At 38.4% G+C, this 72,089-nt stretch overlaps 2 long non-coding RNA genes across 3 annotated transcripts; one reads left to right on the forward strand and one right to left on the reverse strand.

Moving 5' to 3' along the window:
- Positions 1-30,052: 30,052 nt before the first annotated feature.
- Positions 30,053-31,866, reverse strand: LOC137187441 (uncharacterized). The gene is made up of 3 exons (XR_010929210.1): positions 31,777-31,866; positions 30,738-30,791; positions 30,053-30,599 (listed from the first exon to the last, which is right to left on the reverse strand). It is a non-coding gene; the product is annotated as an uncharacterized lncRNA (long non-coding RNA).
- A 446-nt stretch (positions 31,867-32,312) lies between these two features.
- Positions 32,313-51,132, forward strand: LOC137187432 (uncharacterized). Of its 2 annotated transcripts, XR_010929209.1 has the most exons (4): positions 32,313-32,399; positions 47,617-47,778; positions 47,927-47,987; positions 49,646-51,132. It is a non-coding gene; the product is annotated as an uncharacterized lncRNA (long non-coding RNA). The 2 variants fall into 2 exon arrangements; XR_010929207.1 differs by having other exon boundaries at positions 47,927-51,132.
- Positions 51,133-72,089: the final 20,957 nt, after the last annotated feature.

The following is a 72,089-nucleotide window of genomic DNA, read 5'->3' on the forward strand; positions in this document are numbered from 1 at the left end:
GATCAGTTTTAGTATGAGGCATCAGGCAATCACTGAAGCATGAAAACTCAGAGCCAGCCAGATCAAACATAAGATATAAGATGGTAACAGCTATGTGGATAAACAGCAAACATACCAGTGGTTATTATGCATATGGACCAATCAACCTTATCAGATAATATGTAGAGGTGAGTACTGTAATTATCTTGACTAATGAACTTAAGAGCCGAATGGTAAACAGAACATAAGGGTCCAAGTGTGGCGGAAGCAATATCTATAAATGATATCGGCATAATCCATAACTCAGAGAAAAAACTGCTTCAACAATCCTCTTCCTTTACAGTATCTCAAAGGAAATCTGTTGTCAGAGTTTACCAGTGTATATTTAAGTGTAAATACTGTATTTATTATTCAGTATAGATATTTATATTGAAACCAGAAACAGTTGAAATAATATTTTTACATATTTTGAGAACAGCCTCTCTTTTGTTTATATTAAGCACCAATAAAGGTTAAATGCCATCTTCATTCCCGTCTCTTAGAAATTATGTTTATTCAACAAGAAAAACATGTTGAAAGAAAAGTAATGATGCCGATTTAAATGAACATATTTTGAAAGGCCTAAAATTGTCTGCATTAAGAGATATTTGACATTAAGTTGGTAACAAACTGGGGAAGGGTGGCATTATATATTTTCCACACCCATGTTTACCCCATCTATAAGTCCCCTTGTCTCAGACCCTAAGCCACCTGTGTGTGTGTGTGTGTGTGTGTCTACCTCTCTCTGCAGCTTTATGTGTCACTTTTACCGGAATTTGGGGTTATTTGTGAGCAGATTTGTACGGCATGATAATATTTTGTGGCACAGACTAATTGGTCCAGGTACGGGCAAAACTTAGTCACAGAAGGCCAAAGCCTGAGCTACCAATACCATCTGCTTATGGAACGCCCTCTCAGTTCGGATCAGCTTGTCAGTCAGCCTGGGGGAAGACATACATACACACACGCATACACATACAAGACAAAAACATTTTCCTTGTGTGTGTATGTAACCAACATCTTCAAACATCCATCATTGTATTAGTGTACTGTATGTGTGAGTGTACTGAGTTACAAAGTCTTTGAGTGCTTAAAACAAGTGAGTTCATCTGTCAGCTGGTTGTGACAGCACTACTTGTTTCTAGTATAAATTAACTAGTATGAAGAATTCCACTGAATTTGTGTCTTGTCTTATTCTGCCTTGTTTCAACAAACTGACTAACAAAGTGACTTGACTCAAACAAAAGACCAACTGGAACTGACCATTAAGAACTGTCTACTTTTAGTTTCTGTTGATACATCAGACACTATATTAATTTATCAACATGTCTGCCCTGCTGCCTTCAGATGGCTGCAGAGATTTAATGAACTGAAGACGAAGATTTTTATACAGTATTATGTAGCTGTGGAAAAACAGATACTGTAAGAATCATCTGTATTAATGTATAGATTCATACAGACTGATTTATCAACATTCCTGCTATAACCACATGTTTTTGATGCCGATTTAAACACATATACTGGTTGGAAAATGTTCTATTAAAATGCATTATATATTTGAGCATTATTCCATAATTGCAGCACATTTGCTACAAGCATTTAGTTTGCTCATGTTAATAAAAAAATCATCATCGCGGCAATGGACTTTGTCCCAGAAACACATGCTTGCTTGCTACCCTGAGGCAGTCTGTAGTAGAATATTACCTAAATTTCAATTTAATTAATTAAAAGATAATACGTTTACCTGAAAGTTTTGCCTTGAACTTTTGTTTAAATGTCGACGTCTATGCACTCCAGGAAAGTTGTTCAAGAATGTTACGGTCCTTGCTCAACTGCTTGTCAATTATCTCAAATGCCGTTGGCAGAATTTCAGGGTAAACATGTGACCTTTTACAGCAGACACTTTTACTGTGTGCACAAACATAAAATACTCCAAGTCACAATGGGATGGCCATATAAAGCTCTCTCTCAATCTCATGCACACGCATTGTAACTCCTCTTTCTCCAACACATTTCTTCATCATTTTCAGTGCTTCCACTGTTGTCATTGTTGTCACATCAGCAGCCCTCTACTTGTCCAAGGATGCCCTTAAATATGGAAGAATACAACAGACAAGAGATACTGCAATAACTGTTTTAATATCCTCTGTTGTGTTGAAGCTGGTAGATTTTATGAGTTCTGTTCCCCCACCAATTTTTTTAAGGTCCAGCTCAGTTTAAAGAACCCACAAACTTAAATTATGAAGCCCATTTTAAGGTGAGAGCTCTCTGGGATTTTACAATGGATGCTGCTCTGAGCTGTGTCCTTGTGAGCAGTAGGCATTGTGTGTGTGTGTGTGTGTGTGTGTGTGTGTGTGTGTGTGTGTGCTTGTGTGTGTGTGTGTGTGTGTGTGAGAGAGAGAGTGAGAGAGAGAGAGAGAGAGAGAGAGAGAGAGAGAGAGAGAGAGGGAGGGAGTGAAGGAGAGAGAGTTAGACTTTATAAATATATTCCAGTCAAAAGGCTCCAGTATCGCCATGCAATGCATATGAGGGATATCTCCAAGCTTTCATATCGTATAATGTGATTTCTAAGTAAACGTTTGACCTTCTCTACTCAGAACAATACAATAGCATCCATAATGCTGAAAAATAATAAAAATAATAATGTGATTAAGGATAATTCACAGTAAAACTGTTTTTTGCAAGCTCAGAGACTAATATTTTCCATCTACATTAAGTACACGATGTTTTACAAGCATCAGTCTGGAAGCAAATCACAGAGACCTTTAATCCTGCATGAATGAACTTAACTGGACCTCAACCAGGAAACCTGCTCTAGTTCAAGTAGCGCTCAAAACATTGTGATTTCAATTTCTGTCTCAAAGTTTGTGGTGGTGTCAAAATGTGTTTTGTTGTGATTGCAAACATGGCGTGTGTTTGTTTCCAGACTGCAATGGGTAAGAACATAATCTACATATTTATAACTCTGTTTGATATCATTAATTTTATCTTTGATATATGCATTGGTGTGTGTGTGTGTTTCTGATTGATGTGCATTATGCTTCATCTCAGCATAAACTGCGAGTGAAGATTAAAGGAAAATGGGGATTCAGCAGAAGGCGCTTAGAGTTGGTTCGCAAGTAAGCACGATAAGTGGAAACAAAAATGCACACACACACACACACACACACACACACACAGTCACACATTCTGCGCACATGCACACACACAAACACACACACACACACACAGTGACTGAATCTTTTTCACATTTGTTTCATCTGGCTGATCTGTTGATCTGTGTTTATTTAAAAATCAGAGACACTGCGGATGTCGGATAACCCTTGGCTTCTCTCCCTCTCTCTCTTTCTCAAATTCAAATGAGCTTCATCAGCATGAAATATTTCAGCATCTGTTTGCCAAAGAACATGGTGACAATCTTGAAGAATGATAAATCATTGAGCAAAACCCCATCATAAAATTACAATCAATTAATCAACACACAATTTATTATCATTTGTCTCCTGTCTCCGCTTCAGAAAATAGGTTATTTATCGCTCTCTCTTCCTCTCTGTCTTCTGTCATCTTACTGGAATCTGCATACAGCAGTAGGCTATCCATCATACAGTATATAATCATAGTATGAAATCCTGACCCTAGGGTGGCAGTATGATTCTTATCTGACAGAAACACAAACACAAATTGCATTTTAAATCAGAATCCTAACGCAATGTGCTCACTGTGATTGGAATGATGCATTAACAGCACCTTTAGCCAGGGGCCAACATGCTTCACTCATGCAGCCTTCATCAGAGTTGAACACCTCTATCCATAACTGATGATGGACTGATCAGAATAAGGATGTCTCAAAGATGAAACTAATTATTTTGTATTTATCCATACTGAGGTTTATTTGAATGTAACCATTCAAACATTTTAAATTATGAAAAAATATAGTGTAGTTTTACACATTACTTTTACAGCATTTAAATGCAATATGAGGTATTTAAAAGGAGAAGTACTCTGAGCATCCACAGTGCTACTGTCACATAGCCGGTTTATACGTCAGCAATGGGACAAACTGCAAAATTGCTATGTGACCACATAATGGTAGTTACATCTGTTAGGATGGAGTGGAGGCTGCAGCAGGTGTGGTTTGAGGTGCCCATTACAGAAGCTGTCAGAGGGTTGGAATTGAATACAAATTAATGGAAGATGAACGCCTGACTTGATGTCAAAAGAGGAAATTTCAGATGTTTTGTCTGCAGAGAAACTATGTTTGCAACATGCTGAAAAGAACTCAGAGGTGCACCTTGTGGATGATGTTGTGAGGACTGTAACTGTGGAAGATTGTGAAAAGTCCAATAAATTTAAACTAATCCATATGCATATGGATTAGCATATGCATATGAGTCCTTATTTCTCACATGGGAAAAAAAACATTAAAAAGTACTCACATCACTTCATATATAAATAATAATAATAATAATAGTAATAATATATCTGTGCTTGGAAAATTCACATTGGTGGCCTTATGGAAACAGGAGCTAGCACGGCCTATTTCACACAGAGTTGAACTGAGGGGCTACATAAAGGGTCGATAAAGGATAAATCTTTTTTTTTTTTTTTTTTTAAACTGTTGGTGTTATATAGCTACTTGTATAAATTGGCCTGTTATAGGGATTTGCGTAAGGTACAGGACCCACTGATTTGAAAGGGTATTATGTTCATCATTGCTTACAGGTAAACCAATAACTGATAGAGCTGAAATTAAGAGAAAACTAATTGATTAAAAATTGGAGAAACACACAAGCAACAAATTAAACTGGTAGGATGAAAGGATGGATTATTTCAAATTATATTCATGCTGCAGATTCCAGCCAATTCAAATTTATTTATTTATTATGTCCATGTCAATTCATATTTGAATCAAAGATTAAATTCTTTAAGATCATTTTAAGGTCAAAGTAACTTTAGGTCTGAGAACCAGTTGACCAACAGGTCTGACTCTGTATTAGCCAGTGTACACACTCAGATTAGAAAATAATTTGGATCAATATAGTGTATTGATTTGATTCCAGCCCACTCTGTCATAAAAAAGATAAACTTGGCATATAGTTTTAACAAGACCATGGGGTTTTTCTGCGTGCATAGCTCATACTCTGCTATGTATTCCTCTAGTGGGTACATGTGATCATTTGAATTACAACATACACTTTTTAATTTATTCCTTGTGGAGACCAGATGATGGGCAAACAGTGTATGACAAGGAGAGCAGATCATTCAGGCACTGTAGTTTACCAGTACAATCAGAATAATGTATTTGGATTATATCATTAATTCCCTACTTTGGTAAGAAATTAGTTATTGGACATTGATACATTTTGCAGATAAGAACTTTGATATTCAGTGCTGTTTTATCCACTTTTAACCCAGCGCTTATAGGGGAGATTTCCCTTGTGATTAAGAATGTTACATTTCAGTTTCACCATAAGTAGCTTTAAATGCATAAGCTACCACAATTTTAAGTGGATTATGTGCAGGGCTGTAGCCAAGACTTTCTGCAGGGAAATATTTCCCTGGCAACACACACAAACTGTAGCTGCAGTTTTGACAAGATACTGAAAACAGTCTAATAGAGATTGTTTCCCTCAGGTTTTAATTATTCTTTTGAATTGTTCAATAATATTCTTAGTGACTGATCTGATTTATTTTAAGACATTTATCCCAAAGTTCTCCTACATGTATGATGGTCTGAATGCCATTTTTTAAGAACTCTCTGACTGGAAATAAACCCTAACCCTAATAAGTTAGAAAGACAGTAAAACTAAAGATACTGAATCTAAAAATGATATCATCGCTGTCCAGTGAAAACCTGCATCACCAAAGTTGATGGTTATTCACATACTCCCCTATAAGCTCATAAAACTTTATCAAAACCCTCTGGATTATCTTGAAAATGCAATTTCATCAGGCAAAATAGGCTGCTTTTCTGGGATCCTTAAAAGTTGACATTTTGCTAATACATGAATTTACCACTAAAGTGTGGCTTTCATTGTAGATTGCAAACTCAGGTCTCTAAAACTCCAAACTTCCCAGGCAAAATACAGAGGACATGACCTCAACATAACCCAACTATTTCTGTATTGAATTGTAATAAAATACAGTCGTGCTGCTTTAACTCAGGTGTAAGTTATGCAGGTTTTACATGTAAATGAGGCAATTCAATGTAGCCACTATCTATTTATCTTCTGGTTTCACCTTTTCTGTAATTACTGAACCTGCAGAGAGAGCTCCTGTCTACACTCAGTTATGTTTAATGAAGAATTAACAGATAAAACTGTTTGAAGCATGTGCTAGCAGAAAACAATAGTTTGAGATAATGCACCATCCTGTGAATTAAGAAGTCACAAATCTTAAAAGATGATAATAACATAAGATAAAAAAACAAAATAATTTTGACCTCCTTGGGGAAAATTAGGCCAGTGAAGTGAAATTCTCAACACACTGTGTGATGCAGCCTTAGACTGTTAAAAAAGTGTTGTGCAAATGACTGGCATAAAAGGAAGAATCACTTGCTTCTAATTTAATTGGCGGAAAAGTATCATAAGTTTGCCAAGGAACTTATTAAAACTAGCATTTTAAGTTTACTGCTCACAAAAATCTTTTTAGTTTTTGGAATAAAAACTCCAAAAGTGGGCACAGTGGTAGAGCTAAGGCTGAGCATACTACTGACTTCGACACTGTGTTTTTTTTTTTTCCCTCGACCGATTGATTGATTGATTTTTTTTTTTTCACAAGCCAGCATCTTGTGACTATTTCGAGCTGCCTCATATATGACGCATTGGCTACAACAGTCAGCTGTGACCGTTGCTGTTAGATTGTATGTTATTCATGTGAAGCCATTTCTCACAAGAACTTGGGCACATGTGTACATGCCAAAGTACACAAAAGGTGGAGGTGAACCATCTGTCACTGAGATATTAGTTTTCCCAGGAGCCATAGCGAAATGTAACATTTGGGCTCTACTTATGACTTATAAATATAATTGCTCTGTGATTGATAATGCACTCTGCTTCGGCCCTGTAGGTTTTAGGTCCAGGACAACTATCCCACTTGTTCCTTCTGACACTAAACCTTGAGGATTATAAATGCAAACTTATTTCCAATGCAGTCTCAGGTATTGAATGCACTAATGCAAAGTGATGGATGGAAGCATCCGAGGTTAATTGGTAACCTAATTTACTGGTAATGGCTTGCGTCTGCTTTGGATGGCCTGGTATAGCCTTGTGCTGCAACTAACAAATATTATACCTGATTTGCATAAAATGTTGTTGTCACAGACATCTTTTGTCAGTGTGACGCTTCAAATTAAAGTAGCTCAAAACTAAATCATTAACCTGTGGCGCACAAAGGGGAACGGCATACAAGCTTCACCATTGTGACTTGGAACGCTCATGTTTTATCAGTAATAAACACCTTCCTATGTAAGTACCTGATAGTGAAGTGAACGACAAGCAGGCAGCACACGTACCTCCCACAGGCATACAGTGCTCGCACCTGAGGCAAATTAATTACTGAGCCTTTACCGATGCACGAGTATTAGGGATTGTCTAATAAAATCGGGATCCAGATGTATACCTGCTGAGTCGTGTATGTATGTGTATGCGAGCCTGACTTACTCTTATCTTAATGCAGGTAGACTGGTGGTCTGATGGGAGGATCTGTAAAAACAAAGAGATTAATGAATAATGCAGGAATTGTACACACAAGCACACACACACAAACACACACACACTAAAACACACAAATGCAGGCTCTGCAATAACACATACCCTCACGAAAAGTACATCTTGGGGTCCCCAGGGTGTGTTTGAGTGAATGTGTGTGTGTGTGTGTGAGTGTGTGTGTGTCAGTGTGTGTGTGTGTGTGTATGAGTCAGAGGCTGAATGAGTTTATGTGAAGGGTCCGTTCCTGGGTCCATATTTTCCCCAAAGGCCACAGGGATGTTTTTGAGTATGTTACCATGGAAATGAAGGGGTTTAAGTTTAGCGGGTGAGTGGCAGGTAAAGAGGAGTCCCTCCACTGAATATTAACAACACACATACAGTGCAGAGTGATGTGTCTCTGTGTCTCTGACTTTGTCAAATATGCGTGTGATATCACAACACCTGACTGGCTTCACCGCCACCGTCTTGGATCTGTGGGATTGTGAAGAAGTGAAATTCATTGTCATTTGTACTGGATTTATATGTTACAGTCATACATTTTTAGACATATGTACCAAAACATTTGGGGGAAACAGCTGAGCAGGCAAATGTTATTTTGCAGCTGTACTGTTGCAGCTAAAATAATGTTTTGAACTGTGTTTCAACAAGATGCAGCTGTTTAAAGCAAAGTTTTAATAGTTTTCAAGGCCTCTATATACTATATATACTGTCACATTATCATGGGACTGCAGCATCTGTTTGATGATTTCACATAATGTTATTTTTAGTCATATACAGTAAGGCCAAGGACTTGAAGGTGGACCTGACTCTGTTACATACATTTAATCTCTATGAGCATGATGCAATGTGTTTTTGGTACAGTTACAGACAGAGGGATGTCAATTTTGGTTAATTTTGCTCTCAACAGACTGAGATCCATTAACCGATAACTAACCAGTTAATTTTTAAGAAAAGGTGTGATGTAGTTTTTGTTTCTTGAGAGTTGTCCAGCAGTCAGTGGTCAGAGCTAACATTAGCTTGACTTTTAGCTGATCCTTCATCCTCAAAGTGTTTTTCAATGCATTTAGTCACAGTAGCTCTTGATGGCATACCATACTCAGGCTCGAGGTACTGATATAAATAATAATATGAACATAAGGCAACTCTGGTTATAAGACCACCCCCCCCCCCCCCCCCCCCACCCCCCCCAACAGCTGTTTTTGGAAAAATAATGTCACTTTTTTAATAAAACTTACATCATAGTTACATACTCACACACTCTCCTGCCAGGCTCTTGGAAGCGGTCAAAAATTATTTTCTCCGGCAGTTAGCATTAGTACGACTGTCTGTTTGTCTTTTTGAGCTCCTTATCTTCTGCCACAGTGGTATTTGGCAGCTTGACATATTCTGTTTCTGCAGTAGAGATGTTGGAAGATGCTTTGGACTCATTTTCACTCTTGATGAATTTATTTCCTCCGTGACAGAAAAAACACGTTTATATGAGCCTTCAGAAACTCCTGCAGGTTAAACTAGACTAACAAAACACTTTTAGAGCTGACTGACTCTAACACACTCACTATGAACAGACTTTAAGTCACTCGCTAGCCTAGCAACATTAATACTACAAACAACCCATAATGTAACACTCCGTGTAGGTACTGGTACTTTATCCATTCAAAAAGAATATCTGATGTTGTGAACACTTAACTGTCTAGCTGTTAGCGTATGTATGCAAATCAACCTATAGACCAACATGCATAACTGGTAAAAAACATTCTCTGCAGTTAACCGATTAATGGTTAACTGTTGACATCCCTACACAGATAGTTTTCAGAAAGTATTCAGAAAATATTTCATACATCCATACCATCCAACTGGTTGTTTTAGCACAAACAGAGACATAAGGACAATAATAAATTAGGTGTGATCACACACTGAAGGGTGTATATACTGTATATATACAGTACATGTCTGGAAACTGTGAAGCTGAGATATGGACCAGTTCCTGAACCTAGATAAGTGAAAAGTTACTTGAAAAAACTGTTTTAAACTTATGGTATAACGGCATAGTGGAAATATTACCTGTTCCAACTAATGATCATTTGAGGATATGAAATCAGCTTCACAAAAAATCTGGATGGAAACAGTATCGTATGTGTATAAGTATATATACTTTATATATTGTAGATAAGTAAAACCTGATTGCACACACACAGATTGCTTTTCTAATTGCAAGCAGCTTTGGTTGAAGCAAACATCCAAAAGTGGATCAATGTACTAGCATGTTTCAGACTAGAACCGCCAGCTATTTCCAAACTTTATAGAAGAGGCTGACAAAGAGCTTATTTTGGCAGCGCCCAGTTTCACATCCATCTTGGCCACTGAGCAGCTTCACTGGAGCGGTCGGAGGAGTTCAGCACTTTGCCTAAGGTTATTTAAAGTTATTTTGAAAGTTTGAGTGTGACTGCACTTTCATTCTCCCTTTAAGTAAGTTAAGTGTAAGTCTTTTAGAGAAATAAAACTGTTGCAATTATTCTCAAATGTACTAACCAGAGAAGAAGTAGCGATCAAATTTTCACTCTGACAAATCCTCCAAGGTGCCAGCGTGCACACCCTCTGCCTATGACCTACTAACACACATGCACACAACAGCCCACATCTGATGAGCCTATCCATCTCTTCATGTCTTTCCCCTGTCTCTGAGCCTCACGGATACTTACAGATATCTGGACATGAATGCTGGCATCACAGTCAGGAAGTCCATATTCAGTGCCAAGTGTCCAATGCCACCGTGGTAACATGCCAACAAAAATCTTTTATCATTTAACACACAGCCACAGCCTGACATTGCCCTGAAAAGATGTTGATACTGAAACACATTCATCCTTTTTCCAATAAACACATCCACATGAGAGTATAATCGCAGCACATACTGTATCTCTTGGCAAACACAGATCTGTCCTCTTCTGCCTTTCTCATATACTTTGTCCGTACTAAGAGGAAGGAAGAAGACAAGGATGCTCATCTTTTCCTTTCATTACATCACCGCTGTTATATAATAAAGCAGAAATAGAATCACTGAAGGAAAGAACAAACAAAGGAAATAATGAATGAATGAAAGTACAAATATGTACCTCTTAATTGAAATGGGGTTTTGAGTCTCCAGCTAGCAAGAGTTACTGCACTGAAAATGAAGTTAAGATTTCCTTCTAATTTTTCTCTAAAATGTAATTTTCTCTGTTTTTATCCCCTCTGCTGCTCTCTCTTCCCCCTCTCTCTTTTTCTTTCTGTCATTAAAAGACAGGTGTCAGTCCCTCCATTTGCGGCTGTATGTGCAACAGGCTCATGAATATTGTTTTATTATTGTTGTATTGTTGTATTATTTTCTCACTTGTTTGTTTGGCCTGCGTATCCTGGACAGCTGCAGATGCTCTTTGGAGCGATTATCAATCTGAGAAATGGCTCTCATGCTGATCCCTTTTCAAATACTCTTGAAATGAGCCTCCTGCTTGGCTTTCCATACATTAGACCGCCTCATTATTTCAACTGATCCCTGCGGTGTATTCTCAGCTTGCACATGGACAACAATGACCGACAACAAGTGGGGAAAGAGAGACTTCGCCTGACACAGAAGATTTTTTTATCAGCGTGATTTTGTTCATCCATTTGTTTTGGGTCTCCTCTGATTTCCACTTAATAGTTTTTTCTTTTTTTTCTGTTGATTGTTTACCTGTCTATGTATGCTTTCAGATCATCTCACAACATAATCAAATAGCTGCAGGGTAACGCCAAAGCATGCCAAATACTCTGACTGAGACGAGAATATTTGACTGAGAGGTTTCAAAGTTCAAGAAGCATGTCAAAAAACCACTGACAGCCCTCAGCAAGACCCAAATAGACCTCAAATATAAACATAAACCATTTTGTGGCAGTGAGGCTGCACTGCCACTAGAGGGCCCTGTGTTTGATGATTGAATGGATGGATGGATGGATGGTTATTTTTTTCTTCCTTTCATGAATAACTCTATATAACAGTAGTCCTGAAAGCTCGACTTATGACACATGCAAAAAGACAAAACACAAATAAATGAAGAAAATATATTCATTTATTTGATTTGACAACACAAGGGCAGCATTTAGAAATGCTTGAATGTTGCAAGGACAGAAAACACAATCAAATACAGAAACTACATTCAAATACAGAAATGCTGCCGGTTCTTACAGTGGGGGGTTAATGCAAACTCTGATTATTGCCTCTGTACTGTTTTGGAGTCTGATGGGCCTTCAGACTCACAAATCGATTAACAAACCAGCCTTCCTGAACCATTTTTCATTGTCTCCGGTACCTGAAAGAACATACCCCGCTTGCATTATTTATTCATCTTTTGTTTGAATGCTCACTTACTCTTCACATCATGTCAACTGAATATCTGGGACAATCAAATACCCATAAATATATTTATCAATATAGAAAACTGCAACAGATGCTCTGTGTTCTCTCTGCCGCTGTACCTAAAAACCTCTTGGTACCAATGTTTTTATGTAAATAATGATTCTCAAACTTGGGTCGGAATGTATCAAACTTTCAGTGTTGATTCACTCATACCTACAGTACATTTACACTGAAACTCTGTACTCCATTTATCATGTATCTGTTTTACATTTGAATCCTATGGCCTTTTGGTGCTCCTTAACATGGAAGTCATACCTCTGTAAAAATACATGTAAACATCTTTGTAGATCAGTGCTACACACAGGTAGCAGAGGCAAACAGAGAAGCAACAAAGCATTGTACAAACCTGCGTATACCTGCTGGGACTTCGGCACAAAATGGAACACTGGAACTGAATTGGACATGTTAATGTTTCACCCAATATCCATATAAGTTTACAAGAGAACAGCCATGTAAATGTGTCCAAACGGAGAAGCATGTTTGCCCCAGCCTTTAGTTTAGTTTTGTGTGTGTGTGTGTGTGTTTGTGTGTGTGTGTGTGTGTGTGTTTGTGTGTGTGTGTGTGTGTGTGTGAGGAGAAAAGGTTAAAGAATAGTCTACAGATTAGACTCCCTCATTGTCTTATATAAAGGCAAACACACCAAGGGATGAACAAAAGGTGTTTAAATCCTGTTGTGGAAATGGAATGCAAGATGTGCTGAGGGTGCAATCAAATCCGGATTAACCCTTTGCTCTTTAAATCATTGTTATATCTATGCGTGCGTACGTGCGTGCGTGGCTGTGTGTGTGTGTGTGTGTGTGTGTGTGTGTGTGTGTGTGTGTGTGTGTGTGTGTGCGCGCGCACATGAACTCATTGTCCTCTCTCTCACACACACATCTCCATACATGCACATAAATCCGACATAATGCTTTTCCCAGTAAATGACAAAAAAGCTGTGTGTGTGTGTGCGTGTGTGTGTGTATGTGTGTGTGTGTGTGTGCGTGCGTGTGTGTGCGCGTGTTTGTGCACGCACACATGTCTGTGTGTGTGAAACAGAGAGAGGGAGAGGTTACACCTTTTGGATCGGTTGATATTGGACACAGATTATCTACAAATGCAGAGAAAGTAAGTTATGTGGCCATGTCTTTGATACATCTGAGTTTTCTAACCCCTGCCCTTGATGCCATGAAACGTGCAGCCTCCATCCCAGTGAGCATTGATTCAGCTAAATTATTTATCTCTCTCTCTCTCTCTCTCACACTCACACACAAAGAGAGAGCTATAAATGTAAAAAATACGTCCTATAAAGGTATACTGCTACTACATAGCATGGTGGAGGCTTTCTCAGAACTTCCCTGCAGATAAGCCCTTAAAGGTACAATTCATTAAGACTTAAAGAGCTGTAACGGATGCATGCTGCTGTCTTGAATCCTATTGCACAAACTGTATGATAATGCATTTTCTGAGCTGCTCACAGAGTTACCTTTGCCCTTTATAGAAAAACCTGGCAGGGAAAGAAGAGGCAGCCTATGCAATTCAAGGAACATTACTGTAATGGTTAAGGACAAGCTCAATAAATACATTTTTCAGTCGTGAGTCTTCATCTGGCACCCCAGTATTATCTCCCATAGAGTTTCTGTGACTTCAGAGCTGACAAAATCTTTCCCTCTACAGCCTCTTCAAGTTCAAACCAGGGCTTCAAACCCGTAGCACAAAATTCTGACTTTGATGCATTAACCAACAGCTCTACATGGGGAGTATGGTACCAACAGATGTTGTAACACATGATGGAACAATGGCAGTGAATGTAGAGGGGATTTAACCATCAGTGGTTACTAAAGGCTGATCCTGTTGTTTCTGAGTGGCAACATCCAATAAGCAATACTAATGATAATACTAAAACCATGAACAAAAAAAGGATCTGTACAAAATGACTCTGTTACCTTTAAGTTGTATTGTGAGCCCATTTATTTTGATGCGAATAAGAAGAGCCAGACTAGCTTCTAGCTTTTAGAGACTGTTCTCCCAAGAAAAACTACAGGATCAGTCATTTATGGAAGTACCAGAAAATAACATACAATATATTTCTGTTCAAGAGCCCTCTAGTGGCCATAGTAATTATGATGCAAGGAAAAGAAGTAATCAGATGACATTTTCATACAACACATCCTCACGTGTCCACAATCTTATTATTCATGGGGTTGTGAATGACACTACCAGCATCTGATGTTTTAAAACAGGATTTTAACCGTCTTTTTCAAGAACTCAAAAACTGTGAAAAGTACGTCTTCATCTCAAGTCTTATACCCTTGTGGGGCTGAGGTATCAGATATTTTAGTCAGCTGATCTCTCTGCACACATGGCTGCAGCCAATCTGTCCATCACACAATTTCGCTTTTATCAACAATTTTAATCATTTTTGGGAGAGAGCTTCTTTCTTTAGTAGAGATGGTATCCACCCCAGCTTCCATGGCACACATGCACTTTCAGCAAACATTTTCCATGCAGTTTCTACAGTCTCACATCATTGACTAACCGCTATTCGCTCCACAAAAGCTCTAGACTACACACCGGTCACTGATTACTCCTGTTCGTCCCAAGTAACCTCTTCACCTCCTGTTTGTACCACTAGCTCCCCCTGCTGCCCATGGGTAGTGAGTACCCCTGTTTTTAATATCCCAGTAGTAATGATTGACTGTCAATGCCTGACTATCACTGACATAATCACAGGAATGTTAATTTAATAACCTGATCATGATTCAGACTGTTTGCTTGCCATAGACGGATGCAAATCAAAGGATCATGAATCTGGATTCAAAACAAAAATTGTTAATATGTTCTCAGCTTATAAACAGCACCACTTGCAGTTCTGGAGGTTGTGACTCAAATGTGGAGGAAACTCAGAATGCTGATTTTAGCATGCAAAACCTTTTGAATTGCAAAGGCATGGGAATTATTCATATGAACGTGTAGTATTTTATCCAAAATGGACTATATTAAAGCCTGGGCACAAAAAACTGACCCTGACATTTTTGTGTTTTCTGAAACATGGTTGTCAACCAAAAGTTAAAGATGCTGATATTTGTCTTGACAACTATAGTGTTTTTTGATGTGATTGGAGTACGAAGGGAGGAGGTGTAGCCATTTTTGTAAAAAGTTGTTTATCTGTCTCTATCATTACCTCTGTATCTAAGCCAAAATGTTTTGAACTATTGGCTATAGCCTAAGTGTTTGTCTAGGGAAAAATAATACTGGAAAGGTACTAATTATTGGGTTGTTACTGTTCACCCTCTGCACCTGCGGGTGCAATAGATCCTTTATTTGATTTAATACCCAGTTCTTATTCTGGATGATATGAACATTAACTGGTTAACTAACGCTTCGGATAATCTAAAAAATATCTGCAATGAATTCAGTCTCACACAACTTATTTCTTCCCCTACTTGGCTAGATCATAAAAATGCAGGAAAAGCCACACTGCTAGATATTATTTTGACCAATAGACCACAGCATTATAAATCTAGTCGTGTTTTTCCTCTCGACTTCAGTGACCACTGCCCAACTGCATGCATCCGTGACACAAAATTACAAAGATCCAAACCATCTATCACTGTCAAAAGGAATTTTAAACAGTTTTCTGAACAACCACTTTTGTTTGATTTGTACTATAGTGAAATTGGGTTTACCATGGCAATTCCAGATCCAAACTTGGCCCTGGATTTTTTTATAAAAACATTTAATTCCATAGCAGACAAGTATGCACCCTTTAAGAAATTCAGAGTCAAAAACAGAAACAATCCTAGCTTCTGTTCAGAAATTGCTTAAATGTTACATGAAAGGGATATTGCCTGGTGCAAAGCATGAACAACTAAATCATCCTCATATGCATCCCTGACATTTGGACATTTAAATAAAGGGGGACAGTCCAATGAGTTACATAGTTATCAACCAGTTTCTAAACTGTCATGTCTAGGTAAAGTGTTGGAGAAACTGGTAAATTATCATTAGGAACATTGTTAGATCAGTATCAATCAGGATTTAGATCTGAGCATAATACTGTGACAGCAAATCTGTTTTGAATGATGTTGCTAATGCATTAGATAACAGGCCGGATTGTATTGCCCTTTTTATTTATTTATCTGAGGCTTTTGATACTGTTGAATCAAATTCTTTTGAAACACCTGGAATCTATTGGATTTGATGAAAAGTTTTGTAACTGGTTTGAAAATTATCTCAGTGGTATTTAGGAGTGTTAATAAAGGTGTGCCACAGGGCTCCATTTTAGGCCCACTTTTATTTACTATTGTCAGAAATGAATTAGGTGAAAAAGTGACAAACAGTCCAAATCATCTGTACGCAGATGATTTATTTATACAATAGCGCCCTCTGCCACTCAGGCTGTTCAAAACTTGCATATTTATTTCTGTGCCATACAGCAAACACAGATTGATCTTAAATTATGGTTAAGCACAGATGAAACAAAATGTATGCTGTTTTCTAGAAAACCGACTAACACTGTCATGGAAGTAAATATTACTATGCTTAATTGGACTGAAATAAGGCTTGTATTACCAAGAATTATAGAAAGCAAATTGTTCAGTCAACCGTTTTATTCATTATGGACTATAGTGATGTAATTTATATGCACTCTCAAACCTCTCAATGCAGTCTATCATTCAACCCTTAGGTTCATAACTGGGTATGGCTTTGGAACTGTATCACTGTATTCTTTATGAGAAAGTTGGGTGGCAGTCATTGGCAATGAGAAGAGAACGGTACTATATTCTATTTATATACAAAGCTTGGGAAACTTCCTGGGTACCTTACATGTCTTATTAATTTTAGTTTAATTTCACACTGTACTAGGTCCCAAGACTATTTGGTACTTGAAACCCAATGTGTTAGCACTGAGATTGGGAAATTGGCTTTAAAATATTATGCTCGGACTGGAACTTAGCTTTATGGCACTTACTCGCGTTGTTCTCTTCCTTGCTTGTGTTGTATCAACACTCAAATGTACGTCGCTTAGCATAAGCGTCTGCTAAATGAAAGTGTAACACTGTAAAATTGTAAATTGTAAAATTCAGCCAGCAAAAAGACCCTATAATTACATTTACACCATTTAGCAACCATAGCAATGCACTCCAGAATGACCCATAGCACCATAATATGCTGCTTTCCAAAACCGTTACAAATTTTAAAAAAACTTTTAAAAAAATCACTGTAAAAAATAATTGTGTTTTATGGTGTGACGATGCTGTGGTTAAGGTTTGGTTAGGTTTAGGCACAAAAACCACTTTGTTAGGGTTGGGGAAAGATCATGGTCTGGGTTAAAATGATCGCATGAAACATGGTTTACACTTCCTTAAAGTTACGCAACCTTTGCCATCATGGCAACAGTAATCACCACAACATTACGTTTTTTTTTTTTAAAAAAGTCCCGATTTGCGGTTGGAAACATGACACTGAAATGCCACAGTAGTCTTCTGCAGCTAAGTCCATTTTTTGCCATTTAACAATCTAGCCATCCACCCAACCAGCCTCCTCCTAATAAGGCAAAGTCATCTTATCAAGCCACCTTATACTGACATCATCTGAACTGCGTCACATCCCCGGGTCGTAATCACTGCAGCCGCTAGATGGTGTAACAACCTGAATTTTAGACCTATACTGTCATTTTTCTTGTGAGAACGGGCTGTTATATATAGCAACAAAGTCCATGTAGGGAGGAGGTTGGGGTGGATGGATAGGTCAACAAAACATCAGAACCTGGAATCAAAACTGTTTTCTAAATATCACGATCACAATCGTTCAATAAGCTTAAACATGTAGTTATTATTGTAACCACGACCCCAAAACCAGGTCTCCAAACCCTAAGTAAGTAGTATTTTTAAACCAAACCTCAGTGTTTCCTTAACCTTAACAAAGAACTTATTTTAACCAAAATTATGTTTTCCTGATGTTGCAGGACTTGTTGGGGTTTTATGCTGAGCTAAACTAACCATCAGAAATGAGTTATTCTGACCTTCTCATCTAACATTTGGCAGAAAGAAAATAAGCCTACTTCCCAAAATGTTGAACTATTTCATTATGTAGTGAATGGATGGACAGTAGTATCGATCCGTTAGAGGCTTCCAAGAGAGGCTAAGCTCAGGAGAAGCTATAAGAAGTTGTTGAGATATTTAGGCTGCTTTGTTTACTCTTTTACCACCATGACTCTGACCAAGATAAGTAAGTTGAAAATGGATGGTTAATTACCAACCCAGTCTCACATCAAAATGTGTTACAGCTATGTTGATCCATGGCGCAAAATGCAAAAAAGCTCTAGATTTGTGAGATGCCTGCATTTTTTTTTGCCTATTCTTTTCTATTGGCCTGCGTCCACTTCACGTAACTGTCAAGTTTCTGTCTGCAAAAACAAATAAAGTGGCTGCCATTCCTTTTATTCTCAATGGAAAATGCAATATTTTAAGTTTTGGCATTAAAATGTGTTTTTATAACATTTCTAGCGAGAAATGTGCATTTTATTTTCATAATCTTCGTTCAGTGAATGTATATGATGTTAACTTTGTCAGTTATTATGAAGAAGACTTAAATCGCTGAGACCACGTAATTGCATGTTGTTTGAATGAAGTTTCAATTCAGGTTGCAGTGGACCAGGGGCAATTTGAAATGGAATGAAGCCCACTGACAGAAGACAACACAAAACAGTAGTCAAATGCACCAAGTCCGTCCACAGCACAATGCTCTTCCGTAGCCTTCCACTATCAAAAACTGACAAATCCCCTCTCCCCCCTTATTTCTCACAATCGAAGGAGAATTAATCAAGGACAATCAAGGACACTTTTGTGTTTCTGTGTTGAGAAATGTTAAAGATATTAAAAGAAAACCTCAACACGGTGACAGTGAAGAAAATACTTCCGGCTGGTGGGTCCTCAGGTCAGCCAATTGCAGAGCTTCAAATTATGGATTTCAAATTCAATTTATCCCTAGGACGCTTTTTAAATTTACGTTTTTATTGAAAGGATATCATCAAACAGTTACATAAAATAACACAAATAACAGCTCAGATAACTACACAATGCAAAGACAGTGATTCAGCAGTGTCCATAGCAACCACCATAGCAACAATAGAAAGTCTGCAAAAATCTTTGTATTAACTGACAAACTAAAAACGCAATAGAAAAGAACAGGTTTGGATTTTTAAAAATCATTCACATGCCATATGTAAGTTGAGGAGTTAATAGTCACTAGAGATCCCTACAGAGCCACTACACTGTAAAAAAAATAATCGGACAACATTTACAGTTCTGTGCAAAACTGCATTCTAAGGTTCAGCACAATAATGAGAGTGTATTTTCAAAAGTTACTGTCTTCTGGGAACTAAATTATCTCCTTGTGTTTCTCCGCAACGTTGTAATCTAACCTTTAACCCCCATTACTGCCCTTGTGAATTCTCTTTTCTGTGTTGTTTGTCTGTTTCTCTTACTTGGTTTGCAGGAAATATAAAGAATCAATAAGTGAATGAAATTTGGTGGAAAGTTATGCAATGTGCGAAGGAGGGAATTATACATTTTTTTCATGTACTATACAGAGAAGATTTTGTGAGGCTATTTATTTGGCACTTTTTACTGTATTTTGTTTTGTTTTTCAAAATGTACAAAGTTCAACACGTACAGATCATTATTCCATTCCTTACACAAATTGCATCCATTCTTCACTTAACATATTTGCATGACCACAAAATCTAATTCTATAAGATTTTCTTGTAAGTGGTTGCCTAATTCCTGTGGCGTATTTGACAAAGATGATAATTCCTCAAATCCTTGTGCAGTTGCAGCCAAATTCTGATGATATATGCATATAAACTCTGAACAAGCCTGCAAAAACTGATTGCATTGAAGCTTCTGTATTAATTTAAATGGTCATAAAATTTAAGTCATTAGTCTGATTCACTTGGACTCTTGCATAATTAATCGTAATTTTTCACGATTTAGATATTCTACAAAACTCAGCATGTGTATTATGCTCTGTGTATTATGTAGCAAATTCAAAGTAAAACTAAACCTTTACCATGATTAACATAACAAAATTGAAAGTTTGTGTCGCCTTGGTAAAGGTGTGTGCTCTGAGTGCTTTCTAGTATATTATTTATCTAACCATGACAGCAAAAATTAAGATGAAAATAAAATCAAGAAATGTCATAATTTTCACTCTGAGGATATTAAAAATGTTTTACACTATAGAAACACACTAAACTTTTGTTTTTAAATAAATAAAGATTAAATGATTTCAGCAGAACTACACCCAAATAATAATCTGCTTTAAAGCCATACTTTTGTCTGGAAAACTTTCTAATGAAGGTGCTACAGTTTGCCATGGTTTCAAGGTTGTGCCCTTGGGCCTACTGTGACTGCACAGAAGTTAGGAGCAGAAAGAGAAGGAGCAACAAAGAGATATAGGGGAAGTAAGAAGTAATGAGCATTAGAAAAGCAGAGCGAAGATGAAAAGACTATCTTCCATGTTTTATTCATATAGTTTGTTTTTAGCCTGTCGGCTCACATTAACTTCTGTGCGCACACATACACATCTGCATTTATAAAGGCTTGCACAAGATGTTTTTTTATATATATAGAAAAAAACGTCCGCTTGAATGGCACTTTACAGGACAAATTTTTGAATGCTGGTTGATAGCCAATAACAACTGACTACTGAGATAATATCCATATTTCAGTTTAATCAGACAAAAATCATTTTCACAAAAGTCATTTTATCCTATAAAAATGTATATATATATATATACATATATATATATATATATATATATATATATAATTATAAAACCTGGGGAAATGGAGTAAATGGGTTTTAAATAAACTTTGCTTATGATTGTTCATGAATGAAACAATAAAGCCCTCCAAATTTGTTACAGCAAGTTGTGCTAAGCAGTGAAAAGACTGCCCTCAGCTGTTCAGGTTCCCTCTGCTACTTTTCACTCGCTCTGTGCTCACAAACAGAGAGTCTCGAGGTCTCTCCATAGAAAATAGAGTGAATCCCAGGTGCACTACACAAAAGAAAATGCACAGATGGCAAGACTATACAGTTAATGGAAAAACTCAGACCAAGGGAAACAAACCAAATTCCTGCAAGTCTCTTTTATATGTTTCTAAATTGTGTTTGTCCAGAATTATACACAGTTATGCAGTAAGAGAGGCAACTTCAGTTCCCGCTAAGTTTAGATGTCAGTCTGAGCTGTCAAAAACAAATATAACAAACATGAGTACACAGACACGCTATACACAAAAAAGTCTGTGTCGGCAGTCAGAAAGTCAGTCAGGGATCTCCTCCTTTGGCTGTTTGTGGCTAAAAAAACCTGTTAAATTTGATGCAATGGCAAGAGGAGATCTGCTATTGTTAAATCTGAACTCGACTCGCTCGTGAGATAGATCAGTAGACAGAACATGAACGGTTACTTTCAAAAAAGCCACTGCCTCTCTGTGTGGCATGCACACCTTGGCACTTGCAAACCCACAGTTTGCTCCTGTGGTGACTGTGCACCTGTCATATACAGTACCGGTGTGCCTGTGTGTGTGTGTGTGCAATAGAATCCACTACAGTGTTTTTTTTTAAAAGGCACAATCTCCACTCAAAAGACAGGGTTTGATGGATCTTTTAAAAATAGGACAAACATGAGATAACACGATCAGTTGTTGTTGTCTTCATCATTAATATATGCATATGCAGCAGTACAACACACGTTTCCAAGACATACTGTGTTTACTTAAAGCAACTGAATGCAGAATGTTAAAATTTCAAACTCTGGCACTTAGACTTAGGGACTTGTTAGGCCTTTCAGTATACAGTACATATTCATGCACTACATAACCAAAAGTGTGTGGACACTCAAACATTACACATATATATATATTTTAATTTATGGATATTACTATGCTATTAGCCTCCACTCTTCTGCAAAGGTTTTTCACCAGATTTTGAAATCTGGTTGCAGGAATTTTGCTCCCATTCAGCCACAAGAGCATCAGTGATGTTGGGCGATAAGGCCTTGCTCACAATCTGTGTTTCAGTCCATCCCAAAGGCGTTAGATGGGGTTGAGGTCAGGGTTCTCTGCCAGCCAGTCAAATTCCATTGCATGCTGTACCATAGAATATAGAGGTGTCCACACACATTTGGCCTTAAAATGTATGATGAGAGAATCTACGTTACACTAACATTTTCTTTTCCAACTTTTGTGAAATTTTCCAGCACATTTGGATTGGAATACTCACACTATGCAATAGTGAGACACATAAAGAATACAGAAACACTCTCACAGCTTGTTCACTGTGGGTTGAGAAATATTGTGCTCTCAACTTTTATTTTCTGCACACATCAAAGAGTAAAACTGCTTCAGTAACTTTCCGGTGACTCCAGTTTGCTTTTGTCAGTTGGTGTGGTTTTATACGAGGGAGATATAGAGCCCCAGCCAAAGGCAAAATAAGGAATGACTTTGCATTAAACCAGATATAACCTGAATGCAATATTTAATTGTTGACCTGCTAGTAGATATCTCTCAGTAACAAGGCTTACATGCTGTTTTACTTTCATGACTCTGATTGGCATGTTGATAAAATTCCAAAACACATCAAGAGATTTGGAGATAATTATCAGATTAAAGCCTGTTGGACAACACGTCCAAGAGGTTCGAATTGAATTCTCCAGACTTTCATGATTTCTTCTGTCAAAAACTGATGAGCACATGCACATGCACTGCTGGTTAATCAGAGCATTTTTAGGACCCATTTCATGTCCACATTCTCTGGGAAAGACTCACTCAGGCAACCAATGCTGCAACTGTTATTTCAATCCCAATCAATATTCTGACAAGCATTTCTGACATATAGACACATGGCAATTCTTCTCCAAGGATTCTACAGACATTCCTTCTTAAATTAGTCAAAACTGTGCACTTTTGAAACATCATGCTTTTTTTTTCTTTTTGATTGGGAGCCAACTTTGCAGAATTTGGCAGCTGCTTCACTGTGTAAACTGAGGCGCAAACCCAATTTGGCAGCTGAAAGTGTGAGTCTCTCTGAGTGAAAACGTTAGGTCTTCTGGTAGACGGCGTTTGAATGACAAGCGAAGGGAGGGTGGATATCTGCTGATAGAGTCTGTTATTATGTCTCCTCCCTTTTTTACCTTCCCTTTCACATCTTAAGCCTCTATGTGTGCCTGCCACACTGCCTCAGGATAGCACAGCACTCAGCCGGCGTCAGAGGGAGGGTGTGTAGGTGAAGAGGTATGGGTGTTTGTGTGCTTTTCTATATATTATTGGGCTTTGCCGTGGAGAGGGATGCTGGGGAGGATGGTTGGGGAAAAGCGTATGTATGTGTGTGTGTGTGTGTGTGTGTGTGAGTGTTGGGGGGGGGGGGGGGGGGGGGGGCGTTATCTAGTTGCCTCAGCAGCCTCTCGCTGAGCATCTTAGCTTGATAAACAGAGAGATTGGAAGAAGGTAGCAAATGCCTCCAGGAGAGAAATGCAGTGGAATCAAAGCTCTCTCTCACTGTGCTTTCTCTTTCTCTCTCTCACACATTCACGAATGCAAACACAAAACACATATGCACAGAGGCAAACACACACACACACACAAACACAATCTAGCAGAGGTACAAACACACACACACACGCGCACAACCTCATGCACACATGAGTTCTTTATCTATGAGTGCCACCTGGCTGGCAAAGGTTTAGTATAACCTGGCAAACGACCCAACTGGATGATCTGTTGGGCAGAGACAGACATAGAAAGGGGTGAAAGGGAAAGACACAGAGGCCAGACAGACAGGAAGAGAAATGACAGACATGACGACTTTTTGATATTCTTTAACAAACTCAGAGGTGGAGGAAAAAAAAAACAGATAAAGGTCAAGCAAGTGAAAGAGGAGATAGATGGAGGAGTTTAGAAGAATAGAGCTCAGCAAAGAGCACGGTGAGAGCCAGAAAGATCAATGACCCAACGAAAAGAAAGGGTCAAAGATGAAAGAGAGATGCGATGAGGGGAAAAAAAAGGAGACAGAAAGAGAGAGCAGAGTGAGTGTGGCAAAGATGTGAGCGAAAAAAAGATGAAAAGGCTGGCTCCAGGAAGGACAGAACGAAGCTCTCTGGAGAACAGGAGAATACATAGTGAGAGATAAGTGTGTGTGTGTAGTCGCTGTCCAAGGGGTCCAACAATATGGGACAGCGGAACTGAATGACTGGGGGATCTGACCGATTAAGATGAAAGACCAGGGGGAATTTCTTCGCATACTTCATAAAGCGATTGTTGCTGTCAGCACACTGTGTAAGGAGCATATTTTATAGCAAATGTAGACATTGTTTTCACAAGTGGCTCCAAAATTGGCCCATAAAATCAGATCGTTACTGAGAAAATTTAGTGTTTAATTAGTTGGTGGTTTAATTAAACAATTAATTTCACAGAAAACAATAAAAAAAGATTTAGCTGAACACTACAGCTACATGCTTGCTAATTGTAAGCTACTTGGCTAATCAAAATGTCAATTTATTCTTATTTTCTAACTTCAGATCCCAGGAAGCATGTGATAAAGGAACACAGCACAGTCTGTCAGAGGAATAATAGATAGACATACATTTTAGATAGACATAGAAAGACAGCTGGAGATGTTGGACTGTTGGAGGAAACGCATACAAAGAAACTTCGCTTCTGAACAGTTTTATATCGAATTGACAAAGCTCACCACTGAGACATAGTTCCATTCGCAAATGTATATTAAAAACTGTCTAATGACCAATAATGCAGCCACAGTTTTAAAAGTACTAGGCATTCAATGCTAGTCAAGAGCTGCCGTAGGAGAGTCACTACAGACATGGGAGTTTAATAAGGAAATAAAGAATACAACAGTAATATCAGCTTTCCTAATGTAAAAGCCCCCATAAAACAAACAAACAAACAAACAAAAAAGTCCAAACAAACTTCAATTTAAACCTGCACTGATTTTTTTTTTTTTACATTGACAATGAAAAAAAAGAAAAAAAATTGAGGATACACGCTCAACTGTCTTCTTCTCTTTCAATTAAAAAGGCACTGGTGCTAGAGTTTCAAAATCGACAAAAACTAACTGGAAAGTCTGCAAACCACGTCTTACGAAAAAGATTATTGAATGCATGGACGTTTCAGGCTGAGCCCTTCCTCAGCATGCTTGTTAGATACCAACAACATGCAGATGGTGACAATACAGAGAGATCAGACTGATTAGTTAACAAGATAAATGTGTTATAACCATCCATAGGGTCAAGGAAATTTACAATAGTAGCACAAGGACATAAACAATCAATGCATAGTTTCCCCATGGATCTTTACAAAAAACATGTTAAGGAAAAATCATCAGGTGTGAGAGTTTGTAAAAAAGCATACAAGCACACTGAGGAAGGGCACGGCCCAAAACGTCTGTGCTTTAAATAATCTTTCCTGCATAAGTCACAGTATGCAGACTTTCTAGTTTGTTTTGTGCAGTGGAAAAGTATTGACCATATTTTATGTGAAGGGGGCAAAAAGTTTGAGTGGATGTTTGCCTACAGTACAAGCATGGTTTGTGAAATCACAGCTAGTTTGGAAACAAATTGTGGTCCAATATTCATCTTACACAAGTGAAATGAGGGCATTTGAAGCAAAAACTGAGATTAGATTTTTCAGTGACATAGGAGACTTCTTATGTATAGCATTTAAAGTTTTGAAATGAACAAAATTTACATATTCATAGATGATTCTGGATTCCTAACCCTAACCCTTCAATTAGAAAGAAGGAGCAGATGTCATTTTAAGAATTTTTAACCAGCTAAATTAAGTTTTTTGTGGAAAAACTATATCAGACATAATTATACAAAGCAGACTATTTTTGTCATAAAAAATGTCTGGAGGGGATCTTTAAGATTTTCATTAATCAAACCCCATGTTTTTTTTGCCTTTTTTATTGGATGGTGGGCAGTGAAGAGGCAGACAGGAAACATGGGGAGTGAGATGGGTATGAGCAATTGAACCAGGAAGGTTGCAGTTATGTGGCATGTACGGTTACCATTTGGCTACCAGGGAGCTCCAATCAAACCCCATTTTTAATCCACATTATTTATGGCTGGCATATTTTGGCAATCACTATTTGGTGTATTTCCATTCTGTATTTACCTCTCAAGAAATAATTACCATTCATTGTTACTGTTGGAGCCCAGGAAATTATGCATACATATACTGGATGTGACACAGAAGACAAAAACAAGTGATTGCATGCATTTCACATGATTATAACATTCAATCATGAGTTCATATTTATCGTGTCAAATGATGCTGTTGACAGTCTATTTTGTCTTCCTCATGAATTATGGTAAAGCAATGTGATGAATCCTCTCAGTCAACACTTTGTTGCTCTTCTGTTGTGTTTCTTACAGAGTGGCAATTTGAGGTGTGTTTGCTGCCCCACAGTGGTCCATTACACATGCCATTGTCAATGTACATGTATTATTAACACACATGCCAAATCAATCATGACTGAACTTTAAAATCAAAGAACAAACCAGGAAAATGTGTGTGTACAGGGTAACCACACAGCTTTGAACAATGCACTTTAACCCCCTCACTGTTCTAGTGTGCAGTGTGTAGCCCATTTTACTTCTCAGTGGAAACCAGTAAAAAGATGTAGGTGGCTATCAATGCCAAGATGAAGCTGAACTGGAAAACAGCATGGAGCTAAAAATTACCTGGATAAGTAAAGGTTACAGAAATGTTCCACTTGCACATGGAGCGCACGTGGAAGGTTGAGGTTATATATGACTCATTGGGCTCTATTATTACCCAGAGCACTAATACAAGCTACCAACAGAAAAAAACACTGCTGCATGATCAAGAAAGGCTTATTGCTGTTTTTGCAGCTGCAGAGTTGTTTGCTTTCTCCTCGTCTGCTCTATTGGCTAGGTAAACCCCTCCTCCTTTCACAGTGCAATCACTCTCACTGAAACTGCCTCCTTCTGTTTTTTCTTTTTCCATCTCCATCAAACCCAAATCCTCCACACGCCACTTTCCCCTGCCTTTCTTCAGCCCTCACTCTTTCTCACTCCATACCTGTCAATGTTTGCTTTTTCTTTCACTTTTTATTGTCTATTCATTTTTAGCTTCCCCCGTTCATTCTTTGTTTTAATTTACAATTCAAAGAAGTTGGTATTGGCAAGGTGGGGAAACATCAAATATAAAAAGATTCAGCTGGCAACCATGATAATTTGACAATGGCAAATGGTTTGATAATGGAATATAAATCAGTCAAGCAATGAGAAAATAATGGATAACATTACAGTAAAAGGACACATTGAGAAACTGGAATGATCTCAACTAAAGCACTCTCTCTCATTTAGGCAAGGTCACACTCTAATTTAACCTCCAACAACACACACAAGTCACTTAATAAACCCTACAGCACTGCAGCATTAGCTTAATCTCCAATTAACTGGTAGGTGAAGTTAAGAAAACATGGGAAACCTCAACTAGATAGTATGCTGAAATAAACAGGTCTATTGACAGGTCTATCACATTAGTGTAGAAATAATTTAAAAAACAGAATTAATTTTTGGCAAATTGGTGTAATTTTTTATGCAAGCCAATAATTGTCACATGTTGAACAGAAATAAATAAATTAATGGATACAAGGTTGGGATTTTACTGCATTTTATGGAATCAGAATCCACTAAACCATTGGAGTCCAGTCTGAAGTATTTAGGGTCAACTTTCAACATTTGTAATTAGAACTCAAAGATTTAATTGAGATCTGTAGATCACATTTTGTTGGCTGAAAAATGACCCAACCTGTAGCTACAACATGAAAATGAGATGAACAAGCAAAGATACGCCTGAAAAAATATGTATGTCACTTTGAGATAATAGAGGCAGCTCGCAATTTTTTTTTCATTGATAGGATTAAAACAATTTTATGTCATTAATAAAACATTATCTGTGAGATTCTGACCTAAAATTGACCTGAAGTGATCAGTGACATCACATGTTTTAACTCAGCTCAATATCCCCAGGAATACTGGTCCATACTGGTGGATGGGCTATTGAGAACCTGAGTTTCACAAAAAAGTGTTTGCATGAGCCTGTCCTCTCGAGAAAAATGACACTATAGGTAATAAATTCAGTCGCCAAAAATTAGCTTTAGTTATGTTCATGTGACAGACGCCATCGCCTATGTGGCTATAGTAATTATGACCCAGGGAAGTGACGCTGTTCACATGACTTCAATATAAGGTGACTTCTTTGTTAGGAGGAGGCAGGTTGGGTGGATGGCTAGATAGCTGCTGCACAAGACCACTGTTTGCATCCCATTTCCATCCACAAGTGTCATGTTTCCAACTGCGAGTCGGGACGTTTTTTTTTGAAGGCACCGGCTACAGTTATGGAACTGATGCAATAATTAACTGACTATTGACAAGGAACAGGATTCCATGCCAGTAGTTCACAGGCTGTTGGTCCAGACTGGTTTTCTTTGCTGATAGTAGTTTGTTCAATTGGGACAGCATGGGTATCCGAAATTTATTGCCAGACCTCTTGTAGCATAGACCATACGGATGATGCCTGCCATGACCATAGCCCATACTTTGTTGTCACAGAAAAATAAATTCTTCCATGCCATCAAGTAACAGAGTTATTGCTCTGTATGCAAGAGGCTACAGTCAGTGGTGAACATGTTTGGCAGGAGGGAATATGGATGTGCAATATACAACCCCAAGGAAGGGGAGATACCAGGCCTTCTTGTAATATTCTCTACTCTGAAAAGTGGGTCTAATAAATGAGAGAGTACAGTCATATTAAGAAACAAAGTTTACTTTCTGGTGCAAACATTTTGGAAACTGGATCATCTGATTATAGTTTTATACATCTGAATTTGTCATTTATATTTCTCTAGTATGTTCCAATATGAGAAAATAATAAAGAAAATTATAATGTCCTCAGAGAGCCATTCACTAGCTTAGTATTAGGATTCATATAGTAATACTTTGTTTCTTGTTATTTCTTGTGTAATTTGTATTCAACCATTCTTCTTTAATCTTTATGATGTATGACAACAAAAATGCAGAGTGAATCAATAAAATATTTAACTTTGCTGTGTTAAATATTTAGTCATCTCAGTTTTATACAAGTTGAACTGTTCCATTTTAGCATACATGTAGGGCATGCAGGTAACATAGAACAGTAACATCTACATCTTAGTACAATTAATACAAGTAAAGACAGCAAAATTATTTGTATTTGTATTCGAATAAAAGTGGAAAGAAGCTTAAAAATCCTGTTTTTGTTTTTATTACACCTCTAATTTTAGAAAATTAAAGTGTTAGAATAAGTGTTCATGAATAAACTACCTTACGAAGGAGGTCGCCACACCGGGTCTCAGAATGGAGTCTCCCAGATCATAAACGACTGCACTAACTACTGAGCTTAACTTTACTCATCGCCTCATTGCAGACAGACCTCTACCTATTTATACACCCATAGCACAGACACAGCACAGCATGTAACGTCTGCGTAGGAAAGAACTTCAAAGGTGATTACTGCTTTGCACTTTTCACTTATTGCCTATTTTTGACAACCTAACTTTGTGGAAAGGAGAAGGGGAACAACAGGTTATGGAGAGTCCCTTGGGAGCACTTTGCTTGTGTCTGTAGCTCAGCTTTATCTCTGGGGAACACCAGATGTCCAAATTAGGAAATGTGTGTCATGTAGCAGGTGAATGTGACTCCCCTTGTTGAGACTTGTTGACAGACGTAACAACAGAGCAGAGGAGACAGACTGAGATAGCGATATAACTGACCTGCATGCTGGTATTTGACAGTTGTTTTTTTTTATCCCAAAAACAAATAATTTTTAAAATATTTGAATGAAACAAATATTCGTATAAAAACCCACTATTTGTGCTTTGCCGAATAACGTATTTGTATTCGGGCACACCCCTAATACAAAGAAATGGGATATTGAAATACTAATCTGTTGCCAACCAATATTGCACTTAGCAATAAATATACTGTACCACCACAAAGTCTGACTAGTTGTAGCATGATGTGCAGAAACAAAAGCGGTATGAAGGCACTTCAACAATTCCTGCAAAGGAAAAATGGTACCAGCCGTCTCACAGTATTGACCTTCTCTTCTCTATGTCTGAAATGTTACAGACCTCACACTTACAGTATACTGTCCTTGTTGCCTCAGTGTTTTCAACAAGGTCTCTGTTGCTGTTGCCAGCTAGTGTCTGTAAAAACATCTCCTTACAAGGGCTTCGACTGGAATGTTTTCATCGATCAACTTTATGGGGACTTGAGCAACAGGTAATAAATTCCCCTTCTTGACCTTTTTCTTGGTTGAGAGTACTTTGTCAGCACAATCTACTCCAATCAGCAAGCCCAAGACCACTGACTGAAAATACAAGGCAAAGACAATGTTTAAATGGCTAGATTCAATATAAAACATACAATTCAATAATGAGCACACAATATCCTCGCAATTAAGTCAAACTACTAAAACTAAAACATGGTCTAAATTTCTGAAATTTACCAATACATACTTTTCACCCTTCAGCTGGTGTTCTGTTGGGAATGACATGTCCAGCTGTAGGCATAGATTGCACAGGTGACTGGTGGGATGCTACAGGTGAGCACATTATTTGTTTAAGTGGAGTATGAGCAGGAGTAGACACTTGTTGACTAGTAGATGCAGCAGCAGGTACGCTGGTTGGCTGATAGCTGGGTAGACATAAAGTTGACCGATGGTTACATCAGCAAGGTCCAGTAAGAGTGATCCAGAGTGTGTTTTTAACTCCCACAGCACCACTAAGGATGATTTCTGTCCGGGGCAGCTTTGGGTTGCTACTGACACTGATAAGACCAACAGTGAGGTTAAACCCGTGGGAAGACTTTCTGGGGTAAGCTGAAAGAGGCTTATTTCGATTAATCAAGACCGGTGGTGAGGTTCTGTTTGCTTATGGCCTAGGAGACCTAGGTGCCGATTTACAGATTCTGTACACATGGTGAAATACTTTTTGAGTTTTTACTTATTAAGTCTCAAATTATCACCACAGAAGTATGCATTCTATGTATTGTATTTTCACTTTATTTTATCTTATTTTTTATTAATGTTATCACGTAGGTTTTATTTTCCATCTTATGTTACATCTATGTTTTGTTTTTTGTTTTTTTTACATGCTTTTATGTTCTTTTTCTGTCCTTTTCATGTGAAACACTTGGTGCATGTAATTTCTTTTGATGTAAAGCACTTCAAGCTGCATTTCTTGTATGAAAGGTGCTTTACAATTAATGTTATTATACAGACAAAGAGAACTCACTGGCAGGTGCTGCTGTAGCATCTGTTTTAGAAGGTAACAGTGATGAATTGCAAGAAAATTCTGTTGGAGGATTGCTGGTCAACAAAGCAGAGTTGGTGAGTGTGGTATCTTGTGTGGGCAGATAACCAAGGACGGCATCAAGAACTTCATCCGAGCATCACCAGAATAAAACTTGTACATTTTGTAAACTTTATAATTTTTTAAAAGACTGTCAGAATATGAAATTTTTAACCTATAATGAAATGTGCTTACTTGATAGTGTTTGTAGAGTGGTGGACAGACTAGAAATGTTGAGACTTGCATCCTTGGCAGGCAGAGCAACCTCACTGTGGCCAATACTTGTTGAACAGTCAGTACAGTACCACTTTTCTTCTAAGTCCCTAAGAGCTTGCAGCCGCTGGTCAAACTGATCACTTGTTGAGAAGAGATACAAAGTGTCAGAATATGCATTACAAACAACTTTTCAGTAGACTTGACGCCTTTTTAGCAGGCAATTACTAACTTTGATACACAAGACACATTACTTTTACATCTTGTAACTTTTGAGGAAGTATGTCTTTGTCCACCTTTCTGCAACTAACTGGGCATCAAACAAATATTCTCTACAGCTGGCCTTGAAAGTATACATGTATGAATTAAACGCACAATATGTAATTTCAGCCACTAGGGGTCTCTCAATCAAAACAATAACAAAAGAGTGTGATGACGGTGTGAAGTAGCAAAGGATCATGGGAGTTGTTGTCTTCGTTGTTAAATAACCAGCTTCACCGGGATAGGATTACTCCAGTGTTAATCATTCAGGATGTTTTTACCGGGAGCCGAATTACCCGCAGAGGTCTCCTCCTCTCCAGAACAAACAGACCCGGAGATTACAGGTAAAAACACTGAATAAAGCTGTTTCACCTAAAAAAAATCAGTGTTTCTCCGACGATGTACGGCGACCACCAGACGTCCGGTACGGGCTGAACAGCTAACACTTGCTCAGTTTATTTCTCTTATAACTTAAGATCCAGACGTTCAGCCGGTCTCTCCCGGGAGCCGAATTATCCACAGAGGTCTCTTCCTCTCCAGAAACAAACGTACACGCAGATTGAAGTAATTAAAATACTAACTAAAGCTGTTTTACCCAAAAAAATCAGTGTTTCTCCGACGACGTATGGCGACGACCGGACGTCCGGTACAGGCTGTTAGCCGATCTGCTGCTAACACTTGTTCGGTTTATTTCTCTCATAACGTTCGGTCGGTTTCTCCCGGGAGCCGAATTATCCGTAGAGGTCTCATCCTCTCCAAAAACAAACGTACAAACAGATTAAAATCATTAAAAATACTAATTAAAGCTGTTTCACCTTAAAAAAAAATCAATATTTCTCAAACAATGTTTGGTGACCACCGGACTTCCTGGAGGGGCTGTTAGCCGAGCTGCTGCTAACGTTTGCTCAGTTTATTTCTCTGATAACTTAAGATCCAGACGTCCAATGACTAAAATCCTTCTTCCGGCTAAAAGGTATGGTTAAAAGCGACCTGGATTTATCATGAAAATGTGGCCTAAAACTGAATAACAGTCAATTTATAACTGTTTCTGTGGAGCAACCACAACGTTGGTATATTATCTTGTATGTGTGTAAGTTACTCTTTCGTAGACGCCATTGTGCGTGTCTACTCTTTGGTAGAGGCGTATGACGCTATTGACATGCGACCAAATGAAATGGTCCGTTACTTTGATTAAATTACAGATATCTCGGGGTTTGAAAATTGTTGGAAACCAGCGTCAGAAATTAAAAATGCCCAAAGAAATCTCAGAATGCCCCTAAAAACCGTGATCAGGGGCAAAAATTACCCCCAATATTTTGAAAAAAGATAATTTTATATTTACCAGTTTAGGTCAATATCCTAATTCTACATGAAGCCATCATTTTATTTTCATTCAATTAATTTAATTTAAATTTCCGTTTCAATTTCAACGCACAAACACAAACAGCGCTGTTGTTCACACTATGATACCTGACAGAGGCGTTGCATTCCTGCTGCACCTGCAGTGAAATTTGCTGCCAGGATGGACGGCTACCTCCTCAAAAAGCCTCTGACATTAGCTGCTTCACCTGAAGACAGCAACCCAAGACCTGGGCCGTCACCACCAGTCAAAATAAAGACAGCAAAGAAAGTTGCGGCTTCAACCATAGACAAATGGAAAATAGACTGGCTTGGTGTCGAAGAAGTGTCGAAGAAGTGTCGAAGACGACTCTCATCTACTGCAAGGCGTGCAGGGCTCACCCACCACCAATTAGCCTGGAACCGCGAAAAAGCAATCGCGACTTTGTCAAAGGAAGCGGACAAGTCAAAAAGTATTTGGCTCTTCGGCACCAAACATCATCGATTTGCTTATGGTAAGTAACATTAACATTGACGCTAACGTTAGTGTCTTTTGTTTTTGTCTGGCACGTTAGCCAACAGTGTTAGCAATTTGGCTAGCTAACGTGGGTCTTGCCGACTGGTGGGGTGATTGTTGCAGTTTCACATAGGCTCTTGTATACTCTCATCTCATATATATTCTTGTGGTTTTACACAGATTATATATACACACACACACACACACACATATATATATATATATATATATATATATATATATATATATATATATATACATACATATAGCTGTAAAGGAGATCCGTCACTAAGCCACCTTTTGCTTTTTTTTTTACACTGAACCAAACGGAACTACTCCAATCAGCAAACCATGTGTGCTTTTACATAGCATCCCGGCATGATGTGTAACACAATGGCGTCAGCTCCCTGTCCCGCCATGCCAGCTATCCCTTACACAGACGTCCATACGGCTCTGTGTCGACCTCCGTAGCCGGCTTATTAGCAGAGCAACTCTGCCCCCCACTGCATGTCCATACCTTTTATACATATTATATGTATTATTATGTACATATTATGTTCCTGCCTTGAACAGGCTGTGTAAAAAGGGCCGCGACTAACATAAATGGGCTCCTTGCATCAAGTGAAATGAGCTTTTAGTCCCAAATCTAGAGCATATTTTTTACTAACCAATGAGGCGGTGCTGGATAATCGAGTCTATTATCTTATTTCATTCTTGCTCAAAACGTCAGCAGGGGTAAACTTGGGGATGAAATAAAAGATGCTATAAAATTCAACTCAAGTTATTTCCAGGACTGCATCAATAAAGAAGAAATATTAAACTAATTTTGGCTCTTTTGACAGTACTTGTAGCTACTAGCTTCTGTAATTTTGTGAAACACCTGAGGCTGTGGCACACAATGCATCAGACACACAATGATGAAATCAGACTGAAGTTAGACTGGTTTTGACTTGTGTAGGAGAATATGACATAATTCCCCCAACCAGAACTTTTGGTAAATCTAATTATATCAAGCCCATTAAATATTGTCATGATCTCATAATTATTATCTTATACTGCCATCTATTGGTTTATACTGAAGGCTCTTCCTAAATAAAATCTTTGTTGTTAAAAGGGAATAAGCCTGCGTTGTTTGTGTTTCAATTGTAGTTAGAAGATGTAGACAATTATTATAAATGAGAACATTTTATTACATATAAATGCACTGATAAATTGATTTACACCCCACATTTACATTTTCTGTTCACAGATGCTTGGAGTAACCAGCTTAAAGAGAAAGAGTTCATTGTAGATGCAGTCTGTCACATGAAGAGAGAGGTGTACAACAGAATGGTTAAGCTTTTTGACATTTCATACCACATCGCTAAGCATGAAAAGCCCTTTTCTTATTTCCCAGCCCTCATTACCCTTGAGAAAAGACATGGTGTTGAACTTGAAGATGCATATAAGAACCCCAAACAGGCACAAATCTTTACTGAGTACCTTGCAGATGAAATACAGGATGAGATTACCAAGCAAATCAGAGCATCTAGATACATCAGTATTCTTGTGGATGGGAGCTCAACTTTGGAGAAAGAGGTTCTGTACTGCAAATTTTTAGAGAATAGTGTGCCTGTCATGAAATTCTTGGGAGTTAAGGACACAGCTGAAGGCATCCTGGAGTGTGTGCAGTCACTCTGGACTTCCAAGAATATGCCTTAACGGAAAGGACATCTTGTTGGATTTGGTACAGATGGAGCCAGTGTCAACTTTGGGTGTCGACAGGGGATCTACGTGAAGCTACAGAACAAGATGCCATGGCTAATGGGCATTCACTGTGTGGCTCATCGTTTGGAACTTGCATGCAAGAACGCATTCCAGGGCACTTATTTCAGTCAAGAGATTGATGGTTTCTTGTCCTTCTACACGGCATTTTACAGAGGATCAGGGGAACGACTGAGGGAGCTGGACCAAATGGCAGACCTTCTCGAGCAAACTGTGATGACACCTACAAGAATCGATGGGGTTCGATGGTTGGACCATCATAGAAGAGCACTTAAGTCACTGGAGGCCAATATCCCAGCTGTAATTACCCATTTGAGTGAAATTGGAAGTGACCAACGCCAGGATATAAAAAAATGTAATGCTGCAAAGTGAGAGGCTGGATTAATAAAATTGGGTCTCACAATTTCCTTCTACACATAGGCCTCTACATTGATGTTTTTGCTGAGCTGTCACACCTCTCACTTACCTTCCAGAAAGATGGTATCTCTCTCCCAGCAGCTGTGGAGGCAGTCAGTATCACAGATAAAGTTTTGAAAGACATGGCAAAGCATGATGGACAGAAACTAAGAGCCATGAAGATGGCATGTAAGACAGGAGATTACAGGGGCATTAAGCTCACAGGAAAATACACTGAAGCTGTACAAACAATGCAGAGGTCCAGAGAGGAGCTCATCCATGATTTAGTTGCCTGCCTGGATCAAAGGTTTCAGTCAACCTCAGACAAAATCCTTCAAGCAATGTTGAAGTTTGACACAAAACACCTGAGTCTGATGATGATGATTTAGCTACTTACGGCAATGAAGAGGTACCACTGCTGCTGGAACACTTCAAGGAGGTGCTCATTGCCAATGGATGTGCTACTGAATGTGTAATGCCTGAATGGGCACGTCTCAAGAAAGTAATTAGAAGAAACTACAGGAGTCTTAAGTGGGGAGAACTGTGGCCTCAGATCTCCCATGCCTGGTCTGAGCATTTTCCTAACTTGCTTCATGTAAGCGAGATCATTCAGGTCTTGCCATTATCCACATCAAAAGTTGAGAGAGCTTTCTCTCTTCTGAAGCGTGTAAAGACAGACTGGAGAATTAACCTCAAAACAGACACAGTAGAAAACCTCATGCACATCTCTCTGGAGGCACCACAAGAAGAAGATGCTGTTGGGATAGTGGAGGCTGCAGTGAAGAACTGGTTCAAAAGTGGACAAAGACAAAGGCGCCCAATGAAAAAACCATATGGGAAACGGGCACAGCCCTGTAAAACAGCTGCACCAACAGCAGCAGAAATGGGGAAAAAATGACACAGAATCTGACTCTGATAGTGAAACCCATGTATAATATGAACTCCACTTGAGTGGCCCATAAACTATGGCTGATTGCAGTGACTGCCTTGTTGAGTTGTTTATTGTTTAATGGCTACTACTGTAGCAATTTGCACTGTTGTTACTTGAATTCAGTTATGCGAATGCGGTTTGTAAGGTTCTTGTTTACATTTACAGTTGAGTAAAGTACCTTTTTATTTTCCCAAATATTTTAATACATACTCTGCAGTTTCTTAGGATGTTCAAAAAAGAACAAAAACTGGTATATGTTAAAGACTGTGATGTACATCTCAGGTGTGACCACAATAAGATTGTGCTGTTGGGATAGGAGAGGCTGTAGTAAAGAAATGGGAAGAGAAAAAGTGGGGAAAAACAACAAAGGCTCCCAGCAATAAAGCTGCATGAGAAAAGAACCACAGCCTCTAAATCTGCTGCATTAACAGCAGCAACAATGGAAATAGAGAGTCTGACTCTGACAGTGAAACCCATGTATATCATTTTTTTAAGTTTATTGTTTAATGGATATTTAGCAGTTTGCACTGTTGTTACATGAATTCAATTATGTTAATGTTGTTGTGTTTTATTTCCTCTAATATTTTGAATTGACCCTCTACAGTTTTTAAAGAGGATGTTTAAAAAAAGACCATAAACTAGTATATTTGAGAGTTTTAAACTAATCTATAAACTAATGCATTATGCATCTGTGAAGAATATTAGAAGATAAATAAAAGCCTAAATATTTAGAACTGTCTCCTGCTTTCTCTCACACATACATATGATTACACATTTCTCTTTGGAACAGTAGTAGTATTCTTTTTATTTACTCATGTTGGCACAAGGTGGTGCTTACTGTATGCATAATCTGGGCTTATTTCACATTAAAAACAGCAACTTTATGCGCTAATTACTATTTTTTTAAAAGTGCCCCCAAAATTTTGTAAATGCCCCAATTTAATTTAAACAGTGAGAGCAAAAGTTGCCCCCTAAATATTTTTTAAATTTCCTACACTGCTGACTCCTGAATGATTTTTACAAATTTTGACAAATAAATGAGGAAGGGCAAATAAAAGATTGAATAAGATATTTGTTAATGTCAAAGCCAAGCAAACTCGGGTATTCTGCCAACCCCAAACTGGATTCAACATGGAACCAGCTATTGTATTGTATTGCAGCAGCTAATCACCATATGACTAACAGAGAAACAATGGGTATTGTATTTCTGAGAGTGTGTGGTGGACAGATATTTTCATAACCTTTTTTTTAACCTTTTGAAATATCCAGATATACCCACATACTGCATGATATTGCAGTCACGTCAAGCCTTATTTATTCAACACTATTTACATTTAATAGCACGCCCTTTATTGCCTGCTTTATACAATGAAATTGAGACCTTTTCATTTATTTAAAAACGATTGTTATGATTAAAATGTCTTGTAACTGAGCACATCACAGTTTGTTTGAGGGAGAGCGCATTAATTTTACAGCTGCACAGTACAGTATGTGTATCTTTCAGAGACAGACACACACAGAGACTGAAAGGCAGACATGGGAGAGGGAAAGAAAAATAAAATGTTTGCCCATAGCAAGACGGCATGGCTGGGGGGAGGGGGGGGGGGGGTGAGGTTGGAATAAACTATTTGTTATCCAGCAAGCAAAAGCTCTGTGAAACCGAGGCGGATAGGGGTTGTAATCAAAGTCTGAGTTTGTGTGCATGTGTGTAAGCAGAAGCGAGTAATTACATGACAATATTTCACTATGACGTGGATACTTTATATGGGCCCAGTGAGAGTAAAACAACAAACCCCAGACAAACACTGAAATGGTAACACACTCGCAAGACTCACATGTCTTTGCGGATGTGTGAGTAAAATGTGCCCTGAATTCAGACCCCCAAACTTCCCATCTTCTAAACCATGCACACCATGAAGACTGATTTTTTGTTTTGCACTGTTTGAATTTTTGCAACAACAGTCACGTACATGTGAAATAAACCTTGGCAGAACAATGAATCTGTAAACACACACATGATTGAACAGTTAGCTCTCTGTGACTTATTAAGATTCATCATGGTGTTTTCCTCTCACATCCATATCACACTTCCTGGACTGCTGACTATCTGAGGGGGCCTGTAACTCAAATATATTGTATTTACCGTCAACTCTGAATTAAAAGCTGGTATTCAGGTGAGATGCACAGGTGAGGTTTCTCGGGGCTCCATGTGGAATTGCACTAACTTGTAATTCTATCCTCCATTGGTAAAAGTTGGCCTTTACAGCTTGTAGTGCTGTATCTATAAGTATATATAAAGCTCTAAAAGCAAATGTGCCTGACACAAAAAACAAAGCAGAAAAAACAGTATACATCTGCATGCCACTGGCCTACAACACAGGAGGAATCGCAACTTATGTGGGACAAAATTCATCAGTAAATATTGCTGAAGAAACACTTATGAAATTGCAGTATACACTGAATGACAGAATCGCCATGGTAGAGAACATTCTCTCATTCAGTGTATACTTCAAGTTCATAACTGTCACATAGAGGTATTGAAAAAGTGTCTTATAGATATGAAAAAGACTAACAATAAGCTCACATCAGTGGTCACCAACCAAGCTTGAAATGACAGTATAAAAAAGCAAACAAAGACATGGAACTAAAATATGACAAACAATATTTTTCTAGAAGGGGAAATTAGAAATACATGTCTCTCCCTGTAATGTTAAAAATGTAAAATTATATCAGTAAACAGAACTCCCCGTGCACAGCCAGTATTTTCAATCAGGTGTTGGTCAGTCGCAGGAACATATTAGGTGAAAATAAAAATTAATGTGGAGATTAATCTTGATTCTCATGCAAAATTGTATGTTTATGTGATCTTCTGTTTTAAGATTATACAAGTATTATTATCATTATTCTAAATTCATAAAGTAAAATCACCTGATGCAACTGAGAATCCATGTTCCCAGAATAATGACAGCCAGCTGCCAGCTAAAACAACTTCTGGTGATTACATACTGTAAGTGATATGATCACATTACGTCACCTTCCTAAAATAATGGCCCAAGTCATTTTTTCAGGTTTCTCAGAAAACACAAAAAAAGTCATCATGGTGTGCATGCACCCCTAGGGGTGCACAAGCTGCCTCTACACACTGTACAACAGGCTTACTATAATACTGGTCAAATGATGTTATGATTACTAATATTGTGTTCAAGTGAGATTTTCATTAAATAAAAACACAAAAGTAAAGAGGATCCTTTGTAATATCTTAGTTATACACATAATTTCTAGCTGTTAGATTACAATATGGTATTCAAATATTTCTTAACTAGATCATGTAATGTGGAAAAAATGAGACAAAAACTGTAGATGAAATATTGTTTAAAAGGCAGAAAAGAGCTAACAGAAAGCCTATCACTTGTAACAGCCACAGATTCTGGAGCCTTTCCACTCTTTGCTAAATGCTAGCTTCATGGACTTAGCTATTTTGCTGACTAAAATGCTGACTAAAAAGACTGAATAAAAAGACTAAATAACTACGCAACATGACAATTTAGTCACACTCTTGACATAGGCCATTATACTACAGCGGTAGAATCGCATGATCTGTTCAACTGAAGATGTAGGCGATTTTACCAGAGGTGGCTGGCATCATGAGGAGATGATTTAAACAAAAAAATCATTTTTGTCAAAAAATGACTTGGACCATTATTTTAGGAAAGTGACGGTTATAAACTTGTTTTATTTGTCTCTGTCACAGTTTGTGGGATGAGAAAAATAAAGAGGATAACTGTGGGCCTCCAAAGCCACTAGGCTAACTTCATATTTTCATTTATATTGGCAGATATACATTGTATATACAGTATTCACAAAAAGACTGTAGTTACAAAAGAGGATTTCCCAACCACTCTTACAGAACTTTCAACAAATGGCATGTCAATTTTTCTTTTTGTTGAGCCAATCTTCCATCAAAACATACAATAAATATTCTGTCACTGCTCGGGTATGTGCTTTTGGTCACTGAGCGGGAACCAGTTGGTGTGGAAAGTTTGAATTGCCTTTACAAATCACAGTGTGAGTGTGAGAGACAGCCCAGCAAGACTCAACAGTCTCTGACTTTAAAAAACGTCACAGAAGTTCAAGGCTGTGATATAAATGCGTGAAGAAAACTTCTGAGATAATGCAGCTGGAAACGCTTTCTGTTTTATTTATCTTCATGCTGTGAGAGGCTCTCACTTTAAAAATGCTGTTGTGTGTTGCATTGTGGTCACATAGCAGAAACAGATGAATCCTCTAGTAAGAACTGAGATATCACAAGAAATCACAGGCTTGCTTACTGAGATGATATGTTACCATTATTGATGCATTTGAGATTAAGCACCTCTGAGCATATAAAATTAGTACTTGTTCTTGAGTTATGCATAATGCAGATGTGCCATTACTGTTACTTGTGAAGAATACAGATGACAGAATGTGATCAGAGAATTATTCTACTAGGGTGTTTCTGTATTCGCTTTGTAGTGAAGTTTGCAAACTTTGATCTGTGATTGATTACAGATTAATCCTGTACTTACTGGAGGAGTCCTTGTGCATCAAATTAGCTTTGTATTTGACATTAATCATCAGTGAAAACAAATCTGTTGAGAATACTACGGATGAAGGCAGATAGAATCCAGGGATTGGGGTTATAACCCAGAATCAAGATATGCAACACACAAATGAGCTTTAAACCTGAATTAATTACAAATCAGTATGAATACAGAAAATAAATGCACTTAAGTGAACATGCATACTGCTGTAGTGATGCAGTAGAGAGATATAGCGGCAAGAAAGGTATTTTAAATGGCTTTTAAGAAAGTGCCATAATTTAGCAGTAATACAGCTGTAACTGACTAAATAGAGCTACATCTACAGTTGCTCTAGGTCCAGTGTTGTGGTCCTCTACTTCACAAAATGATTAAGTACTAGGGGTGGGTGAAAAAATTGATTTGCATAACAATCTCAATGATTGTCTCCTACAATTCTAAATTGATTCAAAAATGTCAAAAATCAATGATAAATGTTCGCTAAAGTGATGTTCACGGAACGAAAAAGGTGGAACTCAACTGCAAGGGCAGTGCAGCACCTGGACAGTCTACACCATGCACAAGCTAGAGTTATCTTGTAGTTCATCTTCAAAAAAAGCCAGCAGTTGCAAGCAGTTTTTAATTTAATGACTAAATAATTACCTTTGCAAGACGAGCGTGAAATATATTGTGAACTTTCTGTGCCGTCACTGAGAGACTAACGTTAGCAGAGTGGAGCAGCGAACTCCAGCAGTAACAAACGAGACCAGCTGACCAACACACACTGCAGCATTAAACAGCTTAAACCAACTCTGAGGTGAAGAAAATAACTCGGTGCTCACTCAGTTGGACAACTATGGCTTTATGACATTAATAACACAGCGGAGCACTCCACCTCCCCCTCATTGTGTTATTCTCATACAGGCAGGAGGCTGGATGATGCTTTTAATTAGTACAGTTAATGCAGTTAACTTTTTAAAATAAAAAGGCTGCGAACCATTTGCCTTTATTGCCAGTTATCTTTCATATTGTATTTCAGTGGAATAAGGACACCTGTGAATGGTTAGGCACACAGTATACTGGAGCATGAGACCAAAAATAGTGCCCCCTTTTCTATTCATTCAATCAAGAATTGGTTTTGAATTGAAAATAAATTCTCAATTCAAAACATGACTTTTGTCCTTCTCATGCCATTTATAGTCTTTGCTATTGTTAGTCTCTTAATCCTGTCCTTCTTTAACACCAAATTTGTTGTACAACAAGGCTGTTCTGTTGATCCCCCAAGTTAAATAAATGACAGATCACAGCAGCATACAAATCTGCTGTTAGCTCTCCTGCTGGGAGTGGAGGTAGCACAGCCTGAAGATAAAATCCCATGAAAGGGATTAAAAGGAGCCAGCACAGCTTGGACACCTACAACAGGAAAAACACTGAACTGATAATACACAAAGTGCAACACCAACTAAACTTTACTGATTAATATGATATGAAAACTAAGTAAACTCTTAAAAACATGAGTGCTCAAAGAGAGACAAAAATGAGACAGACAATAAAATCTGTAAAACCGAGACACCCTCATCCAGGACAATATCTAAAGTATCTTTAAAATAAACTGGCACATAACTTTGGTTTGGCTTCCGAGACTTTGAGTGGAAAAAATATGTTCTCCTTTAGTTTTTAGCCTCAACCTTGCAACAGCCAACAGCCCCTGCTCTAAATGGTAAATAGCTGCATTATATATAACACGTTATATATAACACTCTTGTCCAAAGCGCTTTACAGTTTTTTTTTCCCCGCTCATTCACTCATTCACACACAAACACTCACACACCAATGGCAGCAAGCTACCATGCAAAGTGCTGGCTTCACTATCAGGAGCAATTTCTGGTGCAGTATCTTCCTCAAGGACACTTTGTGGATTCTTTGTGGGATAAAAGTAGCATTTTGGATTCAAGAAAATATATATTTTCATTTCACACATTATGCAATTTAACTGTAACTTTCTTAAAATAATAATAATTAACTTTTTTTTTTTTCGTTTTGTTTTCAGATGACAGTAATTACATAACTTATAATGTTTTGAGAAGAAAAAGGTTAACATTTTGCTATGATTGTTTCTTACAGTAGTTTATTCTTGGGGTCCGCAGAGACCCCAGTCGTTGTTAAATATGTTGGTAGGATGAGGGTTAAATAAATAGATAAAAATAGTCATATTATTATGAAAACAGCAATAATGAAATAATATAACAGTAACTTGATATTATGTAAATATTTCAAAATATTCAATTATTTACTTATAGTTTGTATTAGGGTTGCAAAGGTGCGGAACCTCTCTGAGAAAAATTTCCAGAAAATTTCCATGGGAAGTTAAGCCCAGGTATTTTTGAATTTCAATTGCAATTATATGAAGGAACAAATGTACCACAATTAAATATGTCTTCATATTCAAAGGTACAAACTTTCCATGGGAATTAATAGAAATAAAATTAAAGGGAATAAAATGAAAATATAATCGTTATTTTCACGGGCTGTATTTACCATGTCATATGCAGATAAGCAGACAAAATTGCAAACCCTTGAAATAGAAATTTTAAAAATTAACAATTAACAATGTATGAGTTGAAGTTTAAAGCGACACTTCACTGAAAACAATGCTGATTTAGCACATAACCTTACACATGTATACAGTTTTACACATATTAATTTAGTCTGACAGTTGAGAGTTTGACTATGTCCACCAATGATGTCATCAGAGGGCACTGAATCCTTGTGTTGTGTTAATTACAGCTCAATGAAATTATGGACATGAAAAATTAGAAATTCCTATTGCAATCCCTGTTGCTAGTTTTTCACCATCATTTAATTGAATTGTAATAGTTTTCAAACTCATTAAACTAACTGAACATAAATGCCACCAATCAATTTTTGGTGGCATTTATGTTTCTGTTTATAGCCGTTTGATACATAAGCAGTGTGGAAACACTCCAGGGTTCTCATTTATAACCATTGCATACACACAGAATGGGGCTTGAAAGAGGGGTATGCCACTTCCCATGCAAAAGTTGTGATCTATCAAACTTGATGGGAGATTGTGTGCACCTGTACGTAAATGCTGACCCATGCATACGAACATTGTGAAGACAGGGGAAATTGGTGACGTAGATAGTGAGGTGGTGAATTGAAGCCAGATTGCTTAATGATTCTTCTTGATTTCACTTTACATCATGTGTTAATTATAGATCCACTTTATCATAAACATTCAAACCAACAGTATTATCTGTACTTGCGCTTGTAGTGAGCCGTAACTATTCCATAAGCACCTTTCAATTTGAAAAGTTAAGTCCCAGCCAACTCAAATCTCATATTAAAGTCCGCTCAACATTTCATCAGCGCTGTCTCAGCCGGAGTGCAGAGGAGAGGGTCAGTTGAGGAGCAGCACAGCAGCTGCTAAAATGAATGATGTCAGGATGTGGCAGATGGCAGGATTCTGGAAAGTCTGGCTTGCCTTTCCCTGATATTAACCCTGAATATACTGACTCCTTTCACCTCGACCACGTTAACTAACTGATGAAATTATTATCATTGGTTGTAGAAATCCAAGATGACATCAAATAACTGCACTTAAACAAATGTAACTTAAAAATAATTGTAGAACAGAGTGCTAATAGATTTTTAATAATATGCTCTAATACTGTGCATATACCACCAGGTATGATTTTATTTCCATATAGTTTATGTGTGTAAAATCTCTGCAGTGAACACAACTATGCTGTCAGGTGCACAGAGCACACTGGGGCCTTCTCCAGTCATCTCACAGGCACATCTTCACCACCTGCACTCATATATGGATATATATAAATTATAGAAACACTTGTATGCTGGATTTTGGAATAAATATAAATGAAAACAGCGTTTATTGTATTGTAGATATTGAGTATGTGGTGTAAAAACTACTTAAAACTGGCTAACTGGGACTTAAGGTGTCATGGAGCCTACTGTCTCCATTTCCAAAATGTAACTGAGTCATTGTTGGTATGTATGCTGAGAGGAAGGTGTACATTCCTCTCACTCATCCAATCAACATATCAGTCATGAACTTATGATGTTTGAGAAATAAAAGGACTAAGAACTGAACCAGAGATGTCTGACTTTACAAGCCACAGGAATATTTATTGAAGCTGTATATGGTTATTTTGGGTTACACACAACTTCAAGAGTTCCAAAAACGAGATAATAAAACAGTTCACGGCTGTTGTGGTCCTTCCTCTTTAGATGCCCGAGCGCAAGTGATGAGCGAGAGGGCCCGATACACTGACTCTTTACACTGATTGGTCAGGCGTCTCAAGACAGAGAGACTGATTGGTGCAAGAATGAAACACATGTTCATCAATATTCATGAATACTTTTGACCATTTATGGTTGAATGTAGGCATGTAGAGGGCTGGATATCAGGCTAATCCACCTGCGCACATCTCCAGGTGGACTGTGATTTATAAAAGGAAAAATACGTGCATTCGTGTGTATGCATGGTTTTATAAATCTGATTATCTTTTGGCGCGCGCATTTCCTGCTTTTGTGCAGGAAATGCACAAATCTGACACACTGTTTTATTAATGTCACCCCAGATCATGTATGCCAGGGCTGTGTGGGTGGAGCATGGCAAGGAAGTGGAGGGATGTGCCCCAGACTCTTGTGGAATGATGTCGACAATAAAATTATTAGATGGCCAAAAACAAGGGAACCTTGGTGAAGGTACATTTGGTGTACTGTATTCATCAAGTTCCTTGTTTTTGTATTCATCAAGTTCCTTGTTTTTGCAATTATGGATTATGCCTCTGAAGCAAGAATTATGTTGATGCCAATTCTGTTTGATGGATATAGGAACATAAATGCCTGTTAATTGGAACAGATGTGAATCAGAGGAAAGTTATGTAAGCAAAAGTCAATTTAGTTTTTATGTGATCTGATGCTGGCAAAGAGGCAAAGGAAACATTATATCAGTGTTATGCTTAAGTAAATATGTGTATCTAGTTAGACACCAAATTTTACTTATTGGACTTTTGAATGTTTAGTGGTTAGTGTTATGGTTTATAGCTGGGCTGTACATAGAACCTAACACTTTTTTGCAAAAAATATCCATTGGAAACATGTAAATGAATCCAGTCATACATTGTGTTGATTGGTTGCTATCATGTGTCCTTTTGATGAGCTTTTATTATGTGAAAATCAGCCAGGTAAATAAAGATTGCATTGACTGTAGTACTGAAGAAATGCCTCAAGTGAAATAAATTGTGATTTGTCTGTAGTGCCTGACAATGCACCTGAAGAAAACTAAAATTTTCACTATCATTTAGTGTGTTGCACCACACTAAAGACAGTTCTACACTAAGTTGATTTAATTTTTAGAGGAAGGTTCTCCAGAGGCATGAGCTGGATGAACATATGGACTTAGATAGGCCTAACACTTGGCACCATATAGCATATATTCTTAAAGAGTAACTAAACTCATGGGCATTTTGCTGCCTTAGTGGTTGATATTTTCACCCTGCTGCACACTTTACCCCACCCCAAACAGTGATGTCAGAGTACCTCTTTTTTCCTAGAAAGAGACACTGTGACACCACAGATTGGGGTGGAGCAGAGTGTGCAGGTGCGGTCAAAATATCAACCATTAGGGCAGCAAAATAACTGTGTGTAGTTACTTAAAATTACCTAAGCTGAATAGCCAGACCTTAATTTGAATGTAAGCTGTCTCGGCTCTTCAATGATTTATAGTGGAATATTATTGGAATGTGTTGCCCTGCTTCCTTCTGTCATGTCAAATGATCATTCTTTTTTACCCCATCTTTCTGCCCAAATTCTACCTTACTCAAACCCAGCCACTGGCAGAAACAGACCTGATGTCATCAACACCAACATGCTAGTGAATCGGCATTGCTATTGACTGCCTGGCTGGAAAGAGAGGAGGGATAGAGGGTTGAGGTGAAGGCTTGGAGGTGTGAGGGACAAGAACATGAATGCAAGCACAAATGTGTTTCTTTTTGTTTTCAAACTTTCAGAAAAAAGTCTTGACTAAATTGGAGGATATCCATATGGAGGTCAGAAGGCTGGGAAGAAGCGAGCCTCCCCTTTCATCTGCCCATATAGAGCAGCTGGAGATGATGGAGGAGTTCAAGAGAGAGAAGCAACGCCTCAGGGACAAGCAAAACTTTAAATCCCTGGTATGATTTGCAAGACACATTCTGGAAGTGATGTAATTGTATGCTCTGTTTTATTTATCAGTATTATTCTGGGGTATGTCAGTGAAAATTTTTATAGCCTAGTGTTTTTCCAACACTGACAGGAATAATTCCCCCATCTTATTTAAAGGTGTTGCAACTTGCATTGGAGGGAAAGACATAAGAGACTGTGTCCACAAAATTCTTGACAGGTATTCTCAACAGTATCCCTACATACAGAACTTTTCAAACAGGTAACGTTACAATTCTTGCCGATAGACAAGATGTGACATATCTACCCCTTGTACTCTACACTTTAATCACCTGGCCTTGTCTCAAATCAGAAACAACATAGCTTCAGAAAAAACAGGAAGAGCGCCGGAGAACTGCAGTGACTGCCATTTTATATATCATAAAAAAGGCAAATTGATCAAAAATAAAAATTCTAAAGATAATATTAAATTCTCAGAAATGCAGTCATGAGACTCATGATTGAATATTTTCTGTCGCTGTTGTTTTCCTTGATCGGTCTGAAGATAAGCAGATTATCAATGAGCAGATTACAAATTCACTTGCATATATTTCAAAAAGTGAGAGCTAGTGTGGTTTGATATGAATGTTGAAGTGAATAGGTGCTTCCATGTCCTACCACCTCACTGTGTCACAGTCAACCAAAATGACAGGCATGTGAATAAAGCACATTTAACTAAGGTGACCTGACTTAAATGGTAATGAGGAGGGGGTTCGACAGGTGCAGGGACAGTATGTCATTGGAGCTATCAAATGGTCATCTCCCATCAGAGGTTTTGTTTAATTGGTTCCAGAAATCTACAGTGTCCCACAACCACACCTCTTTAGTCCACCATTGGCACTCTCACCCATACTACAGTTGCTGTGGATTACCACATACACATCATTTCTAAATGGTGCAATTTCTGTTTCTTCAGGCTCTTCACCAACCTGCTGATGGCAAAATTAAATATGAAGGGAAAGGGGATGAAGCAGAAAGTGCCTCTGGGGACAACTAAACCTTACAAAGCAATCAAAGTTTTCCCCATGCCATTTAAGTCTAACACCAACTCTCACTTATATTCACTATCTCAACTTTTTCTGAATTACACAGAAGGCTACATTTTTGAAACAAAAGGTCAGTGGTAACAAAATCGAATTTGTTAAATTGATTTTATTTGATGAAAGTTTATTAAGTTTGCTTGCTTGTTGAATGAGAATATTGGAATCAGCAGGTCAAGCAGCAAACTGTATGTGATGCATTATGATGTTAATCAGCCTTGGCCACTTTATATTAAGATGTTACAATGGTGTTATAGAATTTGAGCAGCATGGACGTTACTTTCATTCAAATCCATGGGATTTTTATGACTAATTAAATGTCAAAATTCAGCAGTCTTACTTCTATCTAGAGTCATCTAAAAGTAAGCTAGTATTTTCTAAAATGGAAGTTATAGTACCCAAAGCCATTACATTAGGGCTGTGTCTGATACGTCATTTTATTTTGTAGTGGCACAGCTATGCAGGTTCTCTAAATTTATGAGTGCTACATTGTCACCCAAAGCCACCATCTGTTGCAGGCTTATCCCTTCCTAACATACAGCGATGCGAGTGAACAGAGACCATCTTCACACTATCTTAAAGTTACATGTATGGTCCTGTGTACCCCATCAGTCGCCATGGGTCTGTGCAGTATTGATACTTGATATTTGGCAGGAGGAATAATAATTAATAAGTATTAGGAACTTCAAACCTATATGTTTGACATACAGATATGTGAACATGCATACTGCGATGTAAATACACTGGTTGTCTTTGCATATTTATAATTTTTGTTTTTGTTCAACTCTTGCGGCGGCAGTCATGAAATGGGATAAAGAAGCTAGAGAGACATCGTGCAGCAGAACATCTTTAACATGCACCAGGGAGGAAGGGAGGTGGAGAGCATACAGGGGTGGAAAGTACTTCCGCATGAGTGCTGTACAATTTTAATGCATTTGTACTTGTATTTCCAATTTAGGTGACTTTATATTTTTTCTTCACTACATTTCAAACCAAATATCCTGTTTTTTTCACTTGGCAGTTAACTTTATTAGAATTGTGTTTTATTTTTTAGTTTTTAATATTTTGTTGAGAACCTCATTAAAGATGAAAATAAATTCTCTTGTCATTTCAAAAAATGTGTAATTTTTAATATATCAGATGTCACACATTTCCAATTGTAAATAAGGCTGCTACAAAGTCTTGGCAGACTCTGAAGGGAGTGGATATCAATTATTTATTTACAATTTAAAGTAGTAGTCCTGCACACTGCCTTCACTAGAATCAGTTTTATTGAATACCATGTTTTGGTCATCCAACCTTGGAATAATAGCGTACCTGATGAAGGTTTGATGACCAAAACATGATATTCAATAAAGCTTACAGTAAGGGAGGACAGGATGGGACTCTGGTCTCATTTACAATTAAAGAAGTAAATGTTGGTTTAAACGGAGTGCAACAGGGACATCTGAAATATGTCCAAGAAAGATGTCTTAAAAGCTTTCATTTTGAACCATATGAAGCTGCCATTTGGACATCTATAATTGAAACTTTCAGTTTGAACCCTGTAAGGATCTCACTTGAACGTCAACAGTGAACATTTAAAAGATGTTTAAAAAAGATTTCTTTTTAACATTCACTATTGACATCCAAATGACATCAATAGTGAATGTTAAAAAGACGTTTACAAATGATCTTACAAAAACTTTCATTCTGGCTTGTCAGTGGACGTCTCTTGAACAGTTGACAAAGATGTAAAATTGACAACAGCGCTGTGCAACAATATATTTCAAGAATAAACATGAGATGCTATTTTTGCTGAAATAGAAAGTTGGAAAAGAGGCTGATGAGTCCTGGTAATCTGACATCTCCTTCATAAAAAGGCAAAATAACGAGTAGTAACTGACAGTCTAATGTGTGTAGAGGTGTGTGTGGTTATTGTGTAGCAGCCTAGCATTGTTTCCAGGCAATTTAATGAAGGTAAACACAGTGAATGGCGCCGAACTCTCAGAGGCTGCGGATTTATCAGCCTATCTGTCCTGCTGCCTTCAGATGCTGCAGCAATTTAATGAACTGAAGCTTTTCATACAGTATAAAGCAGCTGTGGACAGCAGATACTGTGAGAATCAGCCACATTCATTTATGCAGACTGATTAACTGACGTTCCTGCTTTAACCACATTAAAGGTTATTTCTGTGTCAATGTTGGCTGGACATTGACACAGAAAACCATCCATAACCTGACAAGATGGCTGCTGCTGTGACTCCTGTGAGATTGACTGGACTCTACTTAATAACTCTTGAATCTTTAATTGCAAGACGTGGGGTGATTCATGTAAAGAGACAAAGAATGATGTGGAAACAGTCTGCAAAAGTCTTATCTCGCTCAATGATAAAACTGATTATGTAGAAGGTCAGTCTAGATGAAATAATATTATCATTGATGGCATCAATGAACACATAGACCACTGTGAAATTGAGTTGGTGCAGGCCCACAGATCTGGAAAGCTTTTTCCATCCTACACTAGGCTCAGGCCTATTGTTGTCAAGTTTCTGCGTTATAAGGACAAACTCGAAGTCCTCAGCAAAGCCAAAGCCCTGAAAGGCACTGACATTTTCATAAACGAGGATTTTCCTGAAGCTGTTCGACAGAAGCGAAAATAACTTCTTCCAGCCATGAGGGCTGCCAGGGAGAAGGGGGAGATTACCTACTTGTGGTATGATAAACTCATTGTACACCCACCATCCAAGAAACTTGCACTGAGGCCTAGGCAGAACAATGCTATGCCTCTGACTTCTGATCATTAGACAGATATATTCACACATACAGTATCATACTTAGTAATTCCAATATGTATCTCAGTATTTTGGTCTACTTATGATGGACTACAGCTCTCTTTGTTATCACTGTCACAATATCCTCTCAAATCCAACTGTTTATTGAACTTGCTGTAAAAAGTGTTACCACCTGAGATGTATATCTATCAATGAATATGAAATGAATGAATGGAGCTCTTGGACTTGTTCTAAGTGTGTCTCCATATTTCCTTATCATGACACTGATGATAATGACTTGGTTGATATAAATTCTGATTATAGGATGCCAACTGCTTCAAACCATATGTTTTTCAATCCTTTTGATTCAAGTCTGTAAGAGTAACACTAAATTTATAGACCCCGATTCAAAATTTTTTAGCTCTTTGACTATTGAGTGTTTATCCTGTGACTATTTCAGTATTAATGGATTTAATAGTTTATTACTTGACATGCCAAAGCAGTTCTCAAATTTTCATTTAAACATTTGTATTCTCTCCAAAAGTTCTGATTTATTTCATCACTTTTTATCTTCATTAAATTATGAATTCTCAGTTATAGCACTTTCAGAAACTTGGTTGTCTGATGAGTCAACATCTCACTGTGGCATCCCAAATTATCATGTTTTGCATCATTGTAGGATGGCAAGAACTGGTGGTGGTGTATCTATATATTTACATAATGAATTTCAATATAAGCATAGAGATGATCTCACTCTCAGTTCTGAGTGTAATGACGTTGAATCGCTGTTCCTTGAAATACCTTCACTGTGATATTTTTGATGGCAAAGCTCCTCGATTATCAAGCCATTAACATATATACCAAATCTCTAGAAACTGGAATAATACCTAATGACCTTAAAATTGCTAAATTAGTTCCTGTGTTTAAATCTGGAGACCGAAGTTCTTTTAACAATTACCGGCCTATTTCTGTCCTTCCATGCTTTTCAAAGATTTTGGAGAAGTGTGACAGAGTGATGAAACATCTGCAGGACTGAAACATCCTGTATGAACACCAATATGGATTTAGGAAAAAATTATTCTACAGAAGTGGCTGTGCTTCAACTGGTTGACAAAATTCATACTGCTTTGAATAACAATGAATATGCTTAGGAGGAAGGAATATTTCTTGATTTATCTAAAGCTTTTGATGCTGTTAATCATGACGTCTTACTCCAAAAACTGTTACAGTATGGTTTTACTGGAATCAGTTATAAATGGTTTTACAATTATATTCATAATCGACAACAGTTTGTTATCATGAATGGATGGTCTTTGGATAGTGCCATTTTAACATGCAGGGTCCCACAGGGATCTATTCTAGGACCACTCCTATTCTTTATTTATATTAATGACCTGGCTGTAGCATCGTCTTCCTTGTTCCCAATACTTTTGCCAATGATACTGATTTATTTTTCTCACACACTAATTTCTCCGTACTTATGGCCAAAGCTAATTCTGATTTAGAAAATATTTCCAAATGGTTCAAAATAAACAAATTATCTATCAATGTCAAAAAAATCCAATTTTATCATATTTACATCAAAAAATAAAAAAAATATTGTAAATCTAATTCTTGCTTCTCCATTGGAAATAACCCAATTACCCAGGCATCATCCACAAGTTTCCTTGGACTCCTGATTGATGAAACTCTAAGCTGGAAGAGTCATATTCATCTTGTTTGCAATAAAGTGTCCAAATCTATTGGCATCATTGGCAAATTTCAAAGTTTAGTCCATCAGAAGTGTTTATTAACTCTTCACTACAGCCTAATTTATCCATATCTCATATATTGCAATATTATTTGGGGATCTACTTATCCCACCTACCTTCGTAAGTTTTATATTTTACAGGAAAAGTTTTGCAGAATTGCTACATTTAGCAGTAGGGCTGATCACTCAGCCCCTCTCTTCAATCAGCTCAAGATCCTAACAATTTTTAACATAAACAAATGCCAAACTTGCTTTTTCATTTTTAAATTTTGCATCAGCCTGCTTCGCTTCCCTTCCCTTGTAAAGCATTTTTCCAGCCTAACGGTGATGTACACAACTATAATACAAGACATGCCAAATGTTTACACCTCCCAATATTCCGTACTGGGCTCTGTCAATTCATAAGTCCCTAAGGATTTTCTAAAGGGTTTCTTCTCTTTTGTTGTGTTGTTTTATGCTGCTTTGTTTTTACTGTGCAAATAAATAAAAAATACAAAAAGAGTATTTAATTGAAGTAACTTATTTATATGTCAAGCATTAATCCTTTACTGCAGCATGTTTGCAATGAGTATTTAGTTTGCTCTTTGTTGATAAAATCACCAAAGCAGCAGCAGATTGATTCTAAGCCAGAAACAGACATGGCTCTGAGACATCTATTTTCAGTGCAATGTCTAGGACTAAGTTTCAACCAAAATACTTGTTTGCACTGCTTCATTTGAATGAAACTCCCACCTGTTTGTGCCTCTCCTCCCACCTGTACACCACATGCACAGAGAATACCACACAGACTGACAAAGTGAGTTTTAAAGTCAGGAAAATACCCAACAATCGGAGTGCCTCCATGAAAAAAGGGCCCCAAGACTTTCTGTGGTCATATAACATAATGCTACTTACACCTTTGCTACTGAGAGAAGATGTTCATTATGATTCATTAAGATTCTCCTCAAGAAGATAAGAAAAGCGACTTTCTTAAAACTACTTACATGTATGATTATGTTTTCCTGACAAGCAACCTCTTGCAATTAATAATGTCTGCCCCCTTAGCAGGAGTTTTGTAGGCATGAGAGAGAACTGCAATATTTTCACTTAATGTATAAACTGTGTGAGTCCAACAAAATTGTCATTTAACTACAGTAAACAAAATAAGAAGGGTGAAGTGCTTCTGGCATCTGATGGTCTCAAATCATTTTGAGAGCACAAAACAACTCAGCATCAGCTTTGTGCTTGATTGATTCAAGATATAAAGAAAAAATGATAAAAGGTTGAATCAAAAGTTAGTAAAAAATATATAGATGTGTGCAGAGGAGAAGAATTTTGAATTTTGTTGTTGAAATACCTGTTTATTCCAGATAGTAGTATGTCAACCAGCCAATTTTATTCTGACATTAATTACTATATTGAAAAAGTTCTACTGGGTCAGGTGGTAACAGTATTCATCACATAGCAGACCCAATACATGGGGAAAAAAAAGCTCTCTCTTTCTTTTTTTAAACATTCTACTACAGATTCAATTTGCTTTCGAACCGTAAACACCTATTGTTATTTTTCTTTTTGAATGACAACCTATTCTCCACCTGTCAAGATATCGGGCACTGGTAAGAGACACACACTTGCGTACGAATGTGCATGTGAGCAGATATACACACACACACAAATGTGCACAGTTTCTCAGGTAAAGGTTATGGACTTGAAGAATGTTCTCATTAGTTCTCTGTACAACACTATCAGTATACTGCCTCCATCGTGGAAGGTGTAGTGTGTGTGTGTACATGCATATGGGAGGATAATGAGCTGATAGTGCTCTCGAAGTGTGAGGCTGTGTGCTGAAAGCCAAGGTGGTAACTAACACTCTGACAGCACTCTCCATCACCTTAAACCCCCTGGTGTTGAGAGCACCAGATAGAGCACAATTATGTTTATTACCTTCTCTAGCTGTCACTCATACACTCATAATAGCATGTTGTGTCTGACTTAATGCCAAAATACATTGACATAAAGGCTGAGTTAAATTTAATTTCAAAATACAAACTATCCAGTGAAACAAGCATTAAACAAATGTTTCTATTTGTCAAATGTATCGAGTATTTATTTTGTGAGAAACATATTGAATATATTTTAAGTTTGGTTCTATCTTCCAAGCAGAAGACATTAGGTTTCAGAAATGTTGTTTAGGTGGTTTTCTAGTTGTAGTATACTGCTTGCAACACAAGATGTTTTGACTTAATTTTACTTTATCCTGATTTTCAAAAAAATGTGAGCTGTGCCTAGAAAAGTACACATATAAACGTACTGATTCTCATCTTAAGGTGTACATTTTCAGCAACCACTTAAAAAAAATGCAATTTATAGCAATGTGAGTCTGGAAAGTACACTGACTTTCACGGAGCTCTGCTTGTTTTTCCACAGTGTGAAGTACATGTAGAGAGGCTCGCCTACACAGCCTACACATATGAAAATTGCCCTTCTGCTTTTGTGTTGGAGAAAAACAGCAAAGCATGTGAGAGTAAATTCTAGTGAATTTAATACATTCGGCACCTTAGGCCAAGATTAAACCGAGCAGCGGTGAAATAGGAAGTGACAAATAGTGCCTGTACTGAAGAGCAGCCTATTGTGTATCCGCTGTATGTTGTGGGGGTGTTTGTGTTGGCTCTTTTCTGTACTGTATGATGATATGTGTGCAGTGTGCATGTGTAATGTCATATCACTCTGTGTCATCTCTGTGTGTTTATATGTAGAAAGAGACAGAGAGAGGAGGGAAAGAGATAAAAGGAGCAACTAAAAGAGAGAAATAAAAGGTTTTGACATTACAGATTCACATTGAGCATTGTAATTCTTTTCAATAGCAGCAGTTTATAAAAATCCTACGGGGCTGTTCACAGAGAACAGCCCAACAGAAGGAAGACACTGCAGTAGCTTTGTTTCTGAGATGGGGAGATGGAGCAGCAGAGAGACCAGTCTTGTCACAGAGTAGGGGGGTGTAAAGCTTTGGTGGCTGGGACTCCACTGGCTGGAATTTGTCAACTGTTGCAGTTTGCTGATGAAGAGTTGAACTCTACTGCGCATGCTCTGCTGTGACGACACTGTTTGTACACCTGTCTGCCTCTACGTTAACTTTCTGTGTCCACTACTGTGTTGATTCGTCTAGTATTGTCTAGTTAACGTCTAGTTTGTTACGCATTGTCTGTCACTTAGACTGAACTGCACAAAGCAAACTAGATAGTATTCATTAGCCTAATGATCATCACCAGTGATAGTTGCGCATTACAGTCTGAGTTTCATGGCAACAATGAACAACACACCTGGGAAGATCTGTTACAATGCCGGTCTTCCATGCTCTGCAGTATCAAACCATCCATTGACGTCCTGGCAGAATTCCGACCGAGGAAAAGAGGGAAGCTAGGAGGAGTGCGCACCAGGTTGAGAAAGCAACCCTTCAAAACCAGGGGTGCAACCGATCATAGTTGATCCGTGATCCATATGGATTGCCCCCCATGGTTTGGCACGCATGTGAACTGCGGATTAATCGCAAAAATTAATATCTCATTTAAAATAAAGTAAACTGCTGTAAGTACAAGTCATAGACAGACAGCCTGTTGCTAACAGGGATTTTGAAGAGCAACGACCAAACCAGCATCTAATGGGTCCGTAGTGACATCTGCAGCTATGTTTACAGACTGTTTAATGTGCTGCAGCTTAGCAGCTAATTAGCTCCGCAGATGCTAACCTACATTAGCGGTGCACGTTTCACCAGTGGATGTTTGTTTGGTGGCTCGTTCAACAGAGTAAGCTGCAGGACAAGACGTGTGTTCATGTTTGTAAGTTATGAAGATTTGATGATGTGGACACGGGCTGTTGTTTCATTCGCTATGATGTTTAAAGGGAGAAGGCATCATGCTTCATATTGCAATTTAATTTAACAGTTGAGCTTTGAATATTTTTTATATTTTAAGATTTTATTTAAACATTGGACATCTTGAATGTTGTTTTCATTTAAGACCATGGGCAAAAGTTCCATGCTGTAAGTGTTTTACGGAATATATGGAATACAAAGTTTTGTCTCCCCCCCTTCTTTTTTTTTCCGCTGATCCGAAAAACGATCCGATTCGTGACTCAAATCCGTGATACGATCTGACCGGTGAGTTTTGTGATCCATTGCACCCATATTCAAAACCCCCTCTCCCTTGCATCATCACGTCAAATGTACGGTCTCTCCAGGACAAAGTGGATACTTCATGCAAAATGTCTGGTGGGGAGAACCTTCAAGGCAGCCTGCATTATCGCCTTGACTGAAACTTGGCTTGACAAGGCTGTCCCAGATGCTGAGGTACATCTCAATGATTTCACCATCTTCAGGGCAGACCTAATGAGTGAGTCGGGCAAAGAGAGAGGCAGAGGGGTCTGCATTTATATCAACAACAGGTGGTGTAACGACATCAAGATCCACAGCAAGGTCTGCACTCCAAACCTAGAGATGCAGACCCTATCCCTCCACCTCTTTCATCTCCCAAGGGAATTCCACACTGTTGTCAGCAGCTGTGTTTATATCCCAACTAGCATTAACATCAAGGCTGCAGCCCAGCTAGTTGCTAAAAGTGCTGACAATATGCAGGGTAAATATTCCAAGGCTCCAGTGTTTATTGTTTGTGACTTTAACAGCTGCAGACTCATAGTGTTCTGCCTTCATTTCAACTATATGTGGACATTCCAACAAGAAGGGGACACATTGTTATGTGACTAGTACTGATGTGTATATCTCCCATGCTCATCTGCTGCTCGGCTTCGCAGATCACAATATTATCTTCCTACTTTCACATTACAGACAGGTACTGAAATGTCACAAGCCCCAGACTTACAGCGTCAGCCAGTGGTCAGAAGATGCCACTATACAACTACAGGGTTAATTTGCCTGGGACATTTTTGATGGCAACTTAGATGAGAGGGTCTCTGTTATTACTGACTACATTAAGCTCTGCATTGCCAAGACCATACCAGTTAAGATCTTCAAGAAACATCCAAACTCCAAACCCTGGATCACCCACCATAATAATTAGAGTTTAAGGGAAAAACAGAAAGTCTTTTCCACAGCAAGACTGGGTTTGACTAAAAATCATAAGCCGTCAAGTAAAGAAATCCAGCACCGTGAACACTAAACTTCTTCTTTCGGCTGCTCCTGTTAGGGGTTGCCACAGTGGGTCATCTGTTTCTATCTCTTCCTGTCCTCTGCATCTTCCTCTGTCACCACCTGCATGTCTTTCCTCACCATATCCATAAACCTTCTCTTTGGCCTTCCTCTTTTCCTCTTGCCTGGAAGCTCCATCTTTAGCATCTTTCTCCCAATATAACCAGCATCTCTCCTCTGCACGTCCAAACCCTCTCACTCTCGCCCCTCTTGCTTTGTTTCCAAACTGTCCAACCTGGGCTGTCCCTCTAATATACTCATTCCTAATCCTGTCCATCCTCATCACTCCCAACAAAAGTTTTTAGCATCTTCAACTCTGCCACCTCCAACTCCACCTCCTGTCTTTTCATCAGTGCTACCACCTCCAAACCATACAATACAACTAGTCACACTATCCTCTTGTAAACCTTCCCTTTCACACTTGCTGGAACCCTTCTGTTGCACATCACTCCTGACACTCTTCTCCACCCACTCCACTCTGCCTGCACTCTTTTCTTCACATCTCTTCTGCACTCTGTTACTTTGAACAGTTGACCCCAAGTTTTCAAACTCATCCACCTTTGCCACCTCTACTCATTGCATCTTCACCATTCAACTGTACTCTCTCCCATTCACGCACATCTTCCGCCTTGCTCCTACTGACTTTCATTCCTCCAGTGCATACCTCCACCAGGCTCTCCTCAACCTGCTCCCAACTCTCACTACAGATCACTATGTCATCCGCAAACATCATGGTCCATGGAGACTCCTGCGTGATCTCATCTGTCAACCTGTCTATCACCATTGCAAACAAGAAAGGGCTCAGAGCAAGTCCTTGATGTAACCCCACCTCCACCTTGAACCCATCCGTCACTCCAACTGCACACCTCACTGCTGTCACACTACCCTCATACATATTCTGCACCACTCTTACATACTTCTCTGCCACTCCTGACTTCCTCATACAATACCACACCTCCTCTGTCAGTATCCTGTCATATGCTTTCTCTAGATCCACAAAGACACAATGCAACTGCTTCTGACTTTCTCTACACTTCTCCATCAACATTCTCAAAACAAACATTGCGTCTGTAGTGCTCTTTCTTGGCATGAAACCATACTGCTGTACACTAATCATCCCCTCTCCTCTTAACCTTAATCATCCACTACTCTTTCCCATAACTTCATGCTGTGGCTGATCAACTTTATTTGATTGTACTCAATATTTTTTTTAATTTTCAACAATAACAACATGATACAATACGAAGACCTACAACTAAGACAAGACATACCAAAAAACACAACACAAGAGCAAACACAAATACAGAAAGGAAAACACAAATAAACAAACCAAAATCAGCAGTATTCACAACCTGCTGAATTTACAAAATGTAGTTTGTATGAACTCAAACTGTAATATTTGTTACCCGTACGCTTATTACTCTTGACCATTCCTCTTTCAGGTATATTGCTATTTGTGATCAGTCCCTTACAAACTCCTCAAGAGTGCCTCTTAACACATATGATAGTCTTTCCAATGGCAAAATGGACATAAGTTTTTCATACCACATTAGGATATTAGAGGGCTCTTCGTCCAGCCATTTTTGTAATATAATGAGTACAAAATAATTCTAAGAATGTTCTTGTACTAACCCCAATATAAAGTGATGTGGATTTAGAGGGATATCTATCCCAAATATTTTCTTAATCTCGGTTTGGACTAGAGCCAAAAAATTGCAATTTTAAGATGACTACATGCATCACAGCTATTTTTACATTTCAAACATAATGGAGAGCACTTAGGATCATATTTACAACTAATAGCTGGGGTTACATGTAGTCTGTGGATTATCTTATATTGGGTTTTGTCAGAGCATGTCATTTTATTTGCGTTCATTGACTCGTTTCGCCACATCACATCATCAAGATAATAATAATAATAACAACTTTACTTATATAGCGTCTTTTAAAAACAAAGTTTACAAGTGCTTTGACAGGCAAAGCAAAAGCAGTACAATGCAAAGCAAAGACATGAAACAGAAGACAATAACAAATCTGACCTTAAAAAGATGGCGGCCAAAGGCAAAGAAAGACAATAAAGAGATGATAAAAAGTTTAAAAGAAAGATGAAAAGTTAAAAAAAAAAAAAAAAAGTTTAAAATAAAGATGATCTAAAGACAACATTACAGAAAAGCAAGTCTGTAAAAATGGGTTTTAAGAAGTGATTTAAAAGAATTTACTGATTCTGCGAGCCTAATCTCCTCAGGCTGGCCGTTCCAAAATTGAGGGGCCCTGATGGAAAAAGCACGGTCACCTTTAGATTTAAGCCTCGACTTTGGAACAGCCAGAAGGGCCCCACCTGAGGATCTAAGGCTGCGGGATGGCTCGTACAGGGTCAGCATATCTGTTATGTAGCTTGAAGCCAGACCCAGATGTGCTTTAAAAGTGATCAGTAAAATCTTAAAATCAATTCTAAAACGAACAGGGAGCCAATGGAGAGAAGCCAGAATCAGGGTGATGTGATGTTGTCTGTTAAAACCAGTAAGAAGCCTAGCTGCTGCGTTCTTAACTAGTTGGAGGTGGAACAGGGATTTTTGTGTTATACCGGAAAGGAGGGAGTTGCAGTAATCTAGTCTAAAGAAAATGAAAACGTGGATGATTTTTTCAAGGTCAGAATGGTGGAGCATTGGCTTAATTCTGGAAATGGTTCTGATTTGGAGGAAGCAGGACTGGACAACTTTGTTAATGTGTGGTTTGAAACTTAGACTTGAATCAAACAGTACTCCGAGATTTCTGGCGGTGGGCTTCATGTAGGTGGATAGGGGACCGAGACTGATGGGGTTATTTGGATTAGGGGGACTGAACAGTATGACTTCTGTTTTTGAATTGTTGAGTTGAAGAAAATTTTGTGCCATCCAACAGTTGACATCGCTGAGACAATCTACAGCTAGGCTTCTTGGGTCACCGGGTCTCAGGGGAAGGTATATCTGTGTGTCATCTGCGTAGCAATGAAAAGAAATGTTGTGTTGTTGAATGATTTGGCAAAGTGGAAGCATAATGATAGAAAATAAAATTGGACCTAAAATCGAACCTTGCAGTACACCACTGGTAATGTGGGCTGTGGAAGAAGTGAAATTACCAATGGTGACCGAGAGGATTCATTCTAAAAGGTAAGAGTAAAACCAATCAAATGCAGTGTCCTTGATGCCCATCCAGGTTTTAAGACATTCAATTAAAATAGTGTGGTCTACTGTGTCAAAAGCTGCACTTAAATCTAAAAGAATTAAAATTGCGCTCTCCCCCCTATCAGGGGGGTCATAAGTTACCTTGAGGAGGGCAGTTTCTGTGTTATGTAAAGCTCTAAAACCAGACTGAAATTTCTCAAAGATATTATTTTGACACATAAAAGCTAAAAGTTGGGTTGAAACAACCTTTTCTAAAACTTGAAAAGGGAAGTTTAGAAATCGGTCTAAAATTATTAAAAACAGAAGGATCGTGGTCAGGTTTCTTTTAAAGAGGGTGCACAATAGCATGTTTAAAAATAGAAGGAAAAAATCAATTTTTGAGGGAACTGTTGATAATCGATAAAATACTGGGGCCAACTGTGTTAATAACTTCTTTGAGGAATTTTGTGGGGATAGCATCAAGACTGCTTGTGGTGGGCTTCATATGGGCTATGATATCAGATAAAAATGACAGTGATATAGGATTAAAATGACTAAAATAATAATTAATGTCCCTGCTGGTATGTAAAACATGGGCTGGGGTGGGATTTGTTGCCTTATTTCCCTGACTTTATCACTAAAAAATTTTAAAAACTTCTCACACGTTTCTTGTGATGCATCAATAAAATGACAAGGGGACCAAAAATCTTCCTCCCAGGATGTTTTACTGTTGTTAACAAACATTTGATCATAAATATAACTCATAACTGTCTTCTCTAAAGAAGAAGCTTTCAATAGTATCTTTTTCCAAATTATCCATGTTCATACCACTTTTATATATTGGTATGGATTGGCTGTAACTCCTAAGTTGTAAATAACAAAAAATTTGTTCTTGAGGAAGGTTGAATTCATCCCTGAGGTTTCAAGAGTTCCTTCTAAAATGAGATCTTGAATTTTAGAAATACCAGAATCCTTCCATGTTTTGAAACCCACATCTGAACAAGATTGTACAAAATCAGGATTACATACAATGGGTGCCAAAACAGAGTATTGATTCATTATCCCAAAGTGCTTGCAAACTTGATTCCAGGTTCTGAAAGTATTTCTAACAATAAAGTTTTCCTTGCAAGATTTATAATTGGCATGTACGAAATAACAGGCTCACACCCAGTAGTTTCCAAATCAAGAAATGTGGAATTAAGATCATTTTTTTATCCATTCTGTGATGTATCTAATATGGGAAGCCCAGTGATAGTACATGATATTAGGAAGTGCTAATCCGCCTTTGTCAACAGGTAACTGCAATTCTCCAACTAAAGTCTGGGTCTACAAATCATACTGTGTAGTGATTTAAAAAACTTGTGGGAAGTGGGATATAATTAGACAACATCTGCATTGTATATTATAGCTTCAATAAAACATTCATATTTATAATGGCAACCCATCCAAGTAGTGATATTGATAAAGGGCACCATCTTTCTAATTTCATTCACCACTGGGTCTAAATTAATTTTTATCATATCGTCCAAAATAAAAGGAACATAAATGCCTAGATACTTGGACTCATTAGGAGACAACTGAAAAGGAATAAGTCCCAATAAATCAGAACATCTTAAATTTCTAAGTGGTAATGTCAAGGATTCCCCATAATTAATCTTATATCCAGAAAAAAAAAAAAAAAAAACTCATTAATTATCTTGATAATAGCTGGAACTGAGGACATGGGATTACTCAGAAATAAAAGAATATCATCAGCGTACAGAGGAATCTTATGTATTTTTTTCCTGGTTTGAATACCATTAACTGAGGTACTAGATATAATTGTCTCTGCTAAAGGTTCCATTACTAACACAAATAATAAGGGAGATAAATCAAATTTAGACCTCTGTAGTTACTACAGCTCACCCGATCAAATTATCTGCTATAACTGACCCTGCCTCATTTGCTGAAGACCGGAACACCTCCTATACATGGTTTGACACCATCAACTGCTCAGAGGAATGTGAGGCACTACTAGGAACCCTACCCATCCTGGAGCCAGCACACCCTGCTCCTTTCACAGTGGAGGACGTGTGCTGGCAGCTGAGCTGGTGCAAACCAGGCAAGGCTCCAGCTCTATCAAGACTCCATCCCCCACTTCACACAATGGTGCATTAACAATTACCTGCAACTGAATGTAACAAAAAGACAAAAGAACTGTTCATTAACACTTCTAGCACACACAGCACAGCCCGCAACTCCACCCACAACCCCACCTGCATCAATAAGGAAACTGTTGAGATGGTGTAGTGCTTCAAATATCTTGGACTCACCCTTGACAATAAATTAAGTTTTAAAACTTAATTCAGGAAGAAAGACCACACCTTGTAAACATCCTATTTCCGCACAAAGAGTATATCAAGAGCCCCATATACAACACTGTATGTCCCTGGGTTCCCAGCAATACACCCACAGAATGTCAGGATCGGATGAATGGTTCATGAGACATGGACAGGACACACAGACAGACAGACAAACAGACAGAGATTCCTTGCTTTTTAGTTACATGAACTGCAGTGTCCATTCAAAATGTGTCTGAGACATCTTGTAGTAAGTCTTGTACGTATACACCAAGTTTCATTCACAGTATACAGTTCAATAGCAGAGCTTAAGTTTCTCAAACTTTTTCCAAGTCATTATTACTACAGATGTAATCCTCCCTCCAATTACAATGTGAGTTGCAATGGCAAAGTGATGCTGTCTGTATTTCCGCTTGTTGACTCCACGTGCAGAAGAAGAAACAGAAGTAATGTTGTTTATGAGGTATTTTTACATATTTCTGAACATATCTGAGACATCCTGCACTAAGTCTTGAATGTAAATGCTGAGTTTTATTCACAGTACACAGTTCAGTAGTAGAGTTTGAGTGTCATTAACACTACAGATGTAATCCCACTTCCAACCACAATGCGGGTTGCAATGGCAGGGTGGTGCTGTCCGTATTTCTGCTGGTTGACTCCACATGCAGAGAGGAATCAACGTTGTCTATGAGGTATTTTTATATATTTCTTAAGAATAGATCATCCAAACACACTCACTGCTGCACTTCCTTGAGTCAGCCAGCAATACATCCGCCTGTTATGAAGTAGATCGGATGTATGGCTTTTGAGATATGCAAGGTACAAACATACAGACATACAGAAATACAGACAGAGATTCCTTGCTTTACATAGAGAGATTCTTAACCATTGCACTCCATCTAGGCACATCATACCTATCACTAACTATTTAACTGTATTACTCCTGTGGCTGTGCCCATGTCAGGCTCAGTCACCCTCACAACCCCACCCAGCATGGTTTATGATGTCACCATATCCCAAAGCACCAATTAATATAAGCGCCCTTAAATTAGCTCTGAAGAACCACACCAGACTGCCAGATCATCCATTTTTTCATACATGGTCGTCCCAAGGTTCCTCGACACGCAACACTGTCTGACATCCATTCTTCTGACACATTCATCTGCCTCCTCAAATGCAGCAAACTAACCAATCCGGTCTACCTCAACCCATCTACCTCTTTTGACTAGACCCATGTCTAATTCCATACAAACCTATACGTGAATACATAAACTCAAGGCTAGCCAGTCAAGCTTCCCCCCAAACCCCCCGTTCATCTCAGAGACCACATTTGGCCACATTTCTTGTTTCACCACCACTTTCACCAATTCTTTGCTATACACTGGGCATTCCTTCTGCATGGGAGCCACTTCCACTGCTTTTAGCTTGGCTGCTGGTCTTCTCAAGCATACCTCACCCTTATCTGCCACAACCTAAATAACATTAGAAACGTTCACATGCATCTTTCGGCTTTTTGGTGGCTCGATCTAAGCTGATTGCCTGAAGAGATGGCTCCCCCACTCAGTCTCAACTCCCCTGGTTCACCTCCTGTCTTCCCCTTCACCCTTTATTCCTCATCCTTTCATCCCTTGACATTCATCCCTCAACCCTCATCCCACTATCCCTCAACCCTCACTCCCATCCCTTCATCCGTTCCTCCAGACCTTCAATCCATTCCTCCTACACCATCCCAGCTCTCCTCCCTCTATGTTATCCATTCAATCATTAACCTCTCAGACCTCAACAGCAAAGCCATTACACACAGAGCACGCACCATAGCACATGACCCTAGGCACCCCCTCTACCTATTCTTTACATTGCTTCCATCTCGTTGTAGATACAGGTCCCTGGCCTGGAAACGGGCATATTATGGCAGGAGTTTTGTCCCCTCTGCCATAGCATCACTAAACAAAATACCCCGGTAACTGACATGTATATATACTATGTATACAGGTATGTGTGTATGAATGTGGATGTATCCTGTATGGATCCTTTTAATGTAGATATGTTGTGGATGTATGCTGTATTTATGTATCTATGCATTTATGTGAGGCTCTGCACAGACTGTGGCAACAAATTTCCTTGAAGGACAATAAAGACTCTATCTATCTATGTGATCTGTGCTGTGGTGCCTCAAAAGTTCGATATATTTCCACTCTGACAAAAAAAAATCACACCAGATGTGGTGTTTCATCTGCCAGACCAACAAGCATAGACATATTTCCTGGTGAAGGAGAGGTAAGGTAGAGGCAGAGCTAAGAAGTGATCACACCTCAGAGACAGAGGTGTCAGTTCCAGGACACTGGGTCTGTCATCAAGCCCTCCTGTTCAAAGAATCACCGGTTAACAGGGTTGCCTAATTGAAAAAACCTTGTGGAGCCCCAATTGTGTCAGCCACCAGGTTTTGCCCCAATTGACTGCATTTCATCTAAGGCTTTCTGTGGAGTTTTGACACAAATCCTGCATCTAATAATGGCCAGATTAACCTGCTATGAGGGAACAAGACTAAGAGTCCACAGCCACACTAGCAGCTTTGTGAAACTGAAATACCCATTATAAAGAAAACCAAACTATTGAAAGTATTGGACAAATTACAATTTTGACATGATGATGGCACTAGATGAAACATTAGGGGATCACTAAGCTCACAAAGACCATGTTTGTCTGCACCAAATTGCATTTTAATTCATCCAAATGTCCATCTGTTGGTGGCAGTAGAGGAAAGGGGGTTAACAAAGTCATTAGGCTTCATCCTCTGAGGATCGTGAATGGCAATCCATCCAGTGGTTGTTGAGATATTTTAGTCTTGACTGAAGAGGTGGTGGACCAGCAAACCGACATCACCAGACTTAGAACCACACCGCAAGTGTGTTTAAAATGTTACAAGGGCCCGTTAAGACCCCCCAAGGCAAAAAGTTAAACTGTGGCTCCTTAAATCCACTAAGGCATCGGACCATCTACAGCAAGCCTAGAGGGTTTGAGTGGTCCATTGTTGATCTGCTACAAATATGTAAGACAACAAAATAACCTAATTTATTTGGTATGACAACAGTTGTGTTACCTATATTGGAATAATGCCTGAATACTACATAATTGGAATGACGGTGGGTTTTCCCGTTCTATTCTCATTCTGCTGACATTGTGTGAAAGCAGCATCTCGCCTGCTAATCTCTCTCCAGGTGCAATCAGTCGATGCTTCCCACCTGTGAGCTCCCACTTTGCTTGGTGTGAAATTGAGTGTTCCAATCACAGGCCGGAACTTTTCTTTGTATGTTTAAGACAGTGGTTGTTTGTATATTGTATAGTTACAGCTTTACTTTAAGGTACATGGTGGGAAAAGGATTAATGTATGTTGGGCCCCTACACACTTTTTTGGTTTGCTGCTTGGTGCCTCCTCACTAATGTTTTTGTTTGTTTGTTTGTTTTTGTTGTTTTTTTTGTTGTTGTTGTTTTTAAGTCCTACCTACTCCAGAGAATACTGTATAGAAGCCTGAGAAGGTTAGACAGGTTGGTCAGACGTTTATTAACATTCACAGCTATAGGTGGTTTACAGTGTCCATCTGACTTGCATGTAAAAATATGGGATTATATTTCAAAGAAATACATCAGGGCAACCAAACCAATGACCCTTTCATTTTTACATCAACATTTTAAAATATTACAACAAAACTTTGGCCCTTGACCTTCAAATACCTATAGGGGTCTAAGCCGTTTGGAACTACAGAAATACTTCTTCATGTAAGCAAAGAAAACCAATGGTACTCTAGGACTTTTATCCTCCGGGGGCATATTCTTGCCACAAGATGGATTTCTCTCTCCCTTTACCTTTATCAGTCTGTCTCTCCCACCCTTTGCGCTCCCTCTTTCCCTCCATCCATCTCTCTCTACCTCTTCTACCTTCCCATTTATTCTGCCTTCCCTCCATCCATCTCTCTCTGTCTCTTTTACTACCATTTATCTCTCCTCTCTTCCTCAGTCTATCTCTCTCCCTCCTCTCCTCCATATCTCTGTCTCTCGGTGTATTAAAATGCCCCATTTGGATCCATTCTCAGCTCCCCACACTGCAGCTTTTCGTTGCTTCGGTCAAAACTAGAGAGCATCTCATCAGCTTTCTGGAGCTCAATCTGTCTGTCCTTTCCTTCCTCTGTTTGCCTCAGCAAAGAGATTAACAGATTATCCCTCCTTCCCGCTGAAGAATGTCTGTTTGCCATGTTAAGTCAAGACAAGAGGTGAAAGGAAAGCAGATTTGGGGTGTCAAGAGTGTATGAGCCATTGGAGGTGGGGTGGAAAACTTAGAGATGAGCTAGCAGGTGGGGTCTCAAAACTCTTTAAATAAGAATGTGTATTCTCCTCTCCTGTTGTAGTTTAAAGTCTCAATTCAGGCTACAAAAGCAGCATAATAATAATATAATAAATAGCAATTGAAAGGTGAAAATTATGACATTTTTCTTTGTTATCTCCTCTTCATTTTGACCTACCTCTCATTGTTCATTTCAGCCTGACAGTGTGTCAAGCTTAATATTCACAGATAGTAGATTGGTGGTAAATTGTCTTTTTTCATACATCAGTCTCTATATTTTTAGAAAAAAAATGTTTTTACCACATGGCAGCCTGGAGAATTTGGAACTTTATTACTTGGATATTTTGCTAATTGTTGGGAAGAATGGCACTATAAGCTGATCACCATCAAGTGGATATATTGGTAGATCAGCCTCCAAGTATAACCGACATGCAGACCTTTGGCTCCTTGATGATGCTTGTCATGGGGGTAACCAACCCACTGGTTGCTCCCAGCATGGTAAGGGAGACTGTCTAGAGGGCTTCTGACACAGAGGACTCCGTAGAAAGGTACCAGCAGGTTAGCAATGCTGCAGCTCTGACAGTAGCAAAGGTAAAAGCTTGGATGTGAGGATGACTTTCAGGTGCTTCTTAAATTTTTTAAAACCACTTCTTGACTTGGCAGGGGATGGCAGGACTTCATCCAGGTTGGAAAAAACGATAACAGAAGGTTGGAGTAACACTCTGTGGAAGCAGTCAACTCATAAAGACTAAGGCCGCATTCATTCATTCAGAATGAGACCAGTCTGTGGGCACAGTAGGCTCTAGCAAAGAAACAAAGGGTCATAGTAATGTGTTGCGATTAAAGATAAAATAATTCCTGCCATGATTTTCCAGAGTTGTAAAATCCTGTCTCAGAGCACTATAAACATCTTTGCAGTGTTTTTGCATCTTATATGGCTTCAAAAAAAGTAAATCTGTAAATCTTTTAAACTGGACTTTCTGGATTGTTTTTCATTGTCTGACCTGAAACTGAAGCAACACATCACATGACTCAGCCAACCTAGAAAAGGTGCAAATTAGCTACAAATTAGACTTAATATTTTACCCTCACACATGGATATTTCATCTGGATAAGGAAAACGTTAATGCATGTTAACGCAAGCTGTAAATGCATGCAGAATACTCTGCAATCAGATCACAGCAGTGTTGCAATCCAGTGTAAATGTGTGAATGCACTGCAGCCTGTACAGTTAGGTCACATTCTTGAGTAAAACATTCACCCAACAAGTTGAAAGGTCACCTAACCCATTGATTGATTGATTGATTGATTGATTGATTCTGATTACCTTGTTATAATATAAGTGACCCTAGCCTTGTTAAAGAGGCTACCACAAACTATCTGGCAGTCTCTGTCACGCAACTCTCACCTTGCGCCCCAGAGCGGTCCCTTGAGAATATCCCACATTGCTTACCTTGACCTAGCAAGCATCATGTTTGCTGCCAAATCTGGCAGCTCCACCTACCTAATTTGGATGTAATAACGAGAAAATTTCTTTTAATACCAGGTGTATAAAATCAGATAAGATAGGTTTAAAAGATTCAGGAGCTCAGAAAGTTGATTCTGGCATCTCATTTCTAGAACAGTGTGTAGGATCCATACTAAAAGTGTACATGCACACAAAAGGAAAATGGCTGAGAAGGCAGAGAGTGTGTAACAGCCACTGCGGTGTCTCCAGTGTGCTCTGTGCACCTGACAGCACAGTCGTATTCACTGCAGCGATTTTACACATATAAACTATATGGAAACTAAAATCATACCCAGTGGTATATGCACAGCATTAGAAGATATTAAAAATCTATTAGCGCTCTATTTTGCAATTATTTTTAAGTTACGTTTGTTTAAGTTAATTTATTTGATGTAATCTTGGATTTCTACAACCGATGATGATAATTTCATCAATTAGTTAATGTGGTTGAAGAATGAATCCTGAGGTTGAATCCTGCTACCTACCACATCCTGACATCATTCATTTCAGCAGCTGCTCTCTTTTGTGTGATTATGATGTTCTGTGGCTTTTTACCTCCCTGTAGATGTGCATGATCCGCACCCCGATTGGCTCTTTTGCCAAGAGGGTAGTGTCCATTACATGTTAACCATATTGTGTCATGGCCGATGGGTACGAGGGTACGAAGGCTTTAAGGAAACATTATAATAAACAGTTAAGAGATGGTTAATTAAAAAGACAATACATCTGATTGGCAAGAGCCATGACACTGTTTACATAAAAGTTGGTAAACTCTTCAAGTAAAGGCGTGGACTGCACGATAATGATAATTTCATCAGTTGGTTAATGTGGTCCTGAGGTTGAATCCTGCTTACCTGCCACATCCTGACATCATTCATTTCAGCAGCTGCTGTGCCCTCCACAACTGACCCTCTCTTCTGTGCTCCGGGTGAGGCAGTCCTGATGAAATGCTGAGCGGACTTTGATTCAAGATTTGAGTTTGAGAGATATCTTTTCACATTGAAAGGTGCTTATGGAATAGTTATGGCTCACTAGCACAAGCACAAATAACACTGCTGCTTTGAATGTTTATGATAAAGTGGATCTATAATTAACGTCATATGAGGTGAAATTAAATGTGTGAGAGGCATCATTATACAATCTGGCTTCAATTCACCATTTCACCATCTATGTTGCTAATTTCCCCTGTCTTCACAATGATTATATGCACGGGTCGGAATTTACATACAGGTGCTCACATTCATATACACATTCAAGCCTTGTTTTGTGTGTACGCAACAGTTATAAATGAGACCTCAGCTCTTTATGCCCCCCTTTAGAATTTGGGGTTCATGGGAAATTTGTTCATCCTCTCTGCATGTTTTATACCTCCACCTTCAACCTCTTGCTGTAGGATGTGTCTTTCAATTAGCATACCATGTTTAGCTGTGTTTGCAGTTAAGTCATAAAGTCAGTCTCTTTGAGGATGGACATATCATGTTGCTGTTTTTAACTTGAACATGAGATGCAGCCATGTGTTGTCTTAATTATTCATGAAAACACCGCTTTACTGTTTACAGTGACTCACATTCTCAGTGTTTTCCATCTGTAAGTCAGCCTACATGACCATGCAATCATGTGAACCACACGGGGTAAATGACATGTAATCAAATCTTTAATCAGGGACTTTTGTCCCACCAAGAGATGAAAAAAAAGAGTTTGTTCTAATCAGTGGGGTTTTAACTGTACACAGTGGCTACATTTTTTTTTTTTTTCATTTTCATTTTGCATGATTGTGAGTGTCTCCATAATATAAGGTTATTTACTGCTTTTGATTTTTTGATTCAGATTGCCACATACCAATATATCTTTTAAATTCCATCCTCACTTACTGATGCTTAAAGCAGGGTCACTGAAAGCAACAGCATTTGTGTTGACTTCTTAATTGTGTAAAAAGGTCATAGGAAGGGCATCCAATATTACATTTTGTTTAAAGGCCATCCCATCTTTTTCTCTAAGTCTGCCACACTCTCTCCCTGTTCTATTAAAGCCTAGCTCTGCTTGGGTCTTTGGCCAATAAGCTTTTGTAATTTGCTACACACCCAGCCCGACCCGGCAGTTGCGGCTTGCCTTCTGCAGCATGAAAACTCTTGTCACACATTAATCGACTATTAAGGCCAGATTTTTTCTCTCTTTTGGACTGTGTTTCTCTTCAAGCTCTTCACATGCTTTGAACAAGTAAGTTTGAGTGTTA

The sequence above is a fragment of the Thunnus thynnus genome, chromosome 1, assembly GCF_963924715.1.
Source record: "Thunnus thynnus chromosome 1, fThuThy2.1, whole genome shotgun sequence".
In the NCBI taxonomy this organism is placed as follows: Eukaryota; Metazoa; Chordata; class Actinopteri; order Scombriformes; family Scombridae; genus Thunnus; species Thunnus thynnus.